At 41.9% G+C, this 72,089-nt stretch overlaps 1 protein-coding gene and 1 long non-coding RNA gene across 14 annotated transcripts; both read left to right on the top strand.

Moving 5' to 3' along the window:
* The first annotated feature begins 9,935 nt into the window (after window positions 1-9,935).
* LOC139062362 (uncharacterized) lies at window positions 9,936-11,189 on the top strand. Its single transcript, XR_011515938.1, has 2 exons — window positions 9,936-10,501; window positions 10,722-11,189. It is a non-coding gene; the product is annotated as an uncharacterized lncRNA (long non-coding RNA).
* A 47,484-nt stretch (window positions 11,190-58,673) lies between these two features.
* LOC139062464 (spectrin alpha chain, non-erythrocytic 1-like) lies at window positions 58,674-62,950 on the top strand. 13 transcript variants are annotated; one of them, XM_070543344.1, is made up of 11 exons: window positions 58,674-58,829; window positions 60,028-60,150; window positions 60,304-60,438; window positions 60,523-60,627; window positions 60,712-60,816; window positions 60,892-60,924; window positions 61,857-61,904; window positions 62,017-62,085; window positions 62,166-62,477; window positions 62,572-62,783; window positions 62,866-62,950. In XM_070543344.1, exons 9-11 carry the CDS (start codon window positions 62,270-62,272, stop codon window positions 62,914-62,916), a joined length of 471 nt encoding a protein of 156 aa, XP_070399445.1. In that variant the 5' UTR covers window positions 58,674-58,829; window positions 60,028-60,150; window positions 60,304-60,438; window positions 60,523-60,627; window positions 60,712-60,816; window positions 60,892-60,924; window positions 61,857-61,904; window positions 62,017-62,085; window positions 62,166-62,269; the 3' UTR covers window positions 62,917-62,950. The 13 variants fall into 13 exon arrangements, with proteins under 13 accessions (XP_070399445.1, XP_070399441.1, XP_070399444.1 ...); XM_070543340.1 differs by adding an exon at window positions 60,997-61,748 and having other exon boundaries at window positions 61,857-62,085; XM_070543343.1 differs by having other exon boundaries at window positions 60,892-61,729.
* Window positions 62,951-72,089: the final 9,139 nt, after the last annotated feature.

Here is a 72,089-nt window from a genome sequence, read left to right as displayed (position 1 = left end):
GGGACATGAGCTACTTTTTGTAGATGAGGCCGGTTTTAACCTCAGTAAAACCAGAAGACGTGGCAGGAACGTTATTGGACACCGTGCCATCATCAACGTCCCAGGACAATGTGGTGGTAACATAACCACGTTTGCAGCTATAAGCCAAAATGGTGTTGTTCACCACCATGCAACCATAGGCCCAAGGGCGTAGGAACGAGTTTAATATTGGGGGGGACACATTTTGGAAATCTAACAAATCTGTTGTAGGTCAATATATACCATAGGTCAACTTCACTGAAAAAAATACATTAAATGATAATTTCTGATTCTAACGTGTCACTGAGTGTTTCATGCAGGCTGAACATCAGGGTATCTGCAGGTTTAGGGGAGCCAAATTTAAGACTTTTTAAGACCTTTTTTAAGGCCACTTTGACCAAATTTAAGCTATTTTTTTTATTTCATTTAAGCTATAATTTCCAGCTATTGCCTGGAACCGGTGCTAGCCACGTTGCAAACGTGGGATTAACCATCCAGTTACCATTAAACCTACACTTCCCCATGGTGCAAGCTCCCACTAGCTTAACCAGCTAATGTGCTCATCTAAAAATAGCCCCCTTTCACAACCAACTGAATGTATACGGTTCCACTTACGCCAACATCGTACACAAAAAATGCTGAACACTAACTACAAATTCACGAAAATTTTATAGAAATAAAAATATCTTGTTTATTGGGTCTTTGGTCATTTAAGACCTTTGGAAACTGGATTTAAGGATTATTTGTCATTTTAAGGATTTTTAAGGCCTTACATTTGGAAAAGCTAATTTAAGACTTTTTAAGACTTTTTAAGGACCCGCGGATACCCTGAACATGAACAAAGTCTCCTGCCGCTATCTCCTGCATTAGCTTCTGATAGAAAATCTGATAGATGGTGAAACTCTAGGATTAGAAAAGTCTGACAGATGTGACTCAGGGCGTAAGGCAAAGCCCAGAAAGAAAAGAAAAGAACTTTTATAGCCCAGTTCACTAAATTTTTTTTTTTTTTTTTTTTTGATCGGGGACCCATGAGCCAGCCAGAAGGGGAGGAGACTTAGGCTCCTTTTGACACTGTAGACCACAACGTTCTACTAAACAGGTTAAAGGCCCTGGCTGGGATTTCAGGTTCTGCTCTAGACTGGCTCTCTTCTTATCTCACCAACAGAACATTCACAGTGAAGTCCGAAACCTTCTCTTCAGATACTGCCTCTCTAACATGCGGGGTCCCACAAGGTTCAGTTCCAGGGCCTCTACTATTCGCATTCTATATTCTTCCCCTAGCTGGCATCATTCAGTCTTTCCCAGACATCTCCTACCACATCTACGCTGATGATATTCAGCTCTATATGTCCTTTATGCCACACCAGTTGGACAGGCTGGCCACACTTGTACTCTGCCTGACCCAGATCAGTAACTGGCTGTCCAGCAACTTTCTTGTCCTCAATGCTAACAAGACAGAGACCCTGATCGCTGCACCCCCGGAACTTCAGCCAAATATTGAGCAAGAAATTGCCTCTTTTTGCCCATCAGCCAAGGCCAACATTAGGAACCTAGGAGTTATTTTTGATCCAGCTATAAGTTTAGATTCACACGTCAAAACCATCTCCCGCTCTTGTTTCTTTCAACTGAGAAACATTTCAAAAGTCCGTAAACTGGTTTCTACTGCAGATCTGGAAAAAATAATCCATGCCTTTGTGTCATCACGCTTAGACTACTGTAACGCCCTTTTTACTGGTCTCAGCAAAACCTCCCTCTCACGCCTTCAAGCCATCCAAAATGCAGCAGCCAGATTCCTAACCAAATCCAGCAGACGAGCTCACATCACTCCAGTTTTACAGTCCCTCCACTGGTTCCCGGTAGAATATAGAATACAGTTTAAAGTTTTAGTCCTGACCTATAGAGCTCTTAACAACCAGGCTCCAAGCTACCTATCTGAGCTTTCATCCCCACACACCACCTCTCGGAACCTTAGATCCACATCTGAAAACCTCCTGGCTGTTCCTCGAACCAGACTGAAAACCAAAGGGGACAGGGCCTTTCAGACTATTACACCCAGACTTTGGAACAGTCTACCTTCAAATCTCCGTCTCTCTAACACTGTAGAGATCTTTAGAAATCATCTAAAAAGTCACCTTTTCATCCAGGCGTTCCCTCCCTAAATGTTTCAAAAAGATGGCTTTGTTCGGGTTCACACCTTCACTTTGTTTATACTCATGATTTAATTTTCTACTTTATCACTGCTATTGTTTTTCTGATGTTTGTATTGGTTAGAGGTATTTGCCCTGATCTTTATCATGTTGTACAGCGCTTTGTGATTCATATCTGTGAAAGGCGCTATATAAATAAACTTTTACTTACTTACTTACTTACTTACTTTTACTTACTTACTCCCCATTAGCCGGATCCAGGTGATTACCGGCCAACGTGGACATTTTAATTATAAAAAAGCTGTTTATGTGTCAGTAGTGTTTTATTTTTATTTAATAATATGAATGTAGGATATATTTTAATAATATGAATGTAGGATATATTTTAATAATATGAATGTAGGATATATTATCTTATTCCTATGGGTAGAGATGTGTAAACAGATTTAATACAAGACTAAAGCTGTTAACATTCAGTCTGAATTGATCTGACTCTCATCAGAATATTTTAGGGCTGTAGCGAAGCCTCGACGAAGTCGACGGCTCGATTCTAAAAATTTGTCGACGTCAGATCCGGAAGTCGACGCACCGCGCCCACTTGTTGCATCCCCAGGAGTTTGTAAATAGAGGAGGAATCTGCCTGTTTTTCCTCTAGTTCGCCCTCTTCTCCGCCTTCACTAACATCTCCGCCAAATACCGAAGACCCGGAACAACGTCCGTCCACTACTAGATTATTTTCCTGTTTTGCCCCTTCGTCTCCCGGCAACGGACAACAACTTCCGGGGTCAGATGCGCTGCTTCGTGCCTACCGCAGATGTAGAAAATCACCGGGAGCGCTTCTCCCTTCATTAAGGAGCTTCTTTCAGACATGAGGAGAGCTGTTTTGGTGGTAGCAGTCTCTCCTCCATGCTGGTCTGTTTGCTGCCGGGTGTTTTTGGTTTATTTAAACTTGGTAACTTGAACTTAATGTTGGTAAAGCTACTGTTAGCATCTTCGCTAACAGCTTCTTGCGTTGGGATAAGCTGTTACGTTTTGGTTTAGAGTTCATCTTTTTTGTGGTGTAGATCTCCCTTTTATTACATTTAGAGTGTTGTGGGTTTTCGGTTTAGTGTAAAATATCACCTGAGTTTGGTTTAACCCGTAAGACCACTCGCCTCACGCACATAAGTGACCAAAACAAAGCAGCATGGAGACACTCACTCTTCTACCACCTCTCAGGCAGCAGCCTGCACTCCCAAGTTCTACATGTCACCAGAACATAACCAACCAACACAATAAACACAGTGTTATACAAAATGGAAGGTCTATAGTGTTTATTCTCTTACAGTAAGAATTTATCAATTTTTTTGAGGAATTTATTTGAGATTTTCTGGTTTTTGTTAATTGTGCAATATAAAAATAATCATTAGATTAATTTTCTAAATAGTCATTAGAATAGTCGACTATTCGATAAAATAATCGTCAGAATAATCGTTTTAAAAATAATCGTTTACCCCCAGCCCTAGAATATTTTAAACTACATCAGCCAACAATGCTGACCAACAATCAGAAAAATCTGTTTGTTTCTGACAGAATGAAAAAAGAAATAATTCACTTACAACAACAGCTGGAACTACGTTAATTTTCAGATGGACAAAAGGAAAAACAGTGGCCAGAATTGCAGTCTAAATGCACCAGAAAGCAGAGTTTAACACTTATTTTTCTAATATTTCTAAGGAAGCGTATACAGAATGTAATTTATTCTTAAACCGTACTGCCCAGCCCTACTTGTAATGGGATTACATATATTTAACTGTGTTCACTTATTATTACATTCAAATCTTCCTCTCATCAGCAACCTAAAACCATCTCATTCTTCACTGAAGCACCTACCTGCACCTCAGCAGGTCTGGCGCTCCCTGTCTCACCCTCAGCAGGTCTGGCACTGCCTGTCTCACCCTCAGCAGGTCTGGCTCTCCCTGTCTCACTCTCAGCAGGTCTGGCTATCCCTGTCTCACCCTCAACTGGTTCCTGCTGAACTTCATCTGATCTCTAATATAAAAACAGTGGACAGGAATAAGGAGTAAAAATACTGTTGGAGGACTAGTGCAACATTAAAATCATGGTGGTTATAGTATTATTTAGTCGTGTTCACTTGTTATTCGAATCTTCCTCTCGTCATCAACCACCTAAAATCTCACTCCACTGTAGCACCTACCTGCACCTCAGCAGGTCTGGCTCTCCTTGTCTCACCCTCAGCAGGTCTGGTGCTGCCTGTCTCACCCTCAGCAGTTCTGGCGCTGCCTGTCTCACCTTCTTCATCATTTTCCTGCTGAACTTCCTCTGGTCTCTTATATGAAAAGTGACATGAATACGGTTTAAAAATGAAATGTGATGAGAATGTCACAAACAAGCAACTATCACACTTACAAACTCCATTTCTATGTGGACATTCTACTTTTTTATTTATTTCGTGTTAAATGGTTTTTGTCTGTTACTGTAAAATTCGCCATTTTTTGTTGACTAGTAGTGTTGTTTAATGTTTAATGCTAACTAGCAAGATGTTTACGCTAGTCAGCCATTTTAGCGTTTGACCAGAAATACAATTATACTGTTGGACAAAATTATTACCAACTCACAATTCCTTTCTTTCTTTTTTTGCCCATGAGAAGAACTCGCTGAGCTCCTGCCGTCTGTCTCTGACACCTGTGTCTGCCCCGGCTCTGACTCCTGCTTCACTCAGTCAGCCTGTAACTCCCTGAGGGGAGGGGCTGTGTCGGAGAGAAGTCCGCGGTGTCTTTCAAAATAAAAGCTCGCGAGTCAAATATTTCAAAATCAATCTTTTTCTTCTCCATGTTATTGGGGGGGACAAATGCGCGTTTGTCAAATATTGGAGGGGACACGTCCCACCCGTCCCCCCCGGTTCCTACGCCCTTGCATAGGCCCATACAACACTGCACACATTATTGCATTCCTGGACACCTTACATGACATGCTCACTGTCCAGAGACCAGAGCATACCCGATATGTCATCATATGGGACAATGTTAGTTTCCATCGGGCTGCTTTGGTCCGCAACTGGTTTACAGACCACCCATCTTTCATGGCACTCAACCTCCCTCCATACTCTCCATTCTTAAATCCCATCGAGGAGTTCTTCTCTGCCTGGCGCTGGAAAGTGTACGTCCGTCATCCTCATCAACAGGCCCTTTTACAGGCAATGGAGGAGGCATGTGGAGATATTGACCAGGCATCATGTCAGGCCTGGATAAGACATTCAAGGAGATATTTTCCCCGGTGCCTTGGACTGGAGGATATCTCATGCGATGTGGACGAAATTTTGTGGCCGGACCCCGAAAGACGACATGATGTAGGCTGATTTTCTTTTCTTTTTTTATATTATTTTTTGTGAAGTGACTATTTTGTGTTCTGACTTTGTCTTGGATTTGAAGAGTGTGAATAAACACCAATACTTGAAGTTTGGATCCTTTTACGTTTACATGACACCATGACAAAAGTATGATCTCAAATTGACCATCTGTACACAGAGAAAGCAACAGCCAGATGTGTTTTGTATTCATACCATCAGTGTGCAGTTTGCACATTGTGTGCTTAGTAGATGTTGGTCTCTCTTCCGTTAGACCAAGCACGGGTACGGAGTAGATGGAGTTAAACACCTTTTAAGTTGACAGAACGAGGAGACAAATGATCAGAAGTCCATTCACTGTTTCGCCGCTCATGAGGGGGAGAGTCTCTGCAGCAAGTCCCGCGACCTGCTCTTGCCAGATGCTTCGGACAGACTCTCGCCGTTCTGCTGAAAACGGCTGATTTTTATTGAAGATTACAGGAATGTTACATACGTAGTTTGCCATACACACACGTAATTCTGCCATCTGCACCTGCAGACGCACGTCAGCTAATAGCCTTGTTAATGAAAGACCAATTCATCCCAAGGACATGCAACCTTGAGATGATCAGGACACATCCTGCAACATCCTTTGCTAACAAAGACAGTTGTTCTTGTATTGAGGAACTGAAGGAAGGAACGCTTTCACTCCCTTATGCAGCTGTTCAGCTTGAGCAGAAAAGGCACAGAGAGGTCTTTGATATTATAACAAGATTCCATGAAAAGGCATATAATAATGTATTTATGATAATATATAAGGGGCAAAAGTGAGAGATACATATTTAATCATATAAAAGAGCTTATAATAATATATGAAAGAGCTTATATGAGAGATATATATTTTCAATCCCCCTTTTGAACTCTTTTAAGAGTTCAATAAAGATATAAGAAATCAAAACAATAACACCAAATTCCATCAAAAAGAATCCAATAAGCAAAGTTTTTTTTAAAATACCAATACAAACAACCAATCAGATTACATTTACTCATCTTTCTAGCAGTAAACTAATACAAAAAACATGATCATACTTTCAACTGAACATGTTACAACATGTATGGATCGCATGCAACTCCATATGAGGGCGAAAAACCCTAATTATCATATGTTTATAGGGAAAATTCCCCCATGTCCCCCCATTTGTCATATCTCAATTTTGGGGCGAACGCCTGTTGGCATAGAGTGTGCATGCCTAGGACATCAATGATCAAAAGAAATAAAAACAACACAATCAAAAAACTCATAGAAATAAACAGTTTAAGGGATTGTTACAGAAATCACTCAATATTCTCACACTCTAACAACATCTTCTTCATCATGAGAGTCATCACTTTCATCAGAGGGTTCCCCTCCCAAATAGATTTTAGGATTGGCTAGTAACAAGGGCATCTGGATAATTGGGTCAGCAGGTGGAGGGTGTAAAATATTACCCTTGTAAAATAAATGAGGGTGTTAAATACAACCCTTGTAGAATGTTCATAGGGTGGTTACTTCTTCCCCCTGTTGAGGACCCTTCACTGGCTCCAGGCAGCTGCAGGGGGTGATGATGTCATGATTCTCGTCCTGCAGGATGTGGTGGTAGCTTGGCATGCTACTGCAGTCAGCTACTTCTCTTCCTGGTTTTTGGATCCTTTCTCTGGTTAGGCAGATGTCAGCTGCTTCTCTTCCAGGTTAGGCTCCTCCCGTCCAGCCGGACAGCGTGTGACGTCCTCTCCGTGATCCTGTATGGCTCGGTCCACCTCGGTTCCGTCCACTTCCTTTTGGTGACTTTTAGCAGGACCCAGACGCCTGGCACCGAAGACGAAGCCTCTTCGTGTGTGTAGTTTTGGTCCAATGAAGGCTTTCTCGGCTTGTGCAGTCCTTGATCTCGGCAGATAGTTGGTAGGAAGATTCACACTCCGGCCGGACCAGAAGTTCCCCGGACCGATCGCCTAGGGATTAGAGGTTATGCACAAAAATGTCCTAGCTCTTACTGACCCTAGCCTCTGATACCTTCAACATCAGACACATACAGTTACGAACAGCAAGTGCAATTAAAGGTACAGTGACATCACGACATGGACACACAGACACACAAACACATACACATGCACATACACAGAGAGAGAGGGAGAGAGTAAGAATGTGTGTGGGAGAAAGAAATGTGTGGGATCCATTTTGCCACCAGCATCTCCACCTGTGTCACAGAGAAAAAATTGCAAAGAAATTAAAACATAAAGCAAACAACAATAATTCAATGAGTATAAATGATCAAACTAAAATATACAACCATGCATGGGTTTTATAACAGTTCCAGCAACACTGGAGATGATGCCTTGTACAATGAATTCTTAAGATGTCCTTCATCAATTAGAGGTTATAACCAAATTGTTTCAGGATCCTGAATTTGAATTTGAATTGGTTAATTTACTCAGAATAGTCCAATGTCTTTGTTGATGTTTCTCAAGGCTCGGCCATGCCCATATAGATAAATAAGCAAACAAACAAGACAAACACAGTCAAACACACGGTCCATACACGTCTCTGTGCCCTCACACACCAAGCAAATGTCAGACTGAAGCGAAAGTGTGAAATACTTAACCTAACGCTAAATCAGTGGAAAGAAAAAATAAGACCTAAAGCGTGTAATCAAATTAATCCAACAAAACTTCCCATAACTGCTGTTCTAAACTCACGTTGCGATGTGATCTCTCCAATTAGAAATTAGGACAATCACTTTACTATCAATTCAACCAAAAAGTTTCAGGTTGTCCCTTACCTAAACTACCTGTCTTTCTTACCTTCTTTCTTTCTTTCTTTCTTTCTTTTTTAAGAACACTACTCGCACAAGAAATCCTAAGAATTAATTCACTACTTAAGGTTAATTCATAAATAACGAAACTGCAGTTACAGGTTTGTTTGTGCATAGTGTTGGTAATCAGCAGTTTTTTTCCTTATCTCCTCATCTAGAAGTGTTTCTGTGCTACTCCTCCATCTATAACACAAGTTAGTATCATCCTTAAAGCATCTGAAATTAAGCTGCATTGCTAAATCAATAACGTGATTTGTGCTAAGAGATACTCCCCTATCCTCTTCCTTTTTCCAGTGGCGCTGAATGACAGATTTTAGATCAATTTAACGTTTTATCACTATTACGTTTCATTTAATTAATTTTGCTTTTTCTCTCTTATTTTTGTCTATTTATTTATTTATGTTATTTACTTATTTATCATGCCATCCTGTGATGATAATCTTAAAGACTTTTTAGCCAATTGTCGTCAAAACGGCCATTTAAAAATATTATGTTAAAGATTTCACAAGATAAAAATGTGAACATAATTTTTATCGAATGAGGGGTACAATTATTCAATATTTTTGTGACATTATTTTCTACGTTAGAACTTACAGCTGATAGAAAAATATAGGATCAGCTAGGTTTGGCTAGATCTGTTGGGAAACTCAACGGAGCTGAAACAACACTGTTGTCTCGGATGAGATGTTCCATGAATCATTTAGTCAGCTGGATGCCAAATTATTCATTTAATGTTTATTTTTATGCAATGAATGGAATGGGATGGAACGTTACTATAAACTATCCGGAAATTTGCGCATGTTTGCTCGAAGGAGAGAACTGTTGAAGCCTAAAGCGTTCTCCTAGACTTATAAATAGACACCGTTTCCTTAACTAATGAAGATAAGTGATGACGCCGATGAATGACTTTTTGAAAAGAAAATAAGGCTTTACTGCATGTCCGCTGCAGCTGAGAATCCTAAGACAATAAAGATTATATTGACGTCCAATGATGAGTTGGGCTGAAATCCAGGTTACTAATCCTATTATTTATTTATTTATTGATATTATTATTATCTTTTTTTAGGCTAACTTTCTCAGTTAACTATGTTCTACAGTAGTTTAGTAAATTTTCCACAGTTCTGACATTTCATCAATTCAACTGGTTGTTGCCAAAAAGCCTTGTTCATTACCTGACTGCAGCAAGCACTCTTTTACTGGGTGTAACCATAGGAAACAGTCTCTTTTGAGCCTCTCTTTGTAAGTCCAGGATGACCACCGTCATTGATTAAAGTTCACATGTTAGCACACATGCTCCCCCTTTTGTACTTTGTTTCATCAGCAGCAGGGCAAATAAGTTTCTGCCTCTTTGTCCATCTTGTAGTGCTCCCCGTCTTGATGTTATGAGTCACAGTTTTTGGTGAGGGCTTCCAGGTTCTCTTTGTATAGAAGTCAGACCCAAACATTCTTTGCAGCTGGTTGTGACAGGCCCACCCAGTAAAGTTCATGCCTCCACAATGCACAGCAAACGTTTTCCTTAAATATGTTGATTGAGTTGAAAGGACAGAACTTTCTCTTTTACAAATCAAAATCAACGATGGTTTCTAATAATTAGTCGACTTTATTGACTCAAAAATAAATCTGAACTACTTCCTATGCACAATTTGTTCTGAATCATCAAATCAGTTCTACACAGGTTTTAAACATTAAGCACAATCTATCCCAAATGCAAGATCCCTCCTTTCATTTTTTATTTATCTATTTTATTTTGGGAAAATAACTACCAGTTTTTAACTCAAAACAGCCTAGTACAGTTTCTAGCCAGGTTACAGGAAATAATACTTAGTTTATCTGTTTTTTCATTATTCAGCATCTCAAAATCCAGCCATTAACGTTAATGGTTCTTAAAGTTGAGGCAAGACAATTATTGGATTTTGTTTTATAGCAAGATTTAACAAATATTTTATTTCCTTACTGATTATTTGTTAATTTTATGGTTTTCATAAAGATGATCCTGAGAGGTTCAGAGCTGCTTTTCGCAGCGCCCTGTGCTATTTTTAGACTGCGGGACTCCTGTGTGTAAAAGTGGGTGGAGTCAGGTCCCCAGGCTGAAACTCCAGTCATTCTCACTAGATCTGTCCGAGAGGAAGGATCTCCTGAATACCCTAACCAGAAGCCTTAAGGTACGTCCAAAACACCGAAAAATATCCTTTCTAAAGTCACAAATTGCTTAAAACTGCATGTTACACAGAAAAACTGTGAGAGCGAGGGAGTCCAGCTGACTCCACGGCCCATAATCAGACAAAATACTTCCTTTATAACCACAACCATACAACTTTTGTATTTTAAAGGATTTTCTTGTCCTCACACTAACGATAAATTCTTTTTCTATTGTTTCCACAGTCTCTCGAACTAAATAACCGTCTAGTAAAAACATGGACCGCACCCTGTTTCTCAAGCAGCTGCTCCCTCTATTAAAAACTGAGTCATTCAGAAGATCCAGCGAAAGCAGCTCATGCAAGAAGACACGCATCCACTCATTCACATGGCACAGACGACATTCTTTGTTTGTCACAGTCTTTTTTTTTTTAAAGTAAGTCAGTTCGTCACTTATTTATTCTCTCTCTCTCTCTATATATAATATTTTAAGCACAGAATTTATTTAACACTGCACTGGTTATTTTCAGAATTTAATGCTTACTATGCTTTTAAGCAGGCCTTATGTAACATTAGAGCAAATCCAATTGCAATTTTTTTGAGAGCGCTCTGAGGAATAGTTTATATATTTATTTTCTGCAGATCTGTTTTGATTTTACTGTTTAGCAGCTATATGACTATATTTCTAAAATAAAGCTGTCATTTACATCCTTACTTGCGTTTCTTGGTGGTTTTTTCCCTTTTTTCATCTCCAGGTCACTTAACCCCCAGATCGGGGTCACTCACATGCTGCCCCACACACAAATGATTATCACGCTTCTACACTACATATGTATATATATGTATACACATATACATACATACACACATACATATGCATATGTTACTTTAAAAACCTTTTATTTATTAACTTATGGTGTTCTGTTCAAAGACTGATCAGAACAGGGTTGCAGAATTTGAATTTTGCGTAGCTCCAAACATTAATTTTAGCACTGCAGTGTAATTTACATATACGAGTTGCAACTTTTTAAAGCTCTTATTATCTTATTTATTTATTTTCTGGTACCGCATCAGGCCTTCACACACACACCCAGCGCTGTACACTCACACACACACACACACGGAGCTCCCAAAACTCTGCTCTGCATTCTGCACTCTCCTAGTGCTGCACTTTCAATCCAGAGCCGTAAGCAGCCTCTTGCTGCGCCTCACACACACAGGCTGAACTCAGCTTACACACACAGTGAAGCTTGTCTACAGCTGTGCCTTTTTTCTCTCGATTCTGCAGCCTTCACTTCCCAAATCTTTCTCCAGTTACCTCTACTGTTAACATCTACCCCTTTTTTCTTCATCGCCTCTTCCGCTGACTTTCTCAATAAAACCTTATTTCTCGTGGCTTCAACTGGGCTGCTTGTCATATTTAAACATTGCTCATTTTATGCAAAAACAGCCAAAAGCACGCAGAAATAGCCAAAAGCACTGCTCTCTTCACACAGAAGCAGTCAAAACATTTATCATCTTATGCAAAAACAGTTACCTCAGAACATTTTTCTCATCTCATGCAAAAGGTCCTTGACCTTAAAAATCCAGGGAGCTCTCTTTAGCCTCCCCTTCCCTTAACACAAAAACCAGGTCCTCGACCTGTGGACTTTTAGGGTTCCCACACCTATGGATCCAGCCAAGCTTTATATAACCTCGTTATATATTCTATCCGCTCGTCAGCAAATAGTGTGGTCAGCCACGACCTGGAAATGGAACTTTAGGGCTCCTCAGCCCTGGGTCACCATCCCTTCATCTGTACTATTTCCTTTTCTCATTTACTCATTAAACCATTACAAAAAATCCTCATTTCATTTCACCACTAAACCATTACAAAAAAAATCTCTTATTCTCCTGCACTTGTCTCCACTTTCTTCTCCAACTATTATTTTAGGACCTCAGCTACTATGATTCTGGACACAAAGGCTTTGGATAAATCCAATGAGCAGATTTTAGATAATAGGCTCTGCTCACCTTGTTTTCCACCGCGGTGTTCTGTGCCAAGATCTGTTCGCTGGGTCGGTTGGTCAAATTGTCCTCCAAAAACTCCTTTTTCTTCAAAAAGAAAAAATCCTGTTCGTGACGCCAAATTTGTTGGTCTCTCTTCCGTTAGACCAAGCACGGGTACGGAGTAGATGGAGTTAAACACCTTTTAAGTTGACAGAACGAGGAGACAAATGATCAGAAGTCCATTCACTGTTTCGCCGCTCATGAGGGGGAGAGTCTCTGCAGCAAGTCCCGCGACCTGCTCTTGCCAGATGCTTCGGACAGACTCTCGCCGTTCTGCTGAAAACGGCTGATTTTTATTGAAGATTACAGGAATGTTACATACGTAGTTTGCCATACACACACGTAATTCTGCCATCTGCACCTGCAGACGCACGTCAGCTAATAGCCTTGTTAATGAAAGACCAATTCATCCCAAGGACATGCAACCTTGAGATGATCAGGACACATCCTGCAACATCCTTTGCTAACAAAGACAGTTGTTCTTGTATTGAGGAACTGAAGGAAGGAACGCTTTCACTCCCTTATGCAGCTGTTCAGCTTGAGCAGAAAAGGCACAGAGAGGTCTTTGATATTATAACAAGATTCCATGAAAAGGCATATAATAATGTATTTATGATAATATATAAGGGGCAAAAGTGAGAGATACATATTTAATCATATAAAAGAGCTTATAATAATATATGAAAGAGCTTATATGAGAGATATATATTTTCATAGATGACGGCTTGTGTGTACTACTGCTTGATACGAAAACACCATTTTTACGAAGGTGTGAAGAGTTAATCTAGTGTTCGCTTTTGCAAGAGAACTACAATGTTTTGATAATTGGGTGAAAGATTTTCTTATTTATGTGTAGAGTTTAGCAAAAATAGCCAATAGTTACAAAAAATGTGCTTAAGGAATCAGAAAAAACTGTAAAAATGTATGAAAAGGGAGAGAGAAAATTATTTTGAAAGAGGGAAATCAGTGGATCCAGGGAAAGGCGGAATAAGAGGAGAATAAGGAGAGGAGGCGACGATGATCACAGCAAAATCCAGCCTGAACAGGTGAGTTTTCAGCTGCTTTTTAAAGGAGACCACTGAGTTCACTGATGACGGGATACATGAGTGCACTTGTGCACACCTGCCATGAGTATGTTATTTAAAAAAATACTTTACTCCTGTAAAGTGCATTATACATGGCTTGATGTTAATTTTTTAAAGCAAAGAGGACTTTTGTTAAACATTTTTCATGACAATTTAGAAAACTGCCAAATTAAGAAAAAAAATTATTACATATTTTGGCCATTGTAACCAGTATATTGTATATTGGAATAACTGATCATATAAATGTGAACATGCAAAAAGGTTGTAGATTACTTTACTACCTCAAAACAAAAGTTTTAAGAAGGTAAATCTTATCAGGATCCCAATAGAGACTAAAACACCTGGGGGGGTTCAAAGTCAAAAAGACAGTGAGAAACTAGAGCCTGGGCTTCCTCCATTACCCTCTGGACTCTGGACACAGCAACACTAAACAGACCCAGCCAGCCATCTATCAATGCCTCTCTGATGAATACTCCTCTAATCCCCTCATTGAGATACAGAGAGCAGGCTCAATGCTAATGCTCTTAGAGATGTGAATGCCACCCCCCTCTACACACATCACACACTGATATGAATTATGCTACACACAAAGGTACATACGGACACTTACGCTGAGTACACAGGAAAGCACACCAACATATATGCTACATTCACATGCAATGTGTTACGGATTATCATACAGGCGTCACGGTTCCTCCCAAATTCAAACACAGCAGCACAACGCTACTCAACAATATGTCTAACATAAGCCCTTTTAGTTATTCCCAAGCAAATTGGATTTCAAAGAGGAAAAACAACAGGTCTTAATCAATCTAGAATAATTTAATAATGTTTATTTCATTAAGTGAGAAACATCAAATTATTGTGTTTGGATTTTTTATTTAATTCCACCCACTCACTTTTTAAATTATTTTATTGTATTCAATCAAGTGTGATGGTCTCCACATCTCCCGGGAAATGTATGGAATGCGGTGTTTGCTTACCAGGACTCCGTTAAATAGGCTTAGACAAAGATTGTTGCTGATCTGGTGGCACTAAATTGTCATGGTTCAGGTAACCTTTTTAGGGTTCTGAATTCTGTTTTGGACCCATCTGACACTAGCCAACAGTCTTCTACTAATGGGACATCTGATGATTTCATTAGTTTTTTTATTTATTTATTTATTTATTTGTTTTTGAGAAGGTGGCAGCCATTAGGGCTACAATTCCTGCTTCTCCATTACTCTGTATGTCTAATACTCCTCTCATGCAATGTTGGGAACATTTGAGCTGTTGACTCTGCCTGAGCTTTAGCAACTGGTTTCACAGGTAAATCCATCTGGTTCCTCTTTTGACGTGGTTCAACCTAAACTTCACAAGTTAGCTTTTTTAGCTATTTCACCATTTATTTTAGCAATCGTTAATAGCAGTCTCTCATCCGGTGTTGTTCCAGTCACTTTGAAGAAAGCTGTGGTTCAGCCGATTTTAAAAAGCCGGGACTAGATCCCTTCTCGCTAGCGAACTACAGACCCATCTCAAAGATACACGAGAAGGTTGTCTATACACAGCTACCACAAGGCTCTGTCCTTGCTCCCTTTTGTTTACGATATATCTCCTACCATTGGGAGCAATACTTAAGAAACACAAGGTGAAATTCCCCTTTTACGCCGATGATTGTCAGCTCTACCTGCCTCTTTGCCAGGGGGCGGGTGGCTCGCATTCACCACTCCTTGATTGCATGGAGAAAATTAAGTTGTGGATGAGCTCCAATCATTTGCGCTTAAATGAGAGCAAAACTGAGGCAATTTTGCTGACCCCTGGTAGGACTGCTTGTACAGTCCCTGAGGTTGACCTCTCTGCATTAGTCCTTCCCGTAATGACGGTTGTCACAAACCTAGGGGTAAAATTTAATGCTGCTCTCGGGTTTGATGCACAAATTTCGATGGTTGTACGTTCCTGTTTTTTCCACCTCTGACGGATCGCTAAGATCAAGCCAATGTTGTTGAGGGCCCATTTAGAAACATATTTACATGCATTTGTATTGTCACACCTTGACTATTGTAATGCTGTGTGTGCTGGTGTGAGCTCAAGTGCATTTGCCAGCCTTCAACTTGTCAAGAACTCAGTGGCCAGATTTTTGTCTGGCACTAGTAGAAGGGAGCATATCAGTCCTGCATTGGCCCAACTTCAACGAATCCCAGTTGGGTATCGGGTTAAGTTTAAAACCCTGCTGTACATGTATAAGGCCCCAGAGGGCACTGCTCCTAACTTTCTCTCCTCACTGCTGCTCCCAGCCTCTTGACCTTGTTTGCTCGTTTTTGCTCGTTAGAATTTGACATTAGATTTTTGGCTCTGAACCTTGAACAGTTTATCTGGATTACACCTTTTGGAATCTCCTCTGAACCCTGCTTGTTTATTCTGTTCAGGCTACTCCACTCTACCCACTACTCTCACCGCTCGAACCCCGGATTTCCAGAACCACGTCCCATCCTCCTCTACAACGCCTGCCGTTTTGTCTCCGCTGCCTCACCCGCCTCAGCCCGCTGAGCCACCACCCACACTCACCTTGGCTACCCACCTCTCCGCACATCCTGGACTATTATATGGACTAAAGCCGAACGGCACACCCTCACTGGAATTACCAGTGAGCTTTTTGTTCCTGTTTTAAAATAAAATAACTTTTCTTTACTCGCCCATTGAAGTCGTGTTGATTCTGCATGTCTTGGGTTAAACACCTCCCTTGAGTCATGACAGAATCATCCGGCCATAACGTTAACCCAGCGGAATCAGCACTCGCCGATCTGGCTAACAGGATGTCCCAGCAGGAGCAGACTCTTCTGGTGCTCATGGAGCAGCTGACAATCGCAAACCAGTGTTCCCAGCATTTGGAGGCTATGGTCCAACAGCTTCACGAGCGTTTTCCAGCTCCAGCGCTGGTCCCAGCATCAGCTCCAGTTGCTAATTCCGCTTCAAGCCCAGAACCTACGTTACGAACAGTGAGTCCGCCCGGACCAGAGACGATCGAACATACGGAAGTCACCCACTTCCGTCCAGCTCCACTTCTGCCATGTCCTACGTTCTCGGGTGAGTTCGAGGATTGTTATGGGTTTTTACTACAGTGCCGCCTGGCGTTCGAGTGCTCCCCACATGATTTATGACTGACTCTTCTAGGATCTCATTTATTGTTGGACTTTTGAGGGGAAAAGCTCTAAGGTGGGCAGAAACAAAGAGCAGAAACGCTGAAATTTTGTCTGGTCCCTATGCTGACTTTTTGGAGGATTTTAAATAGACTTTCTGTAGTGATGAGACCACAACTGACATAAGGAAGAAGATTTTGCATCTATCTCAGGGGAGGAGAACGGTGGCAGAGTTGTCTCTGGAGTTCAGGACTTTGGCGGCCATGACGTTGTGGAATGACGACGCCTTAAAGGCAGCTTTTACTGAGGCCCTGATTGACAGAATAAAGAATCAGCTGGCTCTGTGCCCCAAACCATCAACCCTCTCTCTATCCATCTCAATCGACAAGAGATATCGTGAGCTTCAGAGGACGTCAGCAGTGGAGTTTCCACCGTCTCCTACACCTCGCCATCCTCCCTCTACACCTTCTCCCGTGGATTCAACAGAGGAGCCTATGCAGTTGGGAAGAGCCCATCTAACCCCAGAACGACAACAGCGCATCAGCATGGGCCTCTGTCTGTACTGCAGACTTCCAGGACATTTCGTTCAGACATGCCCGGCGTTGCTAAGAGGTCGAGCCCATCAGTAGAACTGGGAGTCCTGGTGGGTAGTAACACTGGAAATAAAACCTTCCGGTTCCTCATCGAGTGTACAGTAACCTGGAAAAACCAACGCCACCTGACAACTGCCCTAATAGACTCGGGTTGCGAGCAGTCTCTGGTGGATTCCCAACTGGTCTGTGAATGGGGTATCTACACTGAACTTCTTCCCGAACCAGTGTCAGTTACCTCACTGGACGGCAGAGTACTGTCTACCATCACCCACAGGACCCTGCCACTCCAGCTCCAGGTTTCAGGTAACCACACAGAGACACTCTCACTGTTTGTTTTCCCATCCCCGCAGAACCCTGTGGTGCTTGGACATTCTTGGCTCAATAAACACAACCCGCTTCTGGACTGGCGAGCCAGCAGAGTTGAATCCTGGAGTCCGGAGTGTCATCTCACATGCCTCAACTCAGCACCTACCGTGTCTAAGGACTCTGGCTTGGCGCCTACTGAGCCTCCCGACCTTTCCCGGGTACCTCCTAGGTGTTCAGCAGGGACCGGGCTGCCATGCTACCTCCTCATCGCCCTTTTGATTGTGGCATAGATCTGTTACCAGGAGCTCCGTTGCCATCCAGTCATCTTTACAGCCTCTCAAAACCTGAATGTGACAGCATGCAGACCTACATAACTGAGGCTTTGGCAAACGGGACCATTACACCACCTACCTCACCCCTGGGGATGGGTTTATTTTTCATCGCTAAGAAGGATGGGTCTCTCCGCCCTTGCATTGACTACCGGGGTCTTAATCAGATAACTGTCAAGGACAAGTACCCCCTACCCCTACTGTCTTCCACTTTCGAACCAGTACAAGACGCCACCATCTTCACATGGTTGGATCTCCGTAACACCTATCACTTGGTTAGGATCTGCCAAGGGGATGAGTGGAAGACGGCTTTCAAAACACCCTTGGGGCACTTCGAATACCTGGTGATGCCTTTTGGTCTCACCAATGCTCCAGCAGTGTTCCAGAGACTGGTGAACTCTGTTCTGCGTGATTATTTGAATGACTTTGTGACTGTCTATCTGGATGACATTTTGATTTTTTCCAGGTCCATCACTCAGCACCAGAGACATGTTCGAGCTGTTTTACAACGGCTTCTGGAGAACAGACTGTTTGTTAAAGCAGAAAAATGTGAATTCCATGTACCTGTTGTGAAATTTCTAGGTTTTGTGTTGGAGAGCGGGCGATTGAAGGCAGACCCAGACAAGGTGCAAGCTGTGACAGAGTGGCCCATTCCTACCACCAGAAAACAGCTGCAGCGATTTCTGGGCTTTGCCAACTTTTATAGACGGTTTATTAGAAACTGTAGTCAAACCGCTGCTCCACTAACATCTCTCACATCCACAGCTAAACCTTTTGTTTGGTCTCCAGAGGCCGAGGCGGCCTTCCGGGCACTCAAGAAGAGGTTCTATGAGGCCCCGGTACTCTGCAGGCCTGACACCATGCAGCAGTTTACCTTGGAGGTGAACGCCTCGGACACTGGGGTGGGAGCGGTCCTCTCACAGGTATCCCCTGCAGATCACAAGCTCCATCCCTGTGCCTTTTTCTCCCGACGCTTAACACCTACCGAAAGCAGGTATGATGTGGGAGACCGGGAATTACTGGCCATTAAACTGGCTCTTGAGGAGTGGAGGCACTGGTTGTAGGGGGCTGAACATCCGTGTGTGATTTGGACAGATCACAAGAACCTGACTTACCTCAAGGAGGCTAAGAGACTTAACCCTCGGCAATACTGTTGGTCCTTGTTCTTCTCTCGTTTTAATTTTGTATTGTCTTATCGCCCAGGATCTAAGAACACTAAGCCCGACGCTCTCTCCCGCCAGTATGCCTCCGAGGATGAATCCACGCCTGAAACCATTCTGCCTCCTTCCTGCATAGTGGCAGGGGTCACCTGGACAATCAGGGACCAGGTTGTGGAGGCTCACAAGGTCGATCCCGGCCCAGGTAACGGACCATCCATTAAACTTTGTTCCTAAAGCCCTTTTCAGATAGACATTCTGGAACATTTGTGGACAATTCAATCCGGTTTTTAACCAGAACTGTGTTTTCAGACACACCACTTTTGTACCGGAACTTGTCCTTTCGGCTGCGTTCACACAGCAGGGAAAAGTTCCAGATGTCTGACGGCGGCAGGGGGGTGGTGGGGGGAGAGAGAATCGGACTCATGTTAAGAAGAAGAAGAAGAAGAAAATATCATTTCTATAGCGCCTCTCAAGATAAAAAATCACAAGGCACTTAAGCATAATTCTGCGCACACGAAGATGCATAAGAGACCTGGATGATGAAGCTCAATGGTTAAAGGAATCACTGAAGCGGTGTGAAGCGCTCCGTCGCGCGTCTGGACGGTACCGTAGGAGGCGAACTGCCGTGGTTCGCCACATGCTACAGCAGCGGGCTATCTAGGTGCGCACAGCATCCCCCGGTCCCCTCCTCCTCCACCTCCCTCTTGTCCGGAACTTTACCTCACCAGTCTGTAGCAGCCACCCTGTCCGTAACAATTCCGGACCTGTTACTAGGGGCTTCGTCCGGATAAATTCCGGAACACGTTATCTGGATGTTTGTATTCAGACAGAAAGGTCTTACGGACAGATTCCGGAACATTTCCTTTTTTCATGGCCTGTCTGAAGGGGGCTTTAGAGTCTGCGAGGAAAAGTCATACACTGGGCTCACTCTGGGAAGTTCTCCATACACCCCGGGGTGGGACGAACCTTGGCACTAATCAAACGCTCTTTCTGGTGGCCCACCATCTATAAGGACATCAAGGAGTACGTGTCGGCGTGCCACGTTTGTGCCCAACAGAAAGGTACCAATCCACCACCAGCTGGATTATTGTGTTCTTTACCTGTTCCGTCTCGCCCGTGGTCACACATAGCAATAGAGTTTGTGGACTTCCTTCCTCCCATGGATTTACCACTGTACTGACTATTGTAGACAGGTTCTCCAAGGCCTGTCACCTGGTTCCTTTAAAGCCCCTTCCTTCCTCAGTCGTGCACCTAACAGGTGGAATCATCCGGCATAGTGTGGTGTCTCCATCCTCCCTTTATACCCGACCTCCTGATTGGAGATTCGGCGCACCCTCCACTCCCTCCGCTCCTCACCTGTGGAAGATTGCCTCAGAGCTGATTAGTAATGAGAGAGTGCTCACCTCAGCTCAGGAACATTCATGCGCTCGCACTGGCCATTGGTTTGGGGGTGGAATCCCGAAGTTAAGGCGACCCGGGCCCCCAGGACGGTGGCGAACTCCTTCCAAACCTTGGACACGAACTGGGGGCCGCGACCCGAGAGGATCTCAGTTGGTACCCAAGTCGTGGAGGATGGCTGCTTATACTGAGCCGGGATTCTCTGGAGGTTTCTTCCTGTTAAAAGGGAGTTTTCCTCTCCACTGTCGCTTTATGCTTGCTTAGTATGAGGATTGCTGTATAGTCACGGACACTAGTCAGTGACTTGATGCAATTTGCTGGGTTCCTTATATAGGAAACATTATTTCTGATTGGCTTAATGAACTGACCTGAATTGGAATGTTTATTATGTGAAGTGCCTTGAGACGACTCTTGTCGTGATTTGGCGCTATATAAATAAAATGGAATTGAATTGAATTGAATGGTTGCTGTAGTGGTAGTATGCTTCTTTCTGAACCCCGACTGAGATTCAGATAGTATAGAGTTTGATGTCAGGAAAATCTTTATTTGATCATTGGCTAGAGATTCAAGTGTCTTAGCAACTACAGAGAGCTTTGAAATAGGCCTATAATTATTTAAATTACTTGGGTCTCCACCTTTAAAAAGTGGCAGCACAAATGCAGATTTCCAATCTTTAGGTATTCTATTTGTTTTCAAAGTAAGATTAAAAATGCAACACAGGGGTTCTGCAATGTGCTCGGATGCAAGCTTGAGGAAGAATGGTTCTAGTCCATCAGGACCGGCTGGTTTCCAAGATTTGAGTAGTTTTAGGGCTTTCTTTACCTCAAATGTAAATGGTTTAAAGTTGAAATCATCAATATTATTGTTTCTGACAATGTTAGATTGTTGAGGTTGACAGTTTTGTGGATGACATGATGAACCTGATGTCACAAAATGTGTATAAAACAAATTTAGCATTTCCGTTTTATCACTAATATTTTTGCCTTCCACATGTATATTTGAAGGTAATTGAGTGCAGTTCTTTGATGAGGATAGTGCTTTGATTTCTTTCCAAAACTTTTTAGGATTAGTTAGATTTTCAGTTAATTTGTTAAGATAGAAATTTGATTTTGTCTTACGTAAGAGCAAAGTACATTTATTTCTTAATTGCTTAAAAAGAAGCCAGTCCTTAGGGCATTTTGACTTTCGTGCCCTGTCCCATACCACATTTCGTTCATGAAGCAACTCTGATAATTCATTTGTAAAAGAGGGATTTTCACGACCCTTTACTCTAAATTTTCTGAAGGGGCATTTTTATTCATAATATTAGTAAAGCTTTGGAGAAAATAATTCCAAGCTAGTTCCACGTCCTCAAATAAAGCTATTCTATCCCAAGAGAAACAGTAAAGATCATACTAAAAAGCTTGCTCAGAAAATATCTACATAATTTAATTACCATGCGTGGTTTGCTTTTAGGAACTTTTGAGTCCCGTACAACAGCTATTGCACAATGGTCACTCATATCATTTGGAAAAATGCCAGTCGCTACAAATTTAAATGGCATATTTGTTAATGCAGCTAGATCAATGAGTGTTGATTTTTCAACAGATTTTGAGTTGATTCTCTTGGGAGAGTCAATCAGCTGAGTAAGATTTAAAAGATGACATTGATTTTTCAGTGCATCAGAAGCAGATGTGAGCCAATCATAATTTAAGTCACCAACAATCAGTATTTCATTGTATTTTAACAGAGACAAAAAATGTATCAATATAGACAATGAATTATTAGAAGCCGATGGAGGTCTATAACTTCCCACCACCATGATGTGCTGATCTTTAGACGTTTCAACATCAACGGCTAGAAATTCCAGTTCTTTGCTCACAGATTTTGATGAAATTACATCAGTAAAACAGTGATTGATATACATTGCCACCCCTCCACCTTTTTTCTCTGGCTTGCTTCACTGTTGCTCACGTTTCTTCAGTACTCCTAGGTTTTCTTCAACTTGCCTCTTTTTCGGTTGAATATTTAAAGCTACTTTTTTCGTAACGTACGTGGTGCATTTGACAAGACAGAGCTGAAAACGGCTCCTGCATGCGTCGGTCACTGCCTCCACTCCAGGTTTTTAAAATTATTTTTACTCTCTCTCTCTCTCTCTCTCTCTCTCTCTTTCTTTCTCACACACACCTTAATGAACATTGTTTTGTTTAACTGTGTGTGGAAAAAATGCCAGCAACGTTAGGAAAAAATCAGTTTAATCAAATTAAAATAAAAAAAACTGAAAAGTTGTGTCTGGTTCTAGTATTTCATATTTCCTAGTTCCTACTGCATGAGTTCAGATGTATTAATTCATGCACTTGCTTTCCGGAGTTTTCCCCTTTCAGAAATGATGTATGATTTTTCAGAAATCCGTAAAAGTGATTATCTCATCATGTACTGTGATAAAATGTTAGCAATACGTCTTTTTTTTTTTTTTGCTAAGCACACCCCCTGCCCCGCAGAGCTCCATTCAATAGAAATTGAGAGCCGACCAGAACTAACCAATAGCGTTAGACCACCGCTTATTTGCTTCAAATTTAAGGAATACCTCGGCTGATGCAGAGTTACATGTAAGTCTCTAAAGTATAAATATATGAAAACACAACATGACATGAGAATAATACTCGTAAAACAACGTGTTTTAGCTCTGTTTGTCGGCTAAGAAGCACATTTATAAACAGAAACGTGAAGTCGCCATCTTAAACAGAGGAATAGACTTTTTGTGTGATATGCTTGTCAGCCACTAGATGGTGCCATCAGATAAGAGAAATACTCCAGAAAGAAGCTTTAAATATTAATGTTCTGATTTTATTGAAAAACTTGTTCAATGATAGTTCCTTTACTATTGTGATCAAAAATATTTTATCTCAATTCTGAGGCTGCTCTGTAAATAGTTTTCAAATAAACAATACACATAGCAATTTCTGATCAATCCATATCAATTTCAGATTTAAAATAATATATTGATGTAAACCACACCCACTAATTTCCAAATAATAAATAAGGGGTGCATTCATCTGTGTATCTCCTTTGATCTGCATGAGTGATATTTTCAGCACCAGAACAATGAAGCAAGGAAACAGATTCCTGAGTTTATGTTAGTAATTTTATTTATTAGGTGCATCTGACCTGTTCTATTTTTCTCTGAAATGAGATCAGATCAGTGATTCTATGGGTTGTCTCCCCTCTGCACTAGAAAAATGTACTTTATTATAATGTTCACTGTAATGCATCTTGATGTTCTTAACAAATAAATTAAATCAAAGATATTGGCCAATAATGCCAAATATGTAAATTTGTGTTTCAGTCATTTTTATACTGGCTTAAAAATACTTCATTAAGTCTACTAAGCAGGGGTGAAGAAGGTTTTAATAGGGCCAGCCCAGTAATGATCTTGGACCAAAATAAAGGGGGCAGAAAGTCAAATAAAGGGAGGCAGAAGGACGCCAAGAAAAATGAGATGCCAAATTCCCCGCCCCCTGTGGCCAGGATATCGCATTTGCAACATCACATTTGCTGGTCCAGTCTGCTGAGACATACACACAGCTGATTTGTTCAATTTAGTGATGAGTCACTCCTCTAGACACTTAGGAACATTTCTGCTGTTAGATGAAGGTGTTCAAAAAAGACGAACACACAGTGAAAAGTAGTTTTGCTTCCACAAATTGACACTAGGGGTTGCTAAAAACAAGCAAAACTGCTTAGTATCTCTTTAAAAGAAAATAAGATTTTCATTTTTTCAAATACATTTATTGAGCCACTATGTAGTAAATGTGACCCTTTACATGGTTAATAAAAGTCACTCAACCTTCTTTGCCCCTTGTGAGCAGAATACCCTGTTTGCAACTGCAGCCTCTCCGGACCGCTGCTCTGAAATCTCACACGGTCACGTATCTCGTGACAAGCTGTAATGCTTATGGTAATCCACTTTTACACCTCAGAACAGACGCAATATACCTGGTTAGTGTTTATTGTAATGTGTTTGTCATGGTGGAGCTTCAAAACAAACAAAGAAAACACATCTTATGCAGCTAAAAAATAAAAAGAACGTCCAGCCACTATAGGAGTTAAACAAGAATAAACATTGGGAATTTCAGTACAACTTTAATGTGTTTTGTTTATGCATGTTTTTACTTTCCCTGAATTTGTAATTATGTATGTCAGGTGGTAGTGTTCACGTCTCATTCCATCACCGATTATACACTCACCCTAAGACCCTTGTAAGCTCTCTTCTTACCAGGCAAACTCAGTCACTGATGCTTTCTCGTCTCTATCTGAGGTTCTTCAATCGTCATGCACCACAAAATTTTCAACTTACTGCACAAACTCTGGCTGGAGCACTGCCAGCCAGATGGCACTCCCGAACACGTTCCTGTCAGCTAACTGCTTGTAGCTGGTAGAGTAACATGCCTGTGATCAAACCTGGGTTTGCCAACACGCTACAGCCTTTCCTTGTGGTCACATAAGTCCTCCTCTTAGGGTTTTGTTCATTATTCATCAGGAACTCTCTTAGTCAATGGTAAAGTGGCTAGCCGGCATGCTAGTGCAGGAGTCCAACACATGACAACACAGATTTGCTTGATTTAGTGATGAACCGCTTCTGTAGACATGAATGAAGGTTGAGGAGACATTTCAGCTGTTCGGTGTTAAAAACACGAACACCGTGAGGAGAAGAGTTTCAGTTTTGTTTTTACAATTAAAACTGACACTTTGGGGTGTTAAAAGCAAGCTGAAAATTACAGACTTCTTTTATCTTTTTAGGTGAGACAACTTGCACAAACAGTGGCTGCTAAGTACTTTTTGTCCCCCTGTATGAGGTCCCATGGTTGACAGTCAGGGTAGCCTGAGCAGAAACCAAGCTTGATGTCAAAGCTGTTTTAAAGGTCCCAATGAGCACAGTCTGCTGTATCATACGTCAGTGGAAGAAGTTTGCATCCATCACCATCTAAACTCAGCGATCCTGGTGTTTGCCTTAATGCACCTGAAGGACATTCAGACCATGACAAATAAAATTCTCCAGTCTGATGATTGAACAGATTGGTGTGAATACCAAGCACCACTCATCACCAGGCCATTGCTATCTCCAGAGTGAAGAAAGGTGGTAGCAATGATGCTGTGGGGGTGTTTTTCAGGATCTGGGAGACGAGTCAGGATAGAGGGAAAGATGAATGTAGAGAGACATCCTGGATGACAACCAGCTCCAGCACACTCTTGACTTCAAGCTGGGGTGGCGGCTCATCTTTCAGCAGGACAACAAAAGAGTATGTCTTCAGGACAACTCTGTGAATGTCCCGAACCACCTTTTTATTCTCGTGAATTTTTATGAATGTTGTGAAGTTTACCACTTCCTAATGGCTACAGATTTGAAACTGAACATTTCTGGAACTATCCAAAACATCTGTCATCTAAAAAAAACTGTTTTCCTAAAACTAAGGGATTTTAAAATAATCCACTCCCTTTTCCACTCTACCTCACGTGTAATGCCAATGAATTAGGTCAGAAGATAAGGCCATGAGACAGTGGTCATTCTCTTCTTTTCACTGCTGATCAGCTTGTCCCACCATTCAACAATATCTAACCCAACGTTTTCAAAGACAGAGCCTCAAATCTGCCCATCTTCAGGTGGGTAAAAGGAGACGCGTGTCGTGGCAGAAGTGTTCAGCAAAGGTCTGAACTGATCTGGAGCCAACAGAGCTTTTGTTTCCAGCCATAATGGAACACATGTCACAGATATGCAGATTTTAGCGACTGGAGTTGGGGCTTGACAAGACTTTGCCTGTAAAATCTGTAACTGTGTTTACTCACATTTATGCCCTGTTTGGATAGTGGCTTGGTGTAATTCCTTTTGAGCTATATACAAATGTTCGTTGGAGCTTTTCAGCATGTTTGGATGTCTTTCTGATGAAACAACATGAGACAGTTAGCAGCAATGTCAAAGCAAGAATGTGATTGTGTTTGACATGAAGTCCAATGTCATCCCAGCAGTCTGGGAGCAGCAGAGATGTTGGCAGAGAGGGAAGATAAGTAGAGCATGAATGTTTCTTTACCACATCATAATTCCTGTAAAGTCACATTTCATCCTGTTCTATCTCCTCCATCTCGACACACCACACACCAGGCTTAGGAGGTGCTCGACGTGAGGATCTCAGACATACTTAGCAAAAGATGAAACGCTGCAGCTGAAGATGCTATCAGGACTGTAAACCAAAGCCAGTAAGCACTTCAGAAACCACGAGAAGCCTGTTTCTGGTTACATACAGTGAAAAATAACAACTGACTGGATTTATGCAATAAAATATGTAAACGTTGTAGAGTTTGACTCCATGAAATAGTCAGGATTAAGATGTTTTAAGCTAAATGGAAAGTCATGTTGGACTTTCTCAGGACTGTGAAACGTAGCCATTTTCTCTGTGCTGGAACAAAACTTCAGTCTTGATTTAAAAGCAGAAAGTTTTGAGTCATCAAATTTTGTATGTCTTCAAGACAAGCCTGTAATCTAACTAACCAATTAGGATCATCTGGGTTAATGGATAAATATAACTGAGTATCATCAGCATAACAGTGGAAGTTTATCCCAAGCTGTCTAATGAGTTAAAGTTAAAAGTTAAAGTCCCATTAGTTGTCACACACACTGATGTGTGTGCGACATTTGTTCTCTGCATTTGACCCATCCCCTGGGCGAGTGGTGAGCTGCAGACATAGCCGCGCTCGGGAACCATTTGGTTGTTTAACCCCCAATCAAACCCTTAATGCTGAGTGTCAAGCAGGGAGGCATTGGGTCCCATTTTTTCAAAGTCTTTGGTATGACCCGACCAGGAATCGAACCCTGATCTCCCAGTCTCAGGGCGGACACTCTACCACTAGGCCACTGAGCTGGTAATGAATTTATCAATCTGAAGCATCTATATAGTAAAAGAAATTGGTCCAAGCACTGAACCTGAACCAGTTTGGTCTGGATTGATCTTCCACTCTTCATTCTTACTGTGGCATTGCAACTTTCTTCTCAAGTAGCCATATTTCCTTGTTCAGGGATATTTTTGCCAGGGCTTTATGACGTTGCTCCTCCTGTGTGTGTTTTCTTTTTGGTACTTATACAGAAACTCCCTCACCCTTCCTGTACAAAACCTGTATCTTATTACAAACAGCGCACACACTTGTGAAGCAAAAGGGTGTCCACACATTGGGCTGTGGCTAGGATCCAACTGACTTAAACCCAAATCTGGGTTACATTTAAGCATAAGTGGGTGTGATAGAGAATCTTGATTTAAAGTTTGGTTTCTGCCAGTGTGAAGTTGTATAAGTGCACATGCATGTTTGCGTGATTTTCCATGTGTGGCTGCGCACAGTATGGGGCCATGTTGGGACGTTTTGCACGAGCAACTGGAGAAGGCCAACTGTGAAGCCGACACAGAGGTAGGTCACAGATCATCATCAGAACCAGACTAATTTGTTTTGCAGTCCTCCGGTGTGGTGAACCTGGACATCCACATCAGTCAGTTCTGTCCACAATCATATTTTAAAAGGACACAGTGTGCACGCTTACTGTAAGTCATGGAGACAACCCCAGGGAGGAAAGCTATCTGGAGAAGCTCCGGGGTAACAAAGCAAGTCATTGTATAGTTTCTGAACCCCGGTGCAAGTGTTTGTGTTTCTCATTTGAGTCTGGCTTTTGGCAAACGGTTGACTCAGATGGGAAATATTGGGCACTTCCCTCTTGTCTTGGCACATGATCTGCTGATCCCCAGTCATCTTAGCTCCTTATGTGTGGATGAACGGATTATTTTCTTCTCTTTATTTCTGTCCCTTTTTCACAACTTTACACATAGACTGTCTCGATTTGTATATCATCTGACAATAACCACACAAAGAATGAAACAGATGTTATAATGTTGATGCATATGCAATTGGAACACAACGATACTGGTATCGGTACCAGTATCGGTATCGGCAAAAACTAATTAACTGATACCAGGAACCGATACCAATGCAGTTGGCTGAAAGTGGCTTCACTTGTCATTTCTGTTTACCTAATATTTTAGTTTTGCGATCATTTCTATTAATATATTTTATGTTTTTATCTACCTCACAGTCTTTTCCTGTTGAAAGCAGAGAAGAAAATAAAACCTGTATTCCAATTCATTGCATTTACTGTGTCGTAGAAATATCAGTAATGGATATCGGCGAGTACTCAGATCACATCAGTTTGGGAAAAAGTGGTGTCTGTGTATTCCTAATATGCAAAGATATGAAGTCATTTGCTGCCAATGACGACAAAAGTCGTCATTTGCATATTTTTCACTGTGTGGGAGTTGGAACGAGCCCCCGCACCATGATAACAAATATGCCAGCTCTAAGGCTGATCTTCATCCGCATACGTCACTCGTCACGTGATCAGGAAGTAGAAAATCCATGTGTTAAAAGATCGTTTTGGGCCGCTGCTTGAAAAAGTAAGGTGCAAACCGGAAAAGCTTCTGCCGATCACAATTCGACAACGGATTATGAAAGAACGGATAACGCTTGAAACGCGCAGATTCAGTAAGAGGTGAGTCTTCTCTTTGTTTCGGTAGTATTGGCATTGACATAATCCTAGAGCGCAAAGTTCTGTGACTCTTAAAAAGACAGTGAAAATGCAGAAAAATGCTGGCAGCGAAAGGCTTTTCTGATCAAGAAACGGCTGGCAGTGAATGAGTTAACCCTTTAGGCGCCATAGTTTTTTCAGTAAAATTTGAAATTTTTGTATCACTATTTAAAGAGCTTGTAGCTTAAATCTGGTTAGAGATAGAAGAATATTGTAGATTAGAAAAATCTTCAGTATGATCCAAATTTTGTGACAGGAACAAATTCACTCACATAATTTGCATATTATGACGTCATCAGGTGGCAGCCATATTGGATTGCATCACATTTGCAGATTTTTGTTGTTTTTTTATGTTTTTGTCTTATTTTCTTAGTGTTGTTATTGTTTATGATACATATATACATATTCCTATGTAGACATATATAACTATGTATGTATACATATAATATTTATTACTTTATTGGTATTTTGTTATGTTTACTGCGTATCAATCAAGAACACTGTTTTTGGTTCTTCAGTGTCATGAACACATTTCACTCATCCCTTCTTTGGTTTATTTTGTTTATTATATATATATATAATATATTAGGGCTGGGACTTGATTAAAAATGTTAATCTAATTAATTACAGGCTTTGTAATTAATTAATCGCAATTAATCGCATTTTAATCGTTCAGGAAAATGTGCTCTCAAAGTAAAACTTTTCATTAAAATTATGAGACAGAGAATCAAACATTAGACATGGTTATTACTGTAAACTAAAGCTTTTAATAAAAAATGCATTTTAATTATTCAAGTGTCACTGTGTGAAATGAAACAAAACCCAAAGCAACTAAAATGTATAATTACAAATAGAAAACACCTGCAAAGGGTTCCTGAGCCTTTAAATAGTCTCTCTGTCTAGTTGAATTACTGAAATAAATTTGACTTTGCACCAGATTCTAATTTTTTCAGTTTCACCTGTTTGTATAGTTGGGAGTTTTTATTAGCATTTCTACTCATAATGTAGTAAGAACACATAAATCATAATCCTTCAAAATGACAGTAGAGCAGGCACAAATATGATCTAGGACTTAAATGTACTAACTTTTAACACCAGAGCAGGCATGGCATATTCTGAGAATGATCAGGAACACTAACTGGTTCCAGTTGGATGACTGGAGGTTGATGGGAAGATAAAAGATCATGGCGAGGAAATAATGATGTGACGAACAGGTGAGCGGACCTTCCTTACATGGGAAGTCCTGATGTCACGTTAAGAATGGGATGCTGCAGACCTGCAGATTCATGCCTGCAGCAGCGAATCTGGTGTGATCTCCAGCCTGATCACAACTTTCTCGTTCCTCGCTGCCCCTGATGCACTTGAGCATCCGCCCCTCAGCTGATGACAGCTTCAACACACCTCGCTGCTTAATGATAGTAATGCATGTGATGTTTAGACAGAGACTCGTCTCAGAAACATATAATTCCCCGACAGCATTGTTTAGAAAATCATCAGAAAAGTTTCAGAGTGTTTCTGTTTTAACTTAAACTTCTTTTTTCAACTTTAAGACACGTTGTCTGTGATTGTTTACAGAGTAGTGAGAACACAGAGCGTTCTCCCAGCGGCAGCCAGGTGCCTCTCGTTTGTCTGACTACTTTCATAAATTACTGTTAGGGGAAAGAATTATTCTGTCTGGTGCTTTCAGCGCTGCACAGATGCTACGTAAATGTAAAAAATATAGCTTACCGCAACTTTTATAAAGTTCCCGTTGCCACCGGGCAGCTGCAGCAGAGATGATCTATGAAAAATGTTCGCGACACGGACTCCGTTGTTGTCTGGAAGTTTTCTTTTTCCAAGTTAAGAAAAGAGGCGGACGTGTTTCCTAAATCCTGCATCAGTCCAAGCAAGGCAACTTCTTTCTGTTTTTATTCCGTTTTTGTAGCCATTAGCACTGTGCATTGTTTCCAATCATCCAACTGGAATCCTTAAGGGTCCCGTAACATCCATCCTGTCAGAACAGGCCTTGGGAGCCCAGGTGCTACTAGAACTAATGGTGTCTCCTCACCAGCGTGAGCCTCCAAACTGTGAAGGTTGGTCTCCAAACATGGACTTCAAATTCATGCATTTATCTCCTCTTGTAACATGTTTTAAAAGGCTTGTATCATGATAAGTTACACCTCCCAGACCAAAGATAGGTCCATATAAGATAAAACATTATCATAAATACTGCAGAGACATCATTGTTTATTAAATATAAGTTATTTTCCTGAGCCGTTACTTCAGCCAAGATATAGGATGCATGGATTTGATGAAGCCATGCTGTCTCATGCAGTCCTACACACACACACACACACACACACACACACACACACACACACTGCAGCATGTTAGAATCATTTGAATGACTAATTTAACTACACTGAACTGCTTTTGTAATAATTTAATCTCTTATTCTGGAGTAAAATAAAGAAACAAGCTAAATCATCACATATCGGTGGCATCAAGGAGTATCTTCTGAGTTCAAACACAGGGATGGAGCACAATGTTTACACCTGAACAGTATCAGGATGTTTTAACTCACAGAGGCCTGCAGGTCTTCTGTTTTATGAGCAGAGCGCTGAGAATCCGCTTGTTAGGAGCGCTAAACGTTATTTTGCCGCTTCTGTGCGGAGCGGTATGGAAACACATTTCAAACACGGAACTGAGTCTGGTTACCGAACCGAGCAGAATTCTGATGACGTCACACCGGTGCGCGAAGGTGCGGGTTCCAAACCACAGGAGAGGAGGGAGAGAGGAGGTAAACAGCGAGTGGATCACAGGGACCGAACTGATGTTTTTGAGCAAAACTGCGGTAAAAATGGCTGTTCTCATCATAAAGCGTGTAGCGCCCCCCCCCCCCCCCCCCCCGGTTTAGACGTGGCGCTCATGCAGGAGTCTCTTTCTGTTCCGACGCTGCTGCACGTAATATTTTTAATTTATTAAGCCTACAATTTATTTTTACTCATTAACTGATATGATTTAAAATGTAGCGAATTACAATTCTTTTTTAAAAACTTACTCAAGTAAAAGTAAAAGTACAGATTTTAAAAACGACTTAAAAAGTATAAATTTACAAAAAAGCTACTCGATTACAGTAACGTGAGTAAATGTAATTCGTTACTTTCCACCTCTGGAAGGGGGGCAAGTTACTAGGGCTAATGGCTCATCTGCTACCTGTCAATCATAAAGACACACCCCTAATCATTTCTATTTTCTAACTTTCAGTGCATCTAACAGGATGAGTTACATAAATTCATTGGAGTCATTGAGGACTTGCTCCTTTCTGGAGCCAGCTCCTAGTGGAATAGGGGGGAACTGCATGTATTTTGATTTCTGTGTTGGCTTCACATTTTGCAAGCTGGAGATTTCCTCCTGGTCCATACATGATAATGACGTTTTTACAGCCAAACTATCCTAAATGTGTTGTGCTAAATCTTTGCATGCCAGACAAATAATGCCATCCCATTACAACCTGATAGCACCCTCCTCTCGGTCACGTTGTCCTCTAGAATTGGATCTGAGAGCTGGCAAATCTTGATGGCTAATCAGTCCTTGTAGGAAAACCCTTTACTTTGGCTGAAATACAAAGAATCAGTAAAGATAAGAGTGACTGGGACAAAATTCCTCCACAGAGGTGTGAGAATTCAGTTATCACAAACATTGGATCAATTTGGTACCTCCAAGAGTTACAACTAGTTATTAAACTTTGGGTTCAGTTACTTTTTCACATAGAACCAGATTGTTTTGGACAGCTTTAATCCCTGAATGAAAGGGCGACGGTGGCACAGGAGTTAAGTGCTTGCCCCGTAACCAGAAGGTTGCAGGTTCGAGCCCTGCTCAGTCTGTCGCTGTCGTTGTGACCTTGGGCCAGACACTCAACCCACCTTGCCTGCTGGTGGTGGTCAGAGGGACCGGTGGCGCTAGTGCTCGGCAGCCTCGCCTCTGTCAGTGCACCCCAGGGCAGCTGTGGGTACATCGTAGCTCATCCCCACCAGTGTATGAATGTGTGTGTGAATGGGTGAATGACTGGTTTTGTTGAAAAGTGCCTTGGGGGGTTCCAGGACTCTAGAAGGCGCTATATCAAATACAGGTCATTTAGTCATTTACAAAACTGTATTTAGGACTCACTAAGGGTTTCTGTGTCTGTTTTAAAGTTTGTCTGTAGATATTTGACATCTAAATGAACAGAATACGCACATTAACTTCTCAAATATAAGGATTATTAGAAAAAGTTGGCAGAATCAGCCATTCCTCCCCATCCCCACACATTTCTCTCCTCCTGCTCTCTCACATCATCACACAAACATGCACATAGGACCTTGGGGGGTGGACAAGTCAGGGGGTGCGGGTATGGACCCCATTTCCGCATTTCTGTGGCAACCTGCCCCCCAATTTTTTTTGCACCTTAAACGCTTCCACCAACTACATTCTACGCAAACACACACTTAGGGTCTTGGGAGTGAGCACATTCAACGGCACTTGGCAGGGGGATTTCTCAGCCTCATCCCAAGTGCCGGTGCCCACTTCCAATTTTAAACTACACTTAGACACTGAGGGCTGTGGGTGCAAGTGGGGTGGTGTGGTGGCATTAGCTGGCATAGGCCAGACGATGCCCGCACTGCCCGCTCACCACAGCCATGGAATACACCTCATCAACACTCACTAACACCATATTGGAGCAGGCGGAGGGAGACTAGGGGTCTTAGCACACCTCTGTAGTTGCTTGGCTTCCTAGGGCTGGAGGCTAGGAGGGAGATCTGGCCGTCCGGTTGGGGTCTGGGTGGTGGGTTGCTGTTTTCAGCGTTGGGTGGGGGAGCCCGCTCATCAGCACCCCAGCAGAAAGGGTCAAACTCTTTGAACTGGTAATGGTTGTCATGATGGCGCCTGTGATTTTGGCCTGCCGTCTACTCTTCCTGCTTATTTCGTTATTTTTTCTGTTCCCAAGCTGTCTGCTTTTGGTTTCTGGTTCGGGTATTACCTATGATCAACTCACCCTTCTGGATCATCATCAGGCATTGAGTTCCGTAGATCTCCGAGGCAGTAGGTTTGGGAAAATTTTCATCCCTCTGTTTGCTGCGGTCCTGACATTCCTCCTCCGCCCACAGTCTCCAATGTGGCTGCGAAGGAGACGTCGCCGACGGGGCAAGCGAGAGGAGCACCGAGCAAGGCTTAGGGCCACTTCTGCATTCTGGCCTTGGAGATCGGACCCGCTGCAGCTTTTGGATCATCCATGGAGTCCCTCATCCTTCTCTTCCAGGGACATCGGCGAGTGGATTCCAGTCTGTGCAGGCCGGCGGGTCGGGCGTGTCCAGAGGCGGTGGCGTGGTGGCGGTGTTAACTCTGCTGACCTGAGCTACCCAATGCTGGACGATGCTGCCCCGTCCTTCCAATCAATCTGCTCGGAGCCCGCACCACTCCTTAGGGTTGCTCTCCAGAACGTACGTTCATTTAGAAATAAAACAGCCATTTTAAAGGATTATTTTGTCGATCACAAGCTAAACCTGTTCTGCATGACGGAGTCCTGGGTCACGCCTAGTGAGTCGGCTGCTCTCTCGGACTGTTCAGTGCTCAACGTGCCTAGACTTTCCGGTCGTGGTGGGGGTCTACTAACTTTGTTTGATTCTACCCTCCACCTGAAACACTTCTCGGCCTCTGTGACTCCTAGTAGCTTTGAATTATCACTTTCCGAGCTGGATTTTAGCTCCCCAGTGCTGTTCTTACTTTGTTACCGCCCACCAAAGTACAATTCTAACTTTTTTAATGATTTTTCTGACAACTTAGCAGGGTTTCTTCCAAAATATGATAGAGTGATTATCCGTGGCAATTTTAATATTCACATTTGTTGTCCTGCAAGGCCTTTGGTGAGGGAGTTCATGGACATTTTGGACTCTTTTGGCCTCCAGCAACAGGTTAAGGAGTCTACCCATGATCGCTCTCATATCCTGGACTTAGTTTTATCTATTGGAATTTCAGTTTCTGACCTTTCAGTGAACCCGGTTTGTTTTTCAGATCATTTTCCAATTATTTTCAGTATCTGTGATTTGACACCTCCCACTGTAAGACATCAAGCACGTCATTACGTCAGGTGTATTTCGCCATCTACTCTCACTCTATCATCTGGTCTGGCAGATGGCTTTTCAACCGTTTTACCCAGGTCTAAATTCATGGAAGTAGATGATATGGTGACCACCTTCAATACTGTGTGCTCGTCTGCTCTTAGCTCTGCTGTTCCTCTTAAAAGCCGGAGAAAAAAATTTGTTTCAGATCCCTGGCTTAATGACAACATTCAAGCTCTTCGACGCCAGTGTAGATCTCATGAACGCAAATGGAAAAAGGACAATTTAGAAATTTCCTTACAAATGTTGAAAGATTCTCTATTGTTGTATCAGAAAGCAGTGAGAACAGCCAGAAATAACTTCTTTAGTAATATAATCACAACACATCTTGGTGATCAACGTAAACTATTTAGTATCATTAATTCAGTTCTCTCTTTAAAAGATGCAACTACACCCTCAGTGCCAACGATGTCCCTTTGTACCAAGTTTATGAACTCTTTTCAGCTTAAAATTCAGAATATTAGGTCAAGCATCTTGCCATTGGGTCAGCCCACCATTGAGGAACCAGTCTGTCTAAGTCAATTTTCTAATTTTAAACTGTTGTCTCTTCATGATCTGGAGGAGCTGGTCAGGTCCATGAAACCCTCTGGTTCTCCAGAGGACCCCCTCCCACCAAAACTACTAATTACTTCCTGTGCTGGTGCCATTTATTCTGGAAATCGTCAACAACAGCATTTAGACTGGAGTGTTTCCAACCACCTTTAAGAAAGCAGTTGTACATCCTTTACTGAAAAAAACTGACCTGGATCATACTGACTTTTCTAATTATCGTCCGATTTCCAAACTCTCGTTTTTATCCAAGATTATTGCGAAAGTAGTTCACACTCAACTTTCCAGTTACTTAGGAGATCATAGCGTCCTCGGTCACTTTCAGTCTGGCTTTAGACCTCACCACAGGAGAGAAACTGCACATCTTCGTGTATTAAATGATATCCTGGTGGCAACTGATTTTGGTTCGCATGTCCTTCTGTTACTCCTGGACCTCTCTGCTGCCTTCGACACGGTGGACCATGACATCCTACTTAGGAGGTTGGAGATGAGGTTGGGGGTAACAGGGATCCCACTTCATTGGTTCAGATCATATTTGTCAGATAGACAATTTAGTGTTCACATTGACAGCTTTTCCTCTCCATCTACTCCACTTCGCTGGGGTGTGCCTCAGAGTTCGATTCTAGGGCCACTCCTAATCTTGATTTACTTATTGCCATTGGGGATGAGTCTGACAAACCATGGAATAAGTTATCACCTTTACGCGGATGATTGCCAGATTTATCTGGCTTTAAGTAAACCTGACTCAACATGCCTCCTTGTCGACTGTATTACCGCAATTAAAGGCCGACTGTAACTTCCTTTGCTTTAACGAAAACAAGACCGACGCCATTCTTTTTAATCCAATAAATCCAAAGCATGCACCTGGTGACTACCCTCTACCATTTTTAAATCTTAAATTCTGTGTATCCAGTCTGGGAGTGAAACTTGACTGATCTGTTAATGAGTTCAAAAAAATTCACTCTACAGTCCGGTCCTGCTTTTTTCAACTATGTCACATCTCGCGCTTAAAGTCAATATTCAAACGACCTCAGCTGGAGTCTGTTGTTCACGCCTTTGTAACCACACATTTAGACTATGCCAACTCACTACCTGTTGGTGTCAGCGTCTCAGCAATCGAGCGTCTACAGAGAGTGCAAAATGCGGCAGCTAGGTTCCTGACAAACACCTCGAGACGCTGTCACATTTCACCCGTCCTTGCATGCTTGCACTGGCTGCCTGTTAAATACCGCATCCAATTTAAGTTTTTGACCTTTGTCTATAACATTCTGAATGGTCAAGCCCCGGCTTATCTTTCAGAACTGATAAAGCCTTATGCTCCAACCAGGAACCTGAGATCTGCAGATCAGTTGCTTTTGTGAGGTATAAATCTCGTGGAGAACGGGCCTTTGCGTTCACTGCTCCTAAATTCTGGAATGCTGTCCCCCTTAGTGTTCGACAGGCCCCAGAACTGGGTCGATTTAAGTTGGTACTGAAGGCCTTCTTCTATCATTTAGCTTTTATTCAATGATCTAGTTTTTAGTGTTTTTACATTTTATTGTGACTGTATTTTATTGTTGTATGTTTCTTTTACAATTTTTTAGATATTACCTCTTACCTCCTATATGACTTTTATCTGTTTTTATCTTGGGGTTTGTCCGTTTTACTGTACAGCACTTTGGTCAGCTGTCATGCTGTTTTTAAATGTGCTATATAAGTAAACATGGTATGGTATGGTACCCCATGTGCAGCAGTACCGGGACCAGAGTGAAAAGGGTGTGTATGGGGAGCATGAGTGGGTGTCCGGCATGCATTTTTATAGTCTTTGGTTGTATGTGAATGTGTGAGCATGAGGGAGGGAGTGTGTGACTGTGTTTGTGTATGACTGTATATGTCAGGTGGGGCCTTTGACTCCTCCCTTCTCCTGGGACTTCTTTTGATGATAAAGATCTTTGTCTCCCCTCTCCCTGCCACACCTGGTGTGGAGTGCGGTGCCTTGATCTGCCTGGGTCGTGGCTCCCAGGTCAGGGAGTTTAAGATTTTTGGCATCTGCCTGACCAATCCCGGTGGCTGCCTGGTGGAGTCTGGGTCCCTGGGCTCTGCTGGGTCCCCGACGGGGGGTGGTCGCCCCTGGGTCCCGGGTTGCTGGGGCCCAGGCTCGGCCGGCTAGGGGGTGGAAGGCTGCGGGCGGGCCTGTGGGCTTGCCGCCGACTCTGCCGGCAGCTAGTTGTGGCCCCCCGGGGCGATCCTCTGCGCCTCTCGAGGGGGCGGGGGCCTTTCTGGTCGCAGTCTCCCTGGGGTTCCTGTGCTCTGGGGCAGCTCCTGGATTTCTGGGACTTGGAGCTCCTTCCATCTCCTACACATCTTTGGGGAGCAGATCTGCGGCCCCTCACACTCTCTATTGGATGCCCCTATAGAGAAACCTTACATAAACAAGCGCGGGTACACACACAGGTGCTCACATGGTGCTCTCATAAGTATGGACTTGGTCACGTTCAACACATGTCTTAAGGCTATGGTGGGCACTTAATGCACTATGATTTATTATTGTGTGATTGTTCAGTTAAACAATGTTGATTTTATATTTTTCCATCAAGTTGACGCAGTGATAGCTTGATCTTGTTGTATTGTTGTTGTCCCATTTTTTTTTCTTTCTTTCTGCAGGTCTAGAAGCAGATTCTTGTTCATTATTGTTTATTTTTGTGGAACCCCCCACCCCCCCAACTTTTGTCTTTTCCTTTCTCTTTCACCTCTGTCTCCGTGTCCAGTCGGAATCAAAAAGCATTCAAAAACAACAACAATAAAGTTTTAAGTATCAGGCGTGACATTAAAAGCAGATGCTTTGATGCTCCACCTGAGAGTAAATCTGTAAGGCTTGTTACCAGCATTCAGACATCAATTCTGTTTGCTTCACAGCCAGACAGGACACACACAAAAAAAAAGAAAAGAAAAAGTTGGCTTTTGAACGTGTGTTGTTTGATGGATTTAAATTGTGCAGATGCTCACAGAGGTAGAAGTAACTTGATGCAACTTTATATTCATGCACACACACACGCACGCACACACGCACGCACACACGCGCACACACGCACACACAAACACACATACACGCGCACACACACACACACACACACACACACACACACACACACACACACACACACACACACAGACAATAATGTTTACACAATGAGATGAAATCCAAAAATGGTATGTATGGACACAATTTTACTTGTATTCCTCCAACATATACACACACTGAAGCTTGGCCCTCTTTTATATACACACTCTTGTAGATGTAAACACAGATGACACAGCAGGAACTGGTGATTCAGTCAACAAAAGGAAACACACCCATGCATATTTCCAGAGGCCCTTAAAGCCTGTTTTGTCCTTGTTTTGTCTGCAGTAAAACTAAGTAGAATTTGCTCTAAAAAAAAAAAACTTCAAAGACTCTGAAGGAGGAGCCGCAGAGAGGAATACGGGTAGTTAGGCCTTTGGATGTGGGAGTGAAACAGGGAGCAGGAGAGGGAAGTGAAAGGAATGAATGGGATGATGGTTACAAGAGAAACAACAGAGGGGGGAAATGGGAGGACATGATGATTCCACTTGAACACACTTGTAGAACTTGTGATAGCATGTCACGAAAGTTCGGACCGGGAGTTTACGCCCAGTTGTAAAAATAATACCAGACATGTAGACACAACTGCTCAGAGATGCACGAAACAAGTCACACAAACCCTGGTGTGGTCCACAACCACACACGCGCACACACACACACACACACACACACACACACACACACACACACACACACACACACACACACACACACACACACACACACACACACACACACACACACACACTAGAATAAAGTGGCCCTAATGGTAACAGTGCAAACAGCAGTGTGTCTTTAGAGAGCTGTGCAGCTGCTCCTGTATAGCCTCTGCCACCAGCTAATGCATGCCTATTTTTAGCTTGTCAACAATAGTAAACATGAAGAAACTGTCCCACATCAATCAACCTGTAAAAATACTCCCATTTATAATAAACACAATACTAAATTAGTATTAGTTCCTCTAAATTCCTATTGAGTGGAACCTTGCATATTCAAAAACACAGCCAGTGCTGTGTTAAACTAGAATGAGAACGAGTAACCTGGAGAAAATGGTGAACTGAGTGTGATTTTGCACCAGTGTGAGGAGATGGAGAGGGGGGTACAAAGAAAGGGGTGAGAGTGCCCTCTATTGACCAAGCTGGGTTTGACAGGCTAATATAAACACAAGAACAGAGAGAAAACGTTGATTTGCTGTTGTCTTCCCAGCTGCCACACAGAAGTGCAACTTTATCAGATCATTAAAAGATGTGTGTATGGGTTGCATGTGCAAGACTAGCTTCATGGATGTTCTTGTGTGTGTGTGTGTGTGTGTGTGTGTGTGTGTGTGTGTGTGTGTGTGTGTGTGTGTGTGTGTGTGTGTGTGTGTGTGTGTGTGTGTGTGTGTGTGTGTGTGTGTTTCAGTAAATCTTAAACCACCGATCATCAGTCGCTGTGCAGATTTTTGAATCCCCGCTGAGCTGCAGCTGCCTGTGTGACATGTGCTGGTTGAGCCCCCAAAGCCTCTTCAACTGAAACCTCTTGTACTCTCTCACCCAGCTACAAACACACACACACACACACACACACACACACACACACACACACACACACACACACAGTGTATTTGTACGCGTACATCCATGAATAATCTTCCCATCTGGAAATGTTCTTACTGGCTGTTTTAAGTTGAAATCTCTTTCAGAAGTTTCCTGTAGGTATCGGACAAGATTCAGACTATTGGACTGATGACATCATCTGTCCATGGCTTGCATGTACACTCCATTGATACTAGAGCAAATGTAAGACAGTATTTGACATTATTCTGTACTAGATTTGCACTATAACGCTACAAACTAACTGGTCATTTTTTATGGTGTTGGGACCATTTAGTAGGGATGACATGATCTGCTCAGCTGGTCAGATTCCTGAGAACGATCATAACTTTATGTAATCAGAAGTTAGCATAATCCAGTCATGATGTAATAAAAGCATGTATGCAGCCGCTTCAAAAGTGACTTTCGTCAAGCTTGCCGGCACATTTGGAAGAAACATGTTTTAATAGTGACATTGATCGGGGGGGGGGGGGGGGGGGTCATTAAACGGCCCACATCTGATTTGACCCCAATGCCGATCACGCACAGCTTAAAGGGATATTTGGCAGTTTTGCTTGCTGTTAGCACCCCTAGTGTCCGTATTTGTGGTCAAAGCTAAAGCAAAACCCATCTCTGTGCATCCATCTTTTTAACACCTTAATCTAATGGCTGAAATATCTCCTCAGCCTTCATTAGTGTCTACAGGAGTCATTCATCACTAAATTAATCAAATCAGCTTTCTTCATGATCTAAAATATGCAGAAAACCTGTTAGAAACAGACTGCAGTGTCGGCCCGGCACTCTGAAGTTGCAAATGCAGTATTCTGCCCACAAAGGGCGGTAGGGGTCTAAGTTACATTTAATCAACCCCGTATGGGTCATTTTAGCACATACTGGCTGAAGAAAAAATTTTCAAAGAATAAAAAAGTTGACTTGTTTAGCTTCAGAAAAGTTGCAGCTTACCAACACCTCACAGCATTTGTTCTGTTCACGGCTAGAAAAATGTGACAGTTGTCAGCATAAGCACGGTGTTCAGACCATACTTTCCATAATCCATCCCAAAGGGAGGATATAAAGGAAAAAAGTAGTGGTCAAAGGGCAGAACCCTCCCCATGGAAGAGGGAGACAGGGAGAGGTACATCCACTAACGTTGACACTAAAGGACATAAGGTAGGAACAGAACCATTTCAGGGTCCTTGAGACCTATGCAGGACTCTAGGCAATCCAGCAAGATGGAATGGTCAACTGTATCGAAGGCTGCCGAAAGATCTAATAAAGTTCTTTGTATGTGAGAACCTGAATCCAAAGACACCTGGATATTATTCAGCACACAATTAAGGACAGTTTCAGTGCTGTGGTGTGGCCCTAAACCAGACTGGAACACATCGTGTAAACACTTACTGTCAATGTGAGCAGAGATTTGGTTCCCACTGTGGAGCCCCAAAAGAAACTAAGTACATTAATGTCATGGAGATAAAAAAATAAATTAAATCAACGTCCGACCACAATAGGAGTCAAACGAGTGAACATCTGTTTCTGAATTGTTGATTTTATTGTTTTATGTTCTTGCTGATCTTGCACCTGGAAAGCCCATTGAATTGTTTTTGTGTATAAAATGTGCTTCATAAATAAAGCTGCCTTGCCTTGCTTGTAGTAGCATGTCTGTTATCAGCCAGAACTCACACTTCTGTGTTTGGTCACATGATACTTCCTCTCAGGATCTTTCCTCTTTTTACCAGGAACTCTTTTAGTCTGTAGTAAAGTGGCTAGGCCCCATGCTAGCGCTGGGGTGTGCTTCCAGCATGGGATTTCTGCATGTTCTAGATCGTGAACACAGTGGGGTTTTTTTTATTTAGTAATGAGTCGCTCCTGTAAAAACTAATTCAGGCTGAGGAGACATTTCTGCAATTAGATTAAGGTGTAGAGAGTACAGCAAATTGTCTTTCTGCAGTCACGTAAAATGGACACTGGGGGTAATTAAAGCAAGCCCAAAACTACAAAACTGTATCAGCCTCATGAGGGGGCCATCGGCTGGCTGCCAATCAATTAACATTCTCCCTCTCCTGATAATAACATTTTACTTTCTTTAATATAAAAAGTGCTACTACTAGTTCACCTGTTAAATTAATTATAGATTCATGCAGAAAAAGATAAAGAAGTGTATCTCTTACTAAATAGAATATCTACCAGAGAACCACATTGTAGCCATAGCCCTCTCAGTCCTAAGTGAGTAGTCGTGGGTGGCTGCTCACACTGAGACAGGATCTTCTGGAGTACAACAGGGTTCAAATGATTACCAAAGATTACCACGACCTGGATGACCTTCACAAGAATAGATCCTCTGCAGGTTTCTTCCTGTTAAAAGGGAGTTTTCCTCTCCCCTGTCGCTGCATGCTTGCTTAGTATGAGGATTGCTGTATAGTCACTGACACAAGTCAGTGACTCGATGCAACCTGCTGGGTTCTTTATATAGGAAACTTTTTACTGGTTGGCTTAATGAACTGACCTGTACTGGAATGTTTACTGTGTGAAGGTCCTTGAGACGACTCTTGTTGTGATTTGATGCTTTATAAATTCACTGACTTGAATGGAATTAAAAGTATACAGTTATCAATAATTCTACTCCACCACATGTTTCAAAAAGATAGTTACAAGTTGTTTTTATTTGCATTTTTATTTAACAACAATTTATATTTACTTAAGTGTGCCCTTTAAATGTGGAATACCCATACCGTTCTGCATAAGGCAACATAATATGCAGCAGGTATCCAGTCTGCCATGAAGACCATGCAAAGACAAAACACAAGAAAGGCGCCACGGGGAGATGTAAAATGCACCAAACAGATATTCTAGATCAGGGGTGTCAAACATGCGGAGATGGTTGTGTAAACTTTATTTTCATACTTTACAATGTAGAGTGAAAATAAACTTATCTTTGTGAGCAAGTTTTCTCTGTAATGAGTATAAATAAAACAAAGCTGTGTTCAAGGCTCACACAAGAACTTGAATCACATCCTGAAGTTGGCTGATGTGACTTCTGATATTGATGTGCTGGTGAAAGCTAAAAGATGTAAAGTAAAATGAGTCAAATATACTTTAAGTGCTGCATGAAACTGATCTAGCCATGTGATCTGTAAGCTCTTTGAATCACTAAGGAATGTTTATTTATTTATTTGTTTATTTTTTCAAAATTTCAAGTACACTTCAGGTGTTGTACTATTGTGGATGCACTGTCCTCAGGCTCCAGCTTTGTTTTATACTGATTGTATTAAAACAAAGGAAACAATCTGAAGTTGTTTTTAATTTACCGGTCCGGCCCACTTGGGACTAGATTTCCCTCAATGTGGCCCCTGAGCTAAAATGAGTTTGACACCCCTGTTCTAGATCCTTCTCTAAGAGCAGGATGTCTTCCTTTTCCTGGTCAATAAGATATTATAAAAAGGTTAAATAGACTTTCTTGTCTCTCTCTCTCTCTCTCTCTCTGTGTGTGTGTGTGTGTGTGTGTGTGTGTGTGTGTGTGTTGGGTCCTCATCAGTCTCCTCCCCTGTGAGTCAAAGCTCCTGTAGAGTTTTGCACCGTAGATATGAGATAAAGGGTTTTTTATTTCTTCTGATTTCCACACAAGGCTTGTGTGCTGGGGTGCAGAGCCACAGCCCGTGTCAGTGTTTGTAGTTTTTCCAGGTGGGTGATTTATGTGTGGCAGTGAGCCTCCAAAGCCTCTGTTGGTTCCCTTCTGCCGGGTTTGGCCCCCCCACTGAGAAATAAATCTCTTTCTCCAACGCCAACAAACAAACTTTTCTAACCTCTTGTTTTCTCTGCTCAGAACAATACTCTTTACCTTTCTAATTCACTAGAAAGGATTTATTTTACTTCCAGTCATAGTTTTAAAAGGATTACTCATCCCAGCAGCACAAAAACATCTCATTTGAGTAACATTATTAGAACAAAAATTGTTGCTAAATCTTAAATATCAAGTTGTCTGGACCAAATTATTCAACTATTTTCTGATGTAGTTTGATAAAATATGTCTTGGTTTTACAAACACAGGTTCAGCACTTCCTTAAAATTTCAGCTTCATATTTTTACCCACCTTAGCTAAGAATCAAATTTATGATTCAGTCTCAAAATATGTAGTTGTGGGTTTAAAATCCTATTTGATTTCACTTGAATAAATCCTCAAATGGGCCCATTTTTGTGAACTCCTCTCTGACTGTCTGTTTCCTGAGAATGACTTCATGTTCCAGCAAGCATCCAAGCTGCAGAACACCTGGAGGGTTCATTAGGGAGGAACTGTGATCCAGTGGACCATACGGATTCAATTCAATTCAATTCAATTCAAGTTTATTTATATAGCGCCAAATCACGACAAGAGTCGTCTCAAGGCACTTCACATAATAAACATTCCAATTCACAGTTCATTAAGCCAATCAGAAATAATGTTTCCTATATAAGGAACCCAGCAAATTGCATCAAGTCACTGACTAGTGTCAGTGACTATACAGCAATCCTCATACTAAGCAAGCATAAAGCGACAGTGGAGAGGAAAATCTCCTTTTAACAGGAAGAAACCTCCAGAGAATCCTGGCTCAGTATAAGCAGCCATCCTCCACGACTCACTGGGGATCGAGAAGATAGAGCAGGCACACACACACACACACGCACACATACACACACACACACACACACACACACACACACACACACACACACACACACACACACACACACACACAAAGACAAGTAATGTGTCCATAGTTATATTGTGATGTCTTAGTAAATATTGTATTTGGTGAAAGATAAACTTTATTGTATTTATCCTAGTGGATCTATAATTAAACATGTAAACTAGTATTAGCACATCAAAAGTCAATGAAAACAAAAAGTTATTATCAGGAGAGAGAGAATGTATTAGTGGTTAGCAGCAGTGTGCTAGTTGATGGCCCCCTCCATGAGGCAACCACAGCTCAGCAGAACGTCATTGTAGATTCTTCTGGGGAGAAAAACACTTACAGAGAAAATAAAGTTAACAGCTGAAATTGCACAAAATAGTACAGTTAAAGAGCAGACTGTAGAATAAAGCAGTAGAGTGTGAAAAGTGGTCAGTGTGTCCTCCAGCAGTCTAAGCCTATAGCAGCATAACTACAGAGTTAACCCTGGATAATCTATCCTATTTAGATGTAGGCATGTTGGAGGCAGGGCAAGGGAGAGCCGTCTTTACCGACTGTACACTCCACCTCCCTGTAATCCCCCACTTGTCCAGATTTAGGCTAACATCAGATTTTAACCATAGGCCCTATCAAATAAAAATGTTTTAAGCCTATTCTTAAAAGTAGACAAAGTGTCTGCCTCACGGACTAAAGCTGGGAGCTGGTTCCACAGGAGAGGAGCCTGATAACTAAAAGATCTGCCTCCCATCCTAAGTTTAGATATTCTTGGAACCACCAGTAGACCTGCAGTCTGAGAGCGAAGTGCTCGGTTAGGAACATATGGAACAATCAGATTACTGATGTATGATGGACCTTGATTATTAAGAGCTTTATATGTGAGAAGAAGGATCTTAAAATCTATTCTGAATTTAACAGGTAGCCAATGTAGGGAAGCTAAGACAGGAGAGATATGATCTCTCTTTTTAATTCTTATCAGAACTCTAGCTGCAGCATTTTGGACAAGCTGAAGACTTTTAACTACATTCTGTGGACTTCCTGAGAGTAATGAATTACAGTAATCCAGTCTTGATGTAATAAATGCATGAACTAGTTTTTCAGCATCACTCCTGGAAAGTATGCTTCTAATCTTAGCAATATTCCGAAGGTGGAAAAAGGAAATCCGACAAACTTGTGAAACCTGGGATTTGAATGACATGTCCTGGTCAAAGATAACACCAAGGTTCCTTGCTTTGTTCTCGGAGATCAATGCAATGACATTAAGGTCAGGCGATTGGCCAAGCAATTTCCTTTTCTCGATTTCTTGTCCAAAGATGAGAACTTCCGTCTTGTCTTGATTTAAAAGCAAGAAGTTAAGAGTCATCCAATTTTTTATGTCCTCAAGACAAGCCTGTAATCTACCCAACCGATTAGGTTCATCAGGGTTAATGGATAAATATAACTGAGTATCGTCAGCATAACAGTGGAAGTTTATCCCATGCTGTCTAATGATTTTACCAATTGGGAGCATATATATAGTAAAAAGAATTGGTCCAAGCTCTGAACCCTGTGGTACTCCGCAAGTAACCCTGGAGTATGAAGAAGATTTGTCATGTACATTTACAAAATGAAATCTGTCAGACAGGTAGGATTTAAACCAGCCTAACGTGGTTCCTTTGATCCCTACAACATGTTCAAGTCTTTCTAAAAGAACATTGTGATCAACTGTGTCAAAGGCAGCACTGAGATCTAACAAGACTAGAACAGACACAAGATTCTTATCTGAGGCCATGAGAATATCATTTGTAACTCTCACTAATGCAGTTTCAGTACTGTGATACTCTCTAAAACCAGACTGAAATTCCTCAAACAGAGCATTAGTGTTTAAATGCTCACATACTTGGAAGGCCACTATTTTCTCCAGGACTTTGGATAAAAATGGAAGGTTAGATATTGGTCTATAATTCATTGGGTCATCTGGATCCAGAGAAGGCTTCTTAAGTGAAGGTTTGATTACAGCAACCTTAAAATCTTGTGGTACATACCCATTTACTAAGGATAGATTGATTATATCTAGAATGGGGGCAGTAACCAAAGGAAATGCATCTTTAAATAATTTGGTTAGGATTGGATCCAAAATGCAAGTTGAAGGTTTAGATGAAGCTAATATTTTTGATAACTCTGAAAGCTCAACTGGATCAAAATGGTTCAAGCACAGATGAGGTTCTACAGTCACCTCTAAAGCTGCCTCACTTACTGAGGAAGAAGAAATCGCATTAGGGAGGATGCTAAAGATTTTGTTTCTAATAGAATTAATTTTACTTGTAAAAAATCCCATGAAGTCATTGCTGCTGAGGGCTAAGGGAATAGATGGCTCAGAGCTATGATTCTGTGTAAGTTTAGCAAATAGTGATGTGTCGTTCGCGAACGAACCGGTTCTAAGAGCCGGCTCTATGAAGTGACCGACGGGAGCCGGCTCGTCATTGGGAGCCGTCCCGTCCCGTCCACCCCTCCCACCCCCCCCCCCCCCCCCTCCGCCCCACCGCCACCCCCCACCCCTACCCCACTCCACCCCGCGCACGCGCGGTCACATCCCCACCCCACCCCCGCCTAAGCGAAATCTACAGGCGATTGGTCAACATGTGTAACTGCGTGTCCAGACTGTCCACACACAGAGCAGTAGGGGCGGGGAAGAGGGAGGATCAGACAGACACACAGCAGAGCACATGCGGGCGGAGCGGGGCGGAGGGAGACGAGAGGGACTGAGCAGAAGGAGGAGGAGGAGGAGGGACTGAGCAGAAGGAGGAGGAGGAGGAAAAAGACGAGCGAGAGAGAGGACAGTGCGGCTACGGTGAGAAAATGAGTGACAGCAGTCGAAAACGGAGCCAAATTTGGACCCATTTCAGTATTATAAACAGCTCAAGGGCTGAGTGTAATGTGTGCAGGGTGAAGATATCATATAGAGCAGGCTCCACAAATAACCTGCACAGGCACATGAAAACTGTTCATCCATCTGTGCTGTTAGAAGAAATAAGACAAGCAAGGCAACCTGCAAATGAAGGTGCCAGTGTGTCTACTGCAACTGTTGCTGCTGCAGTGTCTACAGCATCTTGCAATGCACCACCACAACCACCTCGACCTACCCAGAGCTCTATGAGCCAGTTTCTGCAAAAGGCTATGACCCCAGCCAGACAGAATGCAATTGATGAGGAACTTGGAAAAATGGTTGCACGGGATTTTCAGCCATTCTCAATAGTGGATGACAGAGGATTCAGAAGCTACACCCATGCTCTCAATCCAATGTATGCAGTTCCAAGTAGAATAACACTTTCTCAAAAAATCATCCCAGGCCTATATGATAGAGAACGTGCTTTACTCCAAGAAAGGGTAAACAATTCCACAGCTGTTTGTTTAACAACTGACTGCTGGACATCTCGAACCACTACATCATATATGTCAGTCACATGCCATTTTGTTGAAAATTACAAAATGGTGTCATGTCTGCTGGATTGTTTTGAGTTCAGTGCCAGACACACTTCTGAGAACTTAGCAGAAGAGCTGCTCAAAGTGGCAAAAGAGTGGGGTGTGGAAAACAAAGTGGTTTGCTGTGTTAGTGACAATGCAGCTAATATAACTAAAGCAATTCAAATCCTGAAATGGACCCACCACCCGTGCCTTGCACACACTATCAACCTGTTCGTGAGAGGTGCTCTGAAGGTGATGAAGCCGACTGTGGACAAAGTAAAGGCAATAGTGGAATTCTTCCACAGGAGTACCACAGCCACAGAGAAGCTCAAGTCAACTCAACGGCAGATGGGCATGCCTGAGCTGAAACTCAAACAAGACTGTGTTACTCGGTGGAACTCCACCTTTTACATGCTGAAACGGATCCTGGAGTCCAAGGATGCAGTGATCTCAACCCTGGCTGTCATCAATGCACCTGTCAATCAACTGAGCCAAGAGGAATGGGACGTACTGCAGGAAGCATGCACTGTTCTGGAGCCATTTGAGCAGGTCACTGTGGAGATCAGTGCAGACAGGTACAGTGTATAAATATTATCACATTATTTATTTATTTAATTAGTTGTTAAGTTAGAATGATACTGATAAATAAATGAAAGGATAATTTTAACACTTATTTGTTATTCCAGCTATGTTACAGCCTCCAAAATGTTGATCCTGTGCAAGGGTCTGCAGAGAGTGACAGCTGAGCACCAGACCAGAGTAACCACAGGGAATGTGAAAGAGTTAGTGGATACTCTGTGCGGATCCATGGACAGAACATTCCACAGAATGGAATATAACACTGTCCTGTCAAAAACAACAATTCTTGACCCAAGATTCAAAAAGCTGGCTTTCAATGACAATAGAGCAGTGGATGAAGCTCTTCAGAGAATAACCGCAGCAGCAGCAAGAGCTAGTCAGTCAACTGGACTGCAAGGGGACCAAGAGGGAGAAGAGGCAGCAGAACATCAACAAGAGGAGCCACAAGCATCTACTGTTTGGAGGTTCTTTGAAGAACGGGCAACTGGAGACACTACAAGAAGGAATCCCTCAGCAGATGCAATACTCGAAGTGAGGTCATATCTGGAGCAGCCCCTTTTCCAGAGAGGTGCAGACCCACTGAGCTGGTGGGAGACCAAGGGTCTAGGCTACCCACGTCTTACACATGTTATGGCACGGAGACTGTGTATTGTAGCAACATCTGTACCCTCAGAGAGAATCTTCTCCAAAGCAGGGCAGATAATAACAGAAAGAAGAAACAAGATTAGCCCCTCAAAGCTGAGGCATTTGGTGTTTCTGAATGCTAATCTTCACTAAAGATTTTGTTGTCATTCTGTGAGTTTGTTCAGGTTGCTTTAATTTAAATAGTTGTTGCACATGTGCAACCAGTGAATATTCTGTTTTGTTTGGGTTTGTTAAAACGCAGAGTCCTGGATGGGCTGGCTTTTTTATAGCCTTCTTTTGCACTTATTTTTGTAACTCCTTAAGTTGAGATTTCTTAAAGTGTTCAGTTAATAAATCCATATAAATGATAAATATTTGATATATTGCATTTTTTTACATTAATAAATCATTTTACATATAGTTTTGCATTATTTTTGGTGATAAATATACTTTATGCAACAGAAAATCTAAGGAGCCCCTTGGGAGCCAAAAGAACCGGCTCTCTAAAAAGAGCCGGAATTCCCATCACTATTAGCAACTGTACTGAAAAGAAATTTAGGATTATGCTTATTCTCCTCAATTAATGCTGAAAAATAAGCAGTTCTAGTTTGTTGAAGCTTATTTTTATTTTGCACTATAACGCTACAAACTAGCGTGTGTGGGATTAACACTGCCAACAGGCAAAAATCAAGAAGACCGACACTTCCACAGTTTCAGAGTTTAATATGAGGAACACCTAAGATCTGTCTACAGGAGAACATGAGGCCCAACTGACCACTTACTCATGACAAGTCAGGTAGGACAAAACCCAGAAGCACAGCTTTTTGGACTCAGTCATCTGAGTGAAACTGTGAAGCTGACAACGTTGATGAGATAAATTCAATATTCAAATCGTGTGTGGTGAAGCAAGAATTTTACTGTAAAACTCTTTGTGAACAAAATGGTTTTATTAAACCCACTTCAGAGAGTTAAAACACATTCAAACTCATTATTAAAGACCAAGTTCACTCATTATTTTAACACATCTGCAGTGGTCTCTAGTAGAAATGAAACCTTCGTGAGTTGAGCTCGATGGGGGAAAAGCTCTGGTGCTCCTGTTCGGGAACTAGCTTCTACTAGCCGAGACACGCGTGTGTGTGTGTGTGTGTGTGTGTGTGTGTGTGTGTGTGTGTGTGTGTGTGTGTGTGTGTGTGTGTGTGTGTGTTTTGCACTCTGTCAGGCCAGAAGAAGAGCTCCTCAGTCTGTGGCCATCAGCCCAAGCAGCTCTGCTCCAGCGATGGATACCACCACACTAATCGCTCCTCCAATGGCTTCTGTTTCCATCGAACATTCTTAACTTCACTCTCGCACATTCATTTCTCTCTCTCTCTCTCAGTTGCTGAGGCCCACAAACAGAAACAAATAACAGATTTAATGATATTAACTTAGCAGTGGTGTGTCCAGATCTTTTAAAAAGGAGTGGCCCAGGTGAGGCACAACTTTGTGCATGGGTGGCACCAATGGTTATGCTTTTTTAGTTTTACCCTCAAGCCTTTTGTGGACAATGAAAAGCCTATTTAAAGGTAAATTAGTGTGGTGGCACTTGGGGTGGCCAGTCAGATTCCAAGGGTGGCATGTGCTACCCCAGGCCACTCCCTGGACACGCCCCTGTAACTTATGAGGAAGGCATGTCAGAAGGACGTTTGTTTCACAACTCCTGACAGCTGCTGCAGCGGCTCACCTCTCTCCCATCGGACCCATGGAAAACTGCATCCAGACTCACAGCTTGTAGAGTTTTTCCTTGAAGGAAAAATTCATCGTTTAGGCGGTGCTTCCCCAATGCAGCAGAGGCCGAGAAGGTCTCCGAGTGGGGATCTGCATCTTCATGGAATGTGAACAGGTGTACAAGATGTTAAATGTTCACTTTCAGGGAAAAAAGATCTCCAATCAGTTTGCTCATCAGCAGAGAAAAATAAAAAAGCATTAATTATAAAAGGGCACCAGAGGACCTGAGTAAAATGCGTCTTTCACACAAAGGGTCACTAATGATTACAGAAGAAGAAGAAAATATCATTTCTATAGCGCCTCTCAAGATAAAAATCACAAGGCGCTTCACAAAAACAAAAAATGTAAAAACACAAAAAAGCATTTAGAAAATGTTTAAAAAATATATAAAATGAGCTAAATTAGACAATTGTGATTAAAAAATGTTAAGAAAGAGAGAAATTGAACAGGAAAGAGGGAAATCAGTGGATCCTGAGGAAGGTGGAATAGGTGGGGAGAGCAGAACAAAGAGAGAGTGGTGAAGAATGTCATACAAAAGCCAGCTTGAACAAGTAAGTCTTCAGCTGCTTTTTAAAGGAGACCACTGAATCCACTGATCTCAGGCTCAGGGGGAGAGAGTTCCAGAGTCTGGGGGCCACAGCAGCAAATGATCTGTCACCTTTGTTCTTTAGCCTGGTGCGCTGCACAACCAGTAGGCTTTGGTCACTGGACCTCAGGGACCTGCTGGGGGTGTAGGGACTAAGAAGATCACCAATGTAAGATGGTGCTTGTCCATGTAAGGCCCTATAGACCAGAACCAGGATCTTGAAATTAACCCTGAAGTTGACTGGCAGCCAGTGAAGCTGGAGGAGAAGTGGGGTGATGTGGGTGTGTTTGGAGGACTTGGTCAGAAACCGAGCACAGGCATTCTGAACCACCTGTAGACGGTTCAGGGAGTTTCTGCTCAGACACGTGAAAAGAGAGTTACAGTAGTCTAAGCGTGAGGAGATGAAGGTGTGGAGAACTGTCTCAAGTTCAGAGCGGGACAGAATGGGACTCAGCTTAGCAATATTCCTGAGATGGAAGAAGGAAGAGCGAACAAGAGAACCGACATGAGAATCCAGGGTGAGAGCTGGGTCAAAGGTCACGCCAAGATGCCTGACAGAAGGTTTGGTGTGAGAAGCAAGCTGACCAAGAGAGTCTCTGACTCTCAGGTAGTTTGGACGTCATAACATTTTATAAAGTCATAATTAAATTAATTTTTAGAGACACTACAAGGATGTCATAATCAAGATTTTTAATCTTGTTAACAATACAAATAATTTAGCATCAAGTGTCTCGGGTGTTTGCTTCCTTTTACATTCATACATAAAATAAGTATTGTAACGTGAGCAAGTATGAGTTTTTCTGTGCCAAAGGTCGTATTTGCCCGGCTGGGTCAAAGCTGGGTCACGCAGCAACTTTCACCCACAGATTAAGACCTGAGCCGACAGCAAGTCTGAAGAAAGCCACAACATCTAATACCTGCAGCTCCAGAAGAAGGAATTCTCACACAATCTAGTCATAATAAAGAGTCTTACGCTTTCTTTGTTTATTAATGCTAAATAATCATTTTATCACTTTACTCATTATAAATGTATTTTAATCAAATGAATGATTATTGTGCTTTGGGTAATCATAATGAACTATAATGAATCAATACTTAATTAAATATTGTTTTGGGAGATGTTTAGCGATGACCTTCACACCTGCTCACACAGGTCTGGATTCACAGTAACTCCAAAACACATTTGCTCTGACGCACACGTTTGCTTTGGGAAGAAAAGTGGTTTTTGGTAAGTTAGTGAGAACGAGATTGACAACGAAAGAGAGAGGACGTGCAGAACAAACGCCAACGGGGAACGGAGCCCCGCCGGCTCTTTTCTTCCACCCCCCACCCCCCCCTCCCTCCCCCCCACGCTATTTCTGTCAAGCCAGGCAGGATAGCTGAAATGCAACCAGCTAACGCAGACTCGTCCCAGAGTCTTTGATTTCTGAGTTAATTTAAACTTGAGAAAGCGCATCTGCTAAACGCTTCATCAACGTGTACCGAGATCAACTCTGGACTGGACCGTCAGCACACCTTCGTCTTCTCTGCCAGCCAAGGTGTCACCTGGATGAAACATCTTCCTGTGACGTCCGGATCTAAAAGAGGGTCCTAAGGTCGGTGAGGCAGAACACAATAGATAGTGTTCTGATGCAGTTTTTCTAATAGGAACTAAGTTTAATTCAAAACATAATTTTTCACTCAGATTCACCTTTTCTCTCCCTGAAGCAATCTCAGACACCTGCATGCACGCATTCATAATTATATCATCCTCAATCAGCACATCCAACACAAGGTCTATTTGTGCAAGCTTAAAATATCATCTGTTAAAGATTGTCCAACAAGGCTGCCAATGTTGATTGTGTTTCCTATGATTGTCATTTCAAATCGTTAGTTTAAATTGAAGAATTAAAACTCTTAAATTTTAAACTTGTCTTTTCATTGAGCTGAAACAGATAAATGGATATGATCGTCAGTTTATCGATGAAAACAACCTTTGAGTCTTCTTATTTCTATAAAATTTGGTTATTAATTTATTAAAATTAATATTCCAGATTATTATGTGGAATGGTTCATCTTTCATAAAAGAGCTATAAACCATTACACTACAGTATATTAGAGCCACACACATCAGTGAGTTTCTGTGTATGACTGCAGTGTAAGGACCAGGGGTGTGAATCTCCACCCCTGAGGTCGATTCCTATCTCGATACACTGCTAGGGACACGACACAGTATCGATACGGTGAAATAAAAAGCCAAGACGATTCATTAATTATTTGAAAACTATTATTGATTCGATACAATTCGTGATGCGATTTGAAACAATTCAACACATTAAAAAGAATTTACTGCCATCATCACAACATTTTCCCTCTCTGTGAAGGATGTATTTGATCCTCTGTTGTTTTCGATTAATCAGTAAATTCAACATGAAAACAAACACACTTCATCAGTGATGTTTAATCATTTTCTGATTCTGTTGGTTTATTCTTATGAGCAGAGTGACTGTAAACCTCACCCCCGCCCCCTCAATCTCAACAGGGTATTGCAGCAATAAAAATATATATTGTAGAGCTCATTTTATAATTATTAAGAATAATTATGAAACACTGTAAGCACCTGAACATAATCTTTAGATATTGTACTGATCCATAAGAGGCTATTGTGAGAGCTGCTGTAGTTACTGTTCCTTTAAGATAAATGTGAACGCTGGAGATGCAGGGAGACGTGAGTTTACCTCAGCTGCTGTTGGACTTCTCTGAACCACTGTTAAAGCAAAGCGTCATTCTGTCTGGAGTTTTTAGTTCTGCACAAGCGTTACAATAATGAGGGATTATCTTAAATTACCTCACACAAAGCTTCAGGTGCGCAGATCCATAAGAATGCTCTTACAAATACGCTGCTACAGAAACCAGCGACAGTGTCACGGAGAAGTTTATTTTATTTTGGCAAGTACAGGAAGCACGTACGTCAGTTTAAGGTCTAGCTAAAGATCTTTTTCTTCTGGGTGGATCATCTGAACCATCGGTCCGCTTAACTGTCAATTATTCTTGTGAATCATTCATGCAAGGCCATCGTCATACGTCGCCGTACGTTGCTGGGTAGTTTTCACTTCCTGCGCAAAGCGAAGGTTGGGCTCCCCACAGACACCTCTGTCGCAGGTTCTCCGCTCAACAGCTCAAGTTCGGCAGACTATTTGGAGAAATTCATTTCAGATTACTGCTAGAAGAAGTTGGCTGCAAGGCCGGCAGCTACTTGTAACGAGGATAACCGGGCGTTCTTTCTCATGTGCATTTTTTTTCCATAACGAGGAGCGGGCGGTTTCCTGAAATTCAGAAACACCCTCCACTGTACCTTTAACAATGTCCCACTGCGGCTGCGCAGGTAAACTATGAAGTAATCAATATTACTATTGTTTTCACGACAGACCCCCCCCAATAACCTTGTCTGACACCCCATCACAACGGTGGCCACATGTCGCTTCCTGGGCACCACCATCACCCAAGATCTAAAGTGGGAGCCCAGCATCACCTCCGTCATAAAGAAAGCCCATCAGAGGATGAACTTCCTGAAGCAGCTGAAGTACAGAATCAGTGCAGTCGATGAGGCAGTTCTACACCGCAGTCATCGAGTCCATCCTCACCTCTTCAAACACCATGTGGCATGCTAGAGCTACCATCAGGGACAAGAAGAGGCTGCAGCATGTGGTACGCTCTGCTGAGAAGGTTATTGGCTGCAAACCCTCTTCCATACAGGACCTGTACACCTCCAGGACATTGAGGTGTGCTGGTTAGATCACAGCTGACCCGTCTCACCCTGGACCCAGTCTCATTGACTCGCTCCCATCTGGCAGGAGGCTCTGATTCATTTGAACCAGAACCTCTCGCCACAAAAACTGTTTGTTGGTCTCATGAAAAATACAAGAATAAATTTGTTACAATAATAAAAAAACAAAAAAAGGATTAATATAGCAATTTATTAGACAAAAATAAAAATAATATCAGAGCAACTTGGGGAATACTAAACAGTGTAACAAAAAGAAATAAAACAGCTTCAACTGTTCCGCAATACTTTGTAAATGGACAGTCAGAAATTTGTGAAACTAGCACAGTAGCAAACGAATTTAACAATTACTTTACTAGTGTGGGACCAAACTTAACACACAACATTCCTAAAAGAACTAATTATAACATCAGTGGAAACATAACAAGTAATAAAAATAGTATACTTCTGAGTCCAGTAACTAGCAATGAAATAAGAATCATTGTAAATAAATGCATCAATAAAGGAACTAATGACTGTAACGATCTAGACATAACATTAATAAAAAATATAACAGAAAATATCAGCCATCCCTTCACTTACATACATAATTTATCTTTCACAACAGGGACATTTCCAGATAACATGAAAATAGCAAAAGTCATACCGATATACAAAAGTGGTGAAAAAACACATTTTTTCTAATTACAGACCAATATCCTTATTGTCGCAATTTTCAAAAATATTAGAAAAACTATTTATTACTAGGCTAGATGAATTCCTGACGAAATAAAATATATTAAACAACAGTCAAAATGGTTTTAGAACTAATCATTCAACTTCCATGGCACTAATGGAACTTACAGAAGAAACATCAGAAGCCATTGACAAAAAGAACCATTTCATAAGTATTTTTATTGATTTGAAAAAATTGTTTGATACAGTTAATTATGAAATTCTTCTTAAAAAACTTAGTAAATATGGTATTAAAGCAATGGCTCTAAAATGCTTAACAAGTTATTTGAATGATAGGAAACTATGGGCTTAAATAAGGGCCATAATGTTTGTGTAGTTAAAAGAAAAATTTGAAATTGAAAATATGTAAACTGAAAGCAAAAGTCACATTTTTAGAGTGAACTTTGAAAAAGAAAGACTTGGATTTAAAATAAAATCAAACGTTTGGAATATTTGTAAGAACTGAAACCCCAATGGTATTTTTATTTAGAATTTTTCTGAGTAAACTTTACTAAAGAATTTTTAGTAATTTTTTTTTAATTATTGTTTTTTTAAAAATCCATTCAGTCTCAGATTCCATTTTTTTCACATTCAGATCTTTTTAATTAATGTACAAAAAATTTCTTCAGGTTCAGATTTTTCTTTCAGCTTCAGATTTTTTTTTTCACTTTCGGATCTGTATTTTTCAGTTACAGACTTTTGGCCCTGTTTTGGCCTGGTGGGCGTGGCTACACAGAGAGGGGCGGGGAATCATGAGTGACAGCAGGCCGCTGGAGGCTGAAGACGGCCCATTTTTCATGTTGCCTTCAGGAAACCTGGGAATAAACACAATTTATCAAACACCTCCTGCACTGTATTATTTGATAATGGTTAGATAACATGTCATGCATAACTGCTTAAACTCAGTTACTAAAGCTCTTTCAATCAGTAATGTGTACAAATTACGCAGTGACTGATCAATTATGAGAAGTTTTCCCAACTACTACGTGAGAAGTAGTAGAAGTTAGGCACGGACAGACAGGGAAGTTGTCCGTGGCGGCATTTTTTCATGACACAAAAGGGACGCACAAGCGCTGAGTAAAAAAATTAAAAAGAAAGAAATCTGTGCCGCACCGAGGTTTTCTATTCTATCTGTCATATCACAGAGTCTGGATTGGAAACAACAAGTTGGCGCCCCCTGCAGCTGCAGGCGCTCCTGCTGACTGAGAGGGTTCAGGTGCACTGTGTGTGTATGAAGAAGAGGAAGGGGAGGGGCGCGGCGGGGGAATTCACCTCTGGGTCTTTCCCAAATGAAATGAGCGGGTAGGGGCTGAATCAACTGTATTAACATGGCTAAAGTCAATCACATCTTGATGTTCTTCCATTTAACACACGTTTCATTCATAATATCATAAACACAGGCCTATCATTCTTTCAGGTTTTTCTGAATTGTGTGAAATGGCCGAATAAAAAAAAGTCCTGACTAAAGGAAACTTATTGAGTCAAGAGCCAAACAGAAGAGATGAACATGAAAAAGCTAAAACCACCAGCCGCATTGTGGGGGCCTGGGAAAGACCCAGAGGTGAATTCCCCCGCCGCACCCCTCCCCTTCCTCTTCTTCATACACACACGGTGCACCCACCTGAACCCTCTCAGTCAGCAGGAGCGCCTGCAGCTGCAGGGGGCGCCAACTTGCTGTTTCCAATCCAGACTCTGTGATATGACCAAGCCCCCACAATGCCGCTCAGAAAATGGTCCCAACCCGGAAGTAAGAAAAATTGCAGTTCCACCCTCATCCGCTGGGGGCTGGTGCCAGAAGCGAGCAAATCCTCATTGACTCCCATGTTAAAAATGCCATTTTCACAGCAGAAATAAACATGTTTACAGCCTGGTTCAAAAAATGGTTTTTTGTCTAAATTATCTAGTTTATACTCATGACAACTCTGAGGGGGGTGAATTTTTTTCTCACTCTTCTGTTTAAGTGTATTGAAAGCCTAAAATTCTGTATAATTAATGAGCATCTGACACACGTGACCGCCGCCTCAGACCCACGTGACCACAGAGCTAGCTCCGTGGAAAGGCCTCAGTACAGCCTCGGTCTCTCCTGGAAACTGTGTCGGGATTTTGAGTCTCTGTGCTTGTGAATTCGGTTTTGGATAATATTGGTGCAATTGTTGGACAAAATGACTTGCTGTGGTATTAATTGCACTAATAGAGCGTCCAAGGAGTCTCCACTTCATTTTTTTCGGTAAGTTAAAATCTATATTTGTATTTTATGTCACTGCTGCCTTTAAACTAGCTGAGTTTACCGAAGTAGCTAGCTAACTATCAGTTTAACATGTAGCATGTACTGTTTAACCATGAAATTTAAATGTAAAATACGGTAAAATAATTAATAGGGCATATTTAAATGGGTAATAGGGTAAAACCCAGTGCATTTAAGATAAAAATGGGTTGAAATATGACGGGGCGCGCCGCTTGGGGGGACACTTCTGTGCTCTATTCTTTCATCCGGTAATCCCCAGCGGTCAGGCCGGGCAGGCTGATCGATGCGGCGCCTCGCTGCTGCGGGCTGACCGCTCGTGGAACTCGGAGACAGATCTGACCGGAGAAATACTGCAGCTCGTTGAGAAGTCTATAGGGCATACAGCGTTTCCCTTAAATCCCACTGCCACGCCGACAAGATCCCAAGTTTCTTTGTTTTTGTTGGCGCTGTTTACCGAAGAAGCAGCGGGAATACCAGCAACTTTCATCAGACTCGTAAATTTAGTTTTTGCAGGGGACCCCCTGTATTTTACTGCTCCCTCCTGCAGTCTTCCCCTATTAAAATTTAAAATGTGTAACTTCATGTATTGTGATGAATGACTAATATTCATGTTAACTAAAACGTTAGGTATTTAGGGGGAAAAAACAAAATAATAAACATTATACAGATGTCAAATAAATCAAACTGTAATTAAACTATATATTTTCAAAGTCTTGATTCTGGATAAAATCCAACAACATATGCTTTATAAATAAACACTACGCATGGCTTTTACACACACACACACACACACGTTACATTGTGATTTCTTAGTAAATATTCTATTTGGCGAGAGATAAACTTTATTGTATTTATCCTAGTGAATCTATAATTAAACGGGTAAACTAGTAGTAGCACATCCAACATCAAAGAAAGTAAAATGTTATTATCAGGAGAGGGAGAATGATTAAGTGGTTAGCAGCAGTGTGCTAGACGATGGCCCCCTCCATGAGGCCACCACAGCTCAGCAGAACATCGTTGTAGCTTCTTCTGGGGAGAAAAACACTTACAGAAAAAATAAAGTTAACAGCTGAAATAGCAGGAAATAATACAGTTAAAGAGCAGATTGTAGAAGAAAGAAACCCCTAGGTTAAACTGGTCTGTCTACTGCATAATGCTGAACTCTAACATGTGTCCTCAGGGAAGGACCTGATTGGTGTCCAGAACCTGCTGAAGAAGCACCAGGCTCTGCAGGCTGAGATCACAGGTCATGAACCTCGCATCAAGGCTGTCACCCAGAAAGGAGAGACCATAATGGAGGAAGGTAGAGCAGGTCTGGTCCTGACATGTTTCTGAGGTGTCTGCAGGTTCTGGCTCACTTTGTTTGGGTCCAGGTCACTTCGCTGGTTCAGAACCCTCGGCCCGTCAGAACATTCTTATCCACCACGTTCTAACACCAGACCTATTAACCCAACAGCAACAAGTGGCTCCAACTGACGATGAGACCGGGAAGGAGCTGGTTCTGGCTCTGTACGACTACCAGGAGAAGAGTCCTGGAGAGGTCACCATGAAGAAGGGCGACATCCTCACGCTGCTCAACAGCACCAACAAGGTTCGTATGCCCTTCACAGCCGAGGAACGACCTCCAGCTCAGAGCGAACATCTCCACACCTGCTTTGTGTTTGTGTGACTTTAGGTTGTTTTACTTGAACTCGCGTCTTTAGCTGAATGAGGATGGAGAGACGGGTCGGACCTGGAGCAGGTCGAGGTCTTGCAGAAGAAGTTTGACGACTTCCAGAAGGTCGGACTTTTCCTCCTCTCCGTCTTCCAGCAGCAGCTGTCAGATCAGCTCAGGTGATAATCAGCAGGTGCTTTTGTCCTGCAGGACCTGAAGGCCAACGAGTCCCGCCTGAGGGACATCAACAAGGTGGCATCTGAACTGGAGTCAGAAGGTCTGATGGCTGAGGAGGCTCCTATGGTTCAGGCTCAGGTGAGCGTCACCTGTCTGCAGCAGCTGGTCCCTCTCACTTCCTGGTTTGTTAACTCTGCTCGTCTCTGTTTGTAGCAACAAGAACATCTGGGTTCTGCTCCTGGAAAGGTGCGTGTTGTCCTCCGCCTCCACCAGAACCAGACGTGGTGTTTTTGTTACCACTCATTTGTTTGTTTACAGGATGAAGCCGTCTCTAACCCCGGCTTTCCACAGGAGTCGTCAGCAGCACGTTACTGCAGCAGCACGTCATAGCTGCTGATAGGAACCGCTGTGGTCAACAGAACCTTTTCCACCGGAGCCGTCAGCAGCGCGAGTCGGCCACGTCTCAGGAGCAGCATGTCGCGGCCCTTACGCGCCGGTTCTATTTTCTACGCGCGACGCCTCTGAAACGGGTCAAGTTCGACATTTTTGGGGAAGGAAAGACAGGAAATCGGACGCGGAAATTGAGAGAAGCTACCGAGATTTTCAGAATAAAGAACGTACTGCCTTCCGGTTGCTTTACTTTTAAAAAAGGTTACTAACTGAGCGGCCCCGTGAGAAGTTTTCACCTAGCTAGCGGTCTCCTTTGTTTTTCAGGTCCGTATTGGCGATTATAAAACGGACAGAACATAAAACACAAACCATGTTGTAATTTTCTCCTGCTTGTTGTTGTGTTTACTGACGAAGTCACTCGAGTGACTTCGTGCTCGGTCGGTGACAGCTGCTCCCCTGCTGCTTCGCGTCTCGTGGGAAGGGCCAAGCAGCAGCTTACGCGAGCAAGACGTGCTGCTGCAGTAATGTGCTGCTGACAGCTCCCGTGGAAACCCGGGGTAACATGGCGTCACCCTAGAAGGTGAGTTCATTCAGCTGATCAGAGGTCACCTCTGATGGCCGCAGTCACGGCCGACCGTGCTGAAATCACACAGGAATTCAGGTGACCCGGCAGGCACCAGGTGCTGGTGAAAGTGGAGACATGTCAGCTGGTTGCCATGGCTACAGTTATCTTTATGCATCTGTATGACTGCTGACTGGTGTGTGTTTCCTGTGACCTTTGACCTCAGACCGTACGGTTGGGCGTTCAGACGACGGCTAACTTTAATTCCATCAAGGTAAGAGGAAGCTCTTCCCTTCCTGTCTGAGCGATCCGTCTCCAGGTTTCCTCGTCCGGCGTCCAGCCCGCTGGCGTCCACCTTCATCTCACTGGGTTTGGTTTCTCTCCAGGAGCTGAACAACCGCTGGCGCTCGCTGCAACATGCTGGGCAGCGCCCATGAGGTGTAGCGCTTCCACAGGTACCCCGCACACTTATGCGCCGCTTACGGGTCAGTAGAGTTTGGACCCACACTCAGACGGAGTTCTGATGTCTTCTCAGAGACGCTGATGAGACCAAAGAGTGGATCGAGGAGAAGAACCAGGCCCTGAACACAGACAACTACGGCCACCACCTGGCCAGCGTTCAGGCTCTGCAGCGTGAACATGAAGGCTTTGAGCGTGACCTGGCAGCTCTGGGTGATAAGGTCCGCTTTCCTGATCGGTACCAGGACCCGAGTTGTCTCTGGAGACACGTTCTTCATGGTTCTGGTGACTCCACCCCAGCCGTTCCTGATCAGCGATCAGCGGGGTGCTTTCCTATTTACGGTGGATGGAGGACAAAATTTGACGCCAGAAGATTGCCTCAGTTTTGGTAGTAACCAGCCACTCGTGTTACCTCTAGTGTTCCTAGGATTAATGTTATTTCGTAGTGTTTTTGCTCTTATATTGGATTTACCATTCTTCAGGATTCCTGTCGACCTCATTGGATACTGACCTCTACTCCAGGATTTGGATATTCAACACACGGACCTTATCACCACCCTCCATAACCCACCTCTCATCTCACCCGTTGCCCCATCCACCAGGACGCCCCGCTTCTCTCCACCTCTGCTCCCTCTCCTGCGCTTCCCCGGCTCTCTACCTCTCCCTCCTCCAGCCAACACATACACCCACCACAGTAAGTCTGCTGAACACCTCTGCCTGCCTACAATGGATTTTGAAACCAGAACCTAAGCTCACCTGTGTTCTCCCTCCTCCAGATGCTGAGCTGTTGTTGCAGTTCCAACCACAGACTTATCTGTGCACCTTAAGTTCCTCCTTATAAATAAATCATTTTTTCCATCAGTTTTTGGTCAGTGTTGTATTCTGCATGTCTTGGGTTAAGTACCTTCCTCCAAACATGACACTCCTCTTCAAAGAGCAAATCTGTTCAGCACATTCTGACAGACCGACCACCATTCTTCTGTCATGATGCTGTACAGGACATTTTTAGAGTTTTTCTTTTTAAAGATAAATAGGATTACATTTAAATAGCAATACTTTCACATTATCATTTTCCCACACTTCTGTATAACTGTATTTTGTTGTTTTTCAATAAAGAATGACAAACTATTTAAGTTTGGATTTGTTGCACACAAATATATATCTGTAAAAAATATCTACAAAGCTAATGTATACATAACAAGTATGATTGGGTTTTGCAATACGGCACTATTTTAGTAAGAGTTTTAAACCAAGTAAAGTTAGTAAAGAACACATTTCTATTGTCTGCTAAGAAACTGTTGGGATTTAAAATGGGCCTGTTGTACAAATAACTTGTAAATGATTATTCCTCACTTTTGTCTTAACCAAAGAAATTCCAGTAATTGAGCAAAAACATTTATTTTTAACACTACATTTTATAAAACAGGGCGCAAAGTGTCGGCACATGTATGTATGTCGATGGTCCACCCCAACCGAACCAGGAGACACAGACGTCAGGGAGGCCAAGGTTGTCTCTGCAGCTCTCTGGGCACCACGCCTCACTCAGCTGTCTCCAATGATCCAAATGGCTATGGAGAAAAAATAACAGGTTTGTCATAATTGTTTAAAGTACAAAACCATACATGAAGTGGTGAGACAGGTATGTGAAACTTACACTTGCTGATGTTGGAGACACACAGGCTGCCATGGTGACATTTAAACAGATCTAACAAAAAAATAAAAATGAAAATTAAAAACTCCCAGACCTCATGTCATATTTACTAATCAGCTATGGCTGATTTATTGTTTGGATCACAGTGAGTTACACTAATTCTAATATATTTTTATTTCTATTATACATACATACTTTTTAACTGTTATTTTCACGACTGTTATCAGGCTCTCTTGTTCTGGTTCTGATGATAATTCCGTGTCTTCCAGCAAGTTATCTTGTGCTTACTTCATCTGTAGAATGTCTCTTTACTTTTGGTAAATTGTACTGAGTCCAGAATAAAGACTAGTTGGCTGTACAAGATACAAACAAGTATAACATTTTGGAAATATATGAAATGTATTTACGCTGCTAATTTAGCTCGAATACTAATAACTGCAATATTTTCCGGACTATAACTCGCACTTTTTTACATTTTCTGGCAGGTCCTGCTACTTATACTCCGGAGCGACTTATATAACAAAATATGTAGGCTACACCACGCTGCTGCGGGCCGACTCTGACCCACACAAGAATGAGTTCCCCTGTCCCGCTGGGAGGGTTTCAAACACCGCCAGCATCTGTTAGAGCCTGTGGCGGGGTGCTGAGGGCCGGCTCCAGCCCAGGAATGAGCTCTCCTCGCCGGCCGGGAGGGTTTGAAACACCGCCATCCTCTCCTCTGCTGGCTGTTGTTCATTCTGTTATGGTTACCGGTGCTTGTGTTGCAATGTGAAACGCTTGGTCTCAGATTTTGTAAGAAAGATAATAAAATGTCCCCCCAAAATACGACTTAAATATATTTTCTCTTATTCATGATACATTTAATGGCTGGTGCGACTCAGGAGTGATAGCGCCGAAAAAAACTGTACTGAAAACTTGCTCAAAGCAAAATGTTTTCATTACGGAAATAAATTATAAACTTACCGATTTAAAACTTTTTTAATACAGGTACTTCTCACGAACAGGCGCAGAAAACCTCCACCTAAACTCCGTGTAAGGTTCAGGTCGATGGGTGTTCCAGTTAGCTCCGGTTGGGTTGAAGCTAGGTGGCTACATCCGTTAGCTCGGCTCCCACCTCCGCTTTAGCTTTGGGTTAGCCAGGGTTAGCTTCAGGTTAGCTCGTAGCTAGTTCGCCTGGGTGTCGTCACTCGAGCCCAGCCTTACAGCCACACCCTCAGCGCCTCCTCTCTTCCCTTTTATGGAATTGTCTGGGCTGGACGGAACCTGTGACACGGTCAAAATGGCGGTGGTGGCCACCTCCCATTATAGACAACAAACGTGTTATTGAAGCCAATGGAATCCGTTTGTCCAGTATATGTACAGTCTATGGATATGACAGATTGAATATAAACCTCGGTGCGGCGCAGATTTCTTTCTTTTTATTTTTTTACTCAGCGCTTGTGCGTCCCTTTTGTGTCATGAAAAAATGCCGCCCCGGACAACTGCCCTGTCTGACCGTGCCTAAAACTGCTACTGATTTCACCATGAAAATTAAATAAAAAAACAGAATAGCCGAAAATGAATCTTACTTTTAACCGTAACAATAGCCACTTCGTAAATTCTTAGCATTCACAGACTGCAGTGTAACTTTTCCAAACTTAAACACTCACCTGACTGTTCGCACCAGCAGTGTTGTTGGATGACGACGCCATCGTTCCCTGAGGCACAACAGCAGCACCCATGTATGCTACTTTGAGAGCATGGGAAATGATCACTTCTCACGTAGTGGTTGGGAAAACTTCTCATAATTGATCAGTCACTGTGTAATTTGTACACATTACTGATTGAAAGAGCTTTAGTAACTGAGTTTAAGCGGTTATGCATGACATGTTATCTAACCATTATCAAATAATACAGTGCAGGAGGTGTTTGATAAATTGTGTTTATTCCCAGGTTTCCTGAAGGCAACATGAAAAATGGGCCGTCTTCAGCCTCCAGCAGCCTGCTGTCACTCATGATTCCCCGCCCCTCTCTGTGTAGCCACGCCCACCAGGCCAAAACATGGCCAAAAGTCTGTAACTGAAAAATACAGATCCGAAAGTGAAAAAAAAAAAAATCTGAAGCTGAAAGAAAAATCTGAACCTGAAGAATTTTTTTGTACATTAATTTAAAGGATCTGAATGTGAAAAAATTTAATCTGAGACTGAATGGATTTTTAAAAAAACAATAATTAAAAAAAAATTACTGAAAATTCTTTAGTAAAGTTTACTCAGAAAAATTCTAAATAAAAATATCATTGGGGTTTCAGTTCTTACAAATATTCCAAACGTTTGATTTTATTTTAAATCCAAGTCTTTCTTTTTCAAAGTTCACTCTAAAAATGTGACTTTTGCTTTCAGTTTACATATTTTCAATTTCAAATTTTTCTTTTAACTACACAAACATTTTGGCCCTTATTTAAGCCCATAGGAAACAATATGTACAAATAAATGACATTAAATCAAATCTACGTGATATTACTTGTGTAGTACCACAAGGGTCAGTACTGGGTCCGAAACTATTTATTATGTATGTAAATGATATTGCCTCTATATCAAATATATTAAAATGTATTCTATTTGCAGATGACACTACCTTTTATTATGCAGGAGATAATATCAAACAGATGGTGGAAACAGTACAAACTGAGATGAAAAAAAAATAAAATTATGGCTTGATGAGAATAAACTCTCATTAAACACTGATAAATCATGTTTCATGATATTTAGTAAAAGTAACTCAAATGATACAAGTCTATTAAATATAGATGATATCAATATCACAAGAGTAAAATGTCACACCCTGTCCTGTCTCCCCATTCTGTTCAGTCCTGTGTCCATGTTAATTGCTCCCACCTGCCTCTCGTCTCCCAATCACCCTGTCGCGAGCGTGTCCTATTTCTCGGTTCCTTTAAAACCTGGTTCCGTTAGAACTTAATAAGACTGCGCTGCTTTCTCAGGGTTCGTGGGGCGTCGGTGAGTTTTATTGTATTAGACCCTGGTTTGGACTCCCTAATTAGAATCAGCTTCCTATTTTGAAGTAAAATGATATGCCATACTCGTTCTTCTGTGATAACACACTTTCTTTTTTAATTTCTCCCGTTATCTAGTGGTTTTAGATACTAGGGCAAAGTTCAGCGAGTGGCCATCCGTCGCTGACAGTTCTTTGGGTTATATTAGGATTAATTTGCGCCTCTGTCAGCTTTTGTGGGCGGTGGTAACTAGAAAATGATTCTTGTTAGTTGATCAGGCTAACATAGATTTATCAATTAATCTAATTAATCCAACCTTCCCACGCTGGCGGAGACTTTTTCACACTTGCAAACAGAGCCTATTTTAACCTACTAATGTTTTGGCTTATCATCCTTAAGATATCTCGTTACTCACGGGAGAGGAGAAGACTAGCTTCTTTACTTAAGGTTTCTTTTTCTTAATCTGTCACAAACCGTAAAGCAAATCCTGATAATTCAGGAACCTGTAATTAATATGCTTACCTCTCCTTATTGTTCAGGTCGGGGCTCCCACTCGAACCTTTAAAGAGGACCTTTAAGAATCAGGAATGTGAATTATTTTTCAAAAAGTTTATTATAAGATGTGAAAAAATACAAAAAATGGGTAGACATAAGACTGACCACTTCCCCCAAGGAGAAATTAGTCCTAATAATTAACTAAGAATAATGAGTTGGCTTACACCAACTCTAAGTCTTCTTCAGCTTCAGGTTAACACCCTCTAACACACACTCACTGACTCTCTCTCAAAAATTGCTAAATACAAAAAAATGAGTAAATATAAAAATAACCTATCCCCTGTGGAGGATGCTAATGCTAAAATCTTCCTGAGCTGTCATCCTCCGTCCTCTGATGACCTCCTCTATCCCAAATCTGCTCTGTCTCTCACTGTCGACTGCCCAAACTGTTGTCAGCTCTGCTTCTAGCTGCTCTTTTTATACTCTTCTTGGGTCAGCTTAGACAAGGTAAAAGCTTTCCAGTTACACATACATCGTTATCTCATGACAGCAAGACAATGGGGTCAGGATTCTTCATGAAGGCTTTTTAGCTTAACACAAGACATTTGGTGTCATCTTTGCAGCACATCTTCAGCTTGTTTCGAAGTCCAGCATTCTTCAGGAAGGCTTTTCGTCTCCTGATGAGCTCTTTTCAGTCTGTCTCCTTCAGTTCCACCTCTCCTGTTGATGGCTGGGTGAGACACTTCTTGACCTTTTGCCCAATTTTACTCCCAGAAGCAAGTTCTGATCCCTTGGATTCTTCATGAAGGGTTTGTCCACTTCTGAGATGCTTTATCTTCAGTTGATCTTCTTTTGTCCCAGCTTGGATGCTTGTTGTGCAGTTGGGCCCCTGTCTTCTGGCTGATTTTACTCGCATAAGCAAGTTGAGTGTGTTTCAGTGTGGGTCCAATCTTATCTCTGTGGCCCACCTGTTGACTCTGTTTCTTGCCACTGTCTTTGGCATGTGGGAACTTGCAACAACCCAAGGTCCCAGCTCCTCCTGTATTTAAACCCTGTTAGTCAATTTTGTCTGGTTGGTTCATTGTTTCATTGTCCTACGTGTCCCTGAATAAATCCGTGTTTCAAACGTTCCTGTCTGCCTACCTGCCTGCTTCTTCACCTGCGTGTGGATCCACATCTCCGCTTCGCTCACCGGCACGTTTGTGACATAAAAGAAATAACATTTTTGGGAGTTATAATCGATGAAAATGTATCTTGGAAGCCACATATAAACATTGTGAAAACTAAAATAGCTAAAACAATTGCAATGTTAAATAGAGTAAAATGGTCACTGGATGATAACTCCCTATATTTATTATATAATTCCCTTATTGCACCATATTTGAACTACTGTATAGAAATCTGGGGCATAACATACAAAACTTATACAAATTATATCTATATATTGCAAAAAAAGCAATAAGAATCATTACAAGGAGTATTACAGAGATCCATCTAACCTGTTATTCATAAAACAAAAACATTAAAATTCTATGACCTAGTGGACTACAATATTTCTAAATGTACGTATAATGCAAACAAAAAAACCTTCCTAAAAATTTACTTAGAAGATTTATAAAAAGACAGAGTAAATATGAACTAAAAGGACATGAATTGTTTACAATACCTAAGCATAGAATAATTATAAAGGAGTGCTGTGTCTCTATATATGGAGTTAAAATATGGAATAAGCTAGGTAACGTAATCAAGGATGCGAAAACAATATTTACTTTCAAAAAAACTAATTAAAAATGAAATACTGGAATCATATACATGCAAATCAATTATATTCTAAAAATAAATAAATAAATAAAACTATAGAAGATGTGTGTAGGTATATTCATGTGTGCATGTATAAATATGTATGCATGTTTGTTTATGTGTATATGTAGTGGATACGTGTGTATATCTATATGTATATGTATAAATGAAGTATGTGCGACCACATGGGAATGCGATGCACTTTAATGTATATACGTATGTGCAAAAATCCTTTTGCTTTTTGAATTATTATTACTATTAATTTTTTCATTCTTCTTTAAAAATTGAGCTCAAGTTAGCTAACCAGTCAAGCAATTACTTTGTATAGGCCAATTTTTAATTATTGTTATTTCATTGTAAAAATGTCATTTTAGTTTAAAAAAAGGGGGCAGATAACATAAGTTTTCTTCTTTCTGTTCCCTTGTCATTTTCTTGGTTTGAGAAACCTCATTTTATTTGTTAGTATTGTTTTTTTGTATTTTAATAATAAATGAAATAATAAAAAAATGACAATTGTAGACCTGCCCATTCCAGCTGCTTTGTTCCAGTCACATGACCCTGTGTTGTGTTGCACCTGAACCGACCCGCTCTGACTAGTACCTACACTGACTTGTATAAAGTAGCTGCTTCTCTAATTATTGATTCCCTATCTTATTACCATTTCATTGTGTTTATTTCTTAATTCTAATTTTGCTTATCATTGGTTTTTTTCTTGCACAATGTACCGCAGCAATGTCCTAATGTTGTGATTCTCGCACATATGGAAAGATACACAGCGATACAGCCGTCACTTATAACCGATGCAACCTGGAGCTACCGGTGCAGGTGCATCGCTCATGTCGTGAACGAACCACCAGTTCAGATCGGTGAATCGCTCCATCTCTAGTCAGGACACAGTTTATCTACTCAGGACTTGTATGGTTAGTCTTCCTAACATCACAGGTCTTGTTTTTGTTCTCAAATGTTCTTTATTGATCTTTGATCAGAGCTGATTAAGCAATCTGGATCAGTAAACACCATCTGACATTAGAGTGGGTGATGTTCATCGAGAATGTTTCTAAAGTTTTTTTATGAATTAAACTGAAAACAGTAACTGTGAAGGAGGCTCTGTGGGGAGTTGCTGTATAATTAATGATTACGTGAAAACACAAACTCTGGGAAGATGAGAGACAATGAGCTCCTGTGTTCTTGCAGTGTTCTTGATGTATTTGGTCTTTAATTGAGTAAAATGTTTCACCTCAGTGAGAAGGAAAATTATAGATAACCAACTTCCAGATTTCAAACTACGAGTTTTTTTCCATTAAATTAAATCATTATTTCACTTGTTCAGCACAGACAACAGCAGCCTACTGAGCTCTCTGAAGCATCTAAACCGATCGGGTTTACCTTCAGGATCAAAACTAGATCATTGGAGGTTATTTCTGAGAATATCTCACTCAGAGCACTTTGGGAACTACTGTGTTGGACAGACAGCTGATGAACATGTTTGTGCATTCAGCCTCTCTCCAGTCAGGACAAAGACCCTCAGTTCCTGCAGGACCCCTGGAGAAGAACATGCCTGCTGACAGCCTGGGGATGAAGGGATTGAGAAAAACAAAAAAGACAGCAGGCAGTAGACTCTCTCCTCATCTTCTACTTGTTTTGGACACATTTAAAAGCCTTTGCTTGACAAAAGACACATTTTTATAAGGCATCTTGCTTTCCTAGACAACTTCACCCCTCATCTTAGTCATGGAAGCCCAGAGAGATCATCAACACTGCTTTTGTTCTTCTTCAGCTTCTTCTGTTTCTAATTTAGAGGTGTGTGTGTGTGTGTGTGTGTGTGTGTGTGTGTGTGTGTGTGTGTGTGTGTGTGTGTGTGTGTGTGTGTGTGTGTGTGTGTGTGTGTGTGTGTGTGTGTGTGTGTGTGTGTGTGTGTGTGTGTGTGTGGCAGGGTCGTGTATGGCTTGGCAACAAAATAAACGCCAGTGCCGAAGTTCAGCATGATGTGCTCTTTTATTGTGCTCATCTTCAGGTGAAACTCAGTAAAACAAACATTTTAGCATTCAGGAAACAGTCCCCTCATTTGAACCTGAATTGACTCTGATGATCAGCAACGCCCACAGCGCAGAGCATCCTTTTTAAAGGGCCAGGCCCCGCCCAACCACCAAATTAATAACCTTTTCTCGGCAGTTTTCAATCACACACATCAACACATCCTAATGTTATCACCAAGCAATAGTACCTTTCAACCAATTTTCAACAAAACATCATGTGTGCACCCATGATGAATTGCTTTGTGTTATGCCAAAACAACAGCTGATGTTTATAAACGCATAGGTATTCTGGGAGTACCCCACCTTCTGGTTCAACTTATAGGACAGGTGTAAGTCGTGACAGCTCCTCCGTCACAGTGTGTATGTGCATGTGTGCGTACGTGCACGTGCATGTATGTGTGCGTGTGTGTGTGTATGTGAGTGTGTGTATATGTGTGTGCATGCGTGCTTGTGTGTGTGCATGTGCATGCGTGTGTGTGTGCATGCATGTGTAACTGGACTCTGCCGCACTGCTTCGTCCAGTCAAAAAAAAAAACGTTCTGCGTTGTGTAAATGACGAATGACTCAGAGGTTCAGCCCAACTGGCGGCGTTTTTGTTCGCCAGCTGCAAAGAATGGGATAACACACAGTTCAGCAGCAGTGAAAATCATCTAGCCGATCTCAGCTTATTCGTCAAAGATAAAAGAATCACATGAAGAGCCGCCGCGTAGCGCGGGAAAAACAGTCGGCTCGTTCACACTTATGATGCGACTGTGAGGAAATAACCTTGATGAAACCATCCCATTCACCATCAAACTGTGCAACAGAAGTTAAACATCTTACAAACATGTTAGCTAAAAGGTTATACAACATCCTGTCCTTTTGTGCAACTTTCAAACAATAAATTAGCAGGAGCTCCGTGAAAAAACGTACCTCCCTCCATTACAGCTCCGAACAGACTGGAGCGGGAGGAAGAGATGTCACTGAACGAGGCTATTCAAAATAAAAGACCCAAACAAACTTTTCTCAAAATGTCTAAAAATATACATT

This window comes from Nothobranchius furzeri, chromosome 13 (genome assembly GCF_043380555.1).
Source record: "Nothobranchius furzeri strain GRZ-AD chromosome 13, NfurGRZ-RIMD1, whole genome shotgun sequence".
Classification (NCBI taxonomy): Eukaryota; Metazoa; Chordata; class Actinopteri; order Cyprinodontiformes; family Nothobranchiidae; genus Nothobranchius; species Nothobranchius furzeri.
Note: the sequence above shows the minus strand (reverse complement) of the source record. Positions and strands in the feature narration are given on the sequence as shown.

What these genes read in the sequence shown, in the direction of transcription:
- LOC139062464 (XM_070543344.1), top strand. Translation starts at nt 62,270, where the DNA reads ATGAAGGCTTTGAGCGTGACCTGGCAGCTCTGGGTGATAAGGTCCGCT. An exon ending in AGAAGATTGCCTCAGTTTTG is followed by an intron (nt 62,478 to 62,571) that starts GTAGTAACCAGC and finishes ACCATTCTTCAG; the next exon opens with GATTCCTGTCGACCTCATTG. An exon ending in CAACACATACACCCACCACA is followed by an intron (nt 62,784 to 62,865) that starts GTAAGTCTGCTG and finishes TCCCTCCTCCAG; the next exon opens with ATGCTGAGCTGTTGTTGCAG.